This window comes from Argiope bruennichi, chromosome 8, assembly GCF_947563725.1.
Source record: "Argiope bruennichi chromosome 8, qqArgBrue1.1, whole genome shotgun sequence".
Taxonomy (NCBI): Eukaryota; Metazoa; Arthropoda; class Arachnida; order Araneae; family Araneidae; genus Argiope; species Argiope bruennichi.
In genome coordinates this window covers 52,490,536-52,562,624 of record NC_079158.1, presented here as the reverse complement: position 1 = coordinate 52,562,624, position 72,089 = coordinate 52,490,536, and the positions used below count along the sequence as shown (strand labels likewise).

Here is a 72,089-nt window from a genome sequence, read left to right as displayed (position 1 = left end):
GTGTATTGAGTTATTCAAATCCTTGTATCGATTGCAAGAGATCATAACTAAATTGTAAAAAATGACAAGATTTTGAACATAATGTAGAAAGTAACAGAATCTAGTTTCGGTATTAAAAATTTCTCTATGTGAATTCTCTTAGACATACAGGCAACATCTTTGCAGTATCCCATTTCATAACTTTGTCTCGATAAGTACCTTTGGTTCATTGACTCTTGTACACAAACGTCTAGTATAAAAGTATCTAAATCACAAAATCCATTATTGTCCGATAATTATTTTTATACAATTTTAAAATTAAAAATAAATTAACCTTTCAGTGACCCTACTTTGGTAATTTTTTTTAAAATTAAACTATAATAAATTTTTAAATTTTTTTTATACATTTGCTAATGTAATAGATTTTTAACTTTTATTCTCTATTGATAAGTAATAGATTTTTTTTATCTCATTTATATTGATATGCAACAAAACAGATATTAATATCTTTAGTTACAAGATGGGTTTTTGCAATTCAGCCTTTAATGTAATTAACAGGATTCGTTTCTTTTAATATATCTCTCATACTCTCTATGTTTTGACTCGGGACTTTACTTTCGTTTTGGAATCATTTTATTTTTTCACAACACAAGACAGAAAGTTTCATGAAGCTATTTACATAATGATGAGAGAAACGTATCCGTGTATTTACAGATGAAGTGGACTGAAAGGGATCAAATGATCCGTACATCAAAGAGATGAAATAACGTAACGTAAAAGTTTCTTTCTTAAAGCAAACACAACATATTCTTCTTAAATTAGTAAACTGGATTGCCAGATTCCAAGCTGTAATAAGATGCAGCACAAACTCTAAAATGAAAATAAACAGGAAATATAAAACTTATTAGGAGTGGCAACACTCTAATAAAGATCTTATCTCTTGCTCTCTCTAGCATGAACGTTGTGGATCTTTAGGAAAATCATGAACACCACGAGGTCTCATCTTTCTTTTTCTCATAATCGCTCACATGAGCCTTTTGTTCTTCGTAGTACAATAGAAAAAGCTTATTAAGTATTTGGGAAACATTCTCGTTGACATATTGGAACTAAAATTTGGCACAGATATTCTATTTTAGTTGCCAGATCACATACTCAATTTCACTGACCTAAGCCTTTGTTTTTTGAGTTATTTTCTTACATGCGTGCAAATGTACAGACTGATAGACAATCAATCAAAATTTGATATTGATCAACTCATTATATGCCAAGTTTGTGTACCAAGTTTTATCCTTTTTCTAGCTTTACACGCTTTGTTGATATCCTGTTCATTTGCTTTAATACAATTATGCTAACAGATTTCAATGGATTTAATTCGAAGTTGATAGAAATCTACAAATTTAGTGTTCAGATCAGTTACAAAATTTCATCCATGTAGCTCAAAGGCTTTTGAAGTATCGTGTTCACAAATAGCCAACCTATATTCAAACCAGTCTGACCAAAACTTTCTCGTAAAAACTTTAATAAAAGTTTCATCTCAGATAATGTAGCATTGGCGTATAATAATTGCGAAATATTAACTTTTGGCATGAATTTAGCATTTTTATTGAATATATCGTGCGATCTTGGCGAGTTTTGGGATATTAATCCCTAATATGCGGTTAAAAATACTCGAAAATCGAATTTGGATTTTAGACGCGTTCTTCCTAACCAATTGAAACAAAAAGTTGACACCAAGCTACACTTCTAGAGATGAAATACCAAATTTCATCCATCTAGCTCAAAACGTTTTTGAATTATCTTTGTCACACATAGACAGATATTTTCTACCAATGTGTTTTTCAAACTGAGGGAGGTCTAAAACTTGGATATTTATCAAAATCTCGTGTTTGAATTTTTTGAATACAATACTTTCTCTATACTTTATACTTGATACAATACTTTCTCTATACTTTATACTTGATACAATACTTTCTGTATACTTTATACTTGATACAATACTTTTTCTATACTTTATACTTGATACAATACTTTCTCTATACTACAATACTTTTTCTATACTTTATACTTGATACAATACTTTCTCTATACTACAATACTTTCTCTATACTTCGTATACGATAAAGTAGATAGTAAAAAGAAAACTTTTGAAACTCACAGACGTCTTAAATAGGGAGATCCTTCAAAATCTTGACATTGAGTTTTTGACGATTACGATACTTTTCCCTGGTATTCCCCGTAGAAGAGAATTAAAAAAAAAAAAAAAGTATATAATATCCAAGATTTGCTTGAGAATTCATTTTTATTGGAAGTATCTTGTATTTTGCCTTATTTTAATATAATTTTTTGTATTAATTTTGTATTTAGTATTTAATTTGTATTTAATGTAATTGTAATTTTGTATAATTTTTTTGAGAATTTATTTTTATTGGAAGTATCTTGTATTTTGTATTATTTTAATATATTTTTTGTTTTAATTTTGTATTTCATATTTAATTTGTATTTAATGTAATTGTAATTTTGTATAATTTTTTTTTTGTATTTTGTGACTTTAAACTTGATTTAGACACGACACATTTTTTATGAAAATAAGATAAATGATGATTTTTGATATGATAATATTTTCGGCATGATTTTCATTCTTTTTATAAATTGCTTCATCGACCTCCACGGAATGCAGCAGACATTTTTAATTAGATAAAGTGATGACGAGGCAGATAAATCAAACAAACAATCTTCTGGTTCGAAATACATAAAACATTACCAACTAGATTATTTCACTTTAGAAGATGAAACTCAATAAGATTTCTTTCAGAAAGGTGCAATTATCAAAATTTACACTTACAATTTTAAAAATATACAGAAAGAAGGCAATAACAAAAAAAAAAAAAAAAAAATACAAAAATAAAGTCTAGAGGATCCAGATGTTTTTCGAAGTTTCTAAATTCAATCCACACATTTTTAATAAGAGCTTATAAAATTGCAGTGTTTTATGCTTCTTACACCAGATACCGCTGTTCTGTTTACTGTTGTTATTTTCTCCTCATCGCTTGTATATATGCATTTTTTTTAAAGTTGTTTTTTATTTTATTAGGGTAGGTAGTGAGCACTTCTTTCTCTTCTATTATGTGCCATATTTTCCTTTGAGTGTAGAAAATTCTTTGTCTTCTCTCATGTAACATACGTTCCCCAGATCGAACCATTTAGAATACATAAATTTTAGTGTTCTTCTAAGTTTGTATATTATAAAGAAGCATTTGTTTGATGTCTAAGACAAATTTTTTCAAAATTCAAATGAAAAGGGATGGAATCCATGAAGAAATTATTAAGGCAAAAGAAGGTTAATCTATTTAAAAAAAAATGTATATCATCTTTGCTTTTATTGTATTTTGGTATATTTTAACTCTAGAATTAATAATTCAAAGGAACAAAAAATATTATTTAGCTATAGATGTGCCTTATCTTCTTTTATTTTTTGCATTATATTCAAGAAATAACAATGAATCAATTGCATGACTAAGTCCACTCTTAATTGGATTATTAACTCTATATAATAACATAGTTTAATATAAACTATATTAAACTATGTTTTCATTTATAACATATATTATGTTTTGCTTATATTATAAAATAGTTTTTTCTCTATTATCTATAGTTCTATAAGCATTGTTCACATCATCCATCTACTTATCAATAGGCTTAGTTTAAAAACACTCATAATTTTGTATTTTTAAAGCTTTATATATATATAACGATTTTGTAGAAGCTGATTAGTTTCTTGAACTGAATTTATTGAATTACTTATTAGAATTTGATATAATAATAACTTAATATGTCAGGAATTTTATGGGCCTTTAATATATTCAATATTTAATATAAAAAGATAATACAGGAAATCAAACAAACTTTTATACATCTCTATTAATAATAAAATCGAATGTGCGCTATTGGGCTTTCCATCCGAGATCGTTTGATAGATATAGAAATTTTCAAAATTTTGTGCAAACACACTTTTGGAAAGGGAAATGTATATGTCTGAAGGAGCTTTTTTTGAAATCGTTGAATTAGATTTTAATTAAATAGAATATTAGGTTGTAACATCTTTTTAATATAACTTCCAAAAATATCATGGCGCAAAATGAATATTACACAGTTTTTAAATTTTAAAAAATTGAAACTTTTTAATGATATCCTATAATAAATTCTTTTTCTAAATTTTGACAATTTTTTTGTCAAAATTTTCAACAACATTTTTCCTTATAACAATGGAATTCAGACAATGTTCATAAAATATTTAATCGTGTTATTATCTTAAATTATCGGAAGGTAAAGAGGAAAAATTTTATATATTATTAGAGCAGTTTTCATGAAGAATAAAAAAGTGAAGTTACTGTATATTTTGAAAGACGTCAGACAATTGGAAGATGTATTACTCGGATAATTACGTTTACGATGTCTCTGGACTTAACTCCATTTGAGAGGTTCACTTTCTCAATATATAGAACCAATGTGAAATTATTAATATTCCTCAGTTTTAACAAGCTATTATAATCTGATACTTAAGCATGCTAGTCGCTAAATTATTAATATATACTATAAATACTATTAGAAACTTAAAGAAGGATTTCAACTGACAAAAACGCAAATAGAATAAGATTATATATTATGAATATTACAACAATTTTAGAAAGAAGATTATTCGCAAAATATAATGATATATTATTTTACCTGTCATTCCAAGCATCAAAAGCACGAAAAACATTGTATTTGAATTCTCTAATAAGGCCATTATGAGTTTCCAATGAATATTGGAACGATCAAATTACCGCTCCTGTACATTCAACTTATCTCAATCCGTTAGGTGTGTATCGTTTTAGAAATGGTTTTGAGCCGATGTACCCGTCGGCGATCTTTGGATATTTTCTTGTCTTTTTAGTTATGCATTGCTGATAATAGGTTTTCTTTCTTGGAAGTCTGGAAACATTTCCAAGCCTTACTTCCAAAGATAACGTGTTCTGAAAAAACCGTTTAGTGATAAAAATGAAGTGATATTTCCACTTGAACAGGATGAAGCCGACTTATAAAAAGTATTAAAACGTGGGCAAAGTGAAACTCGTAAAACGTTAATAATTTTTTGTGCCTTGCTTATCTCTCAAATTTTGTCTAAAGTTTCAAGGATAGGCAACGAATGTTGGAATATTTTTTGTGAATACCGCGTGACAAGTTTTTGATTCAAGATGATAAACAATTGTGTTTTAATTTAAAAATACTGCAAAAATAAATAAATAAATAAAAAAATGCATGCATTTAGAAATTATAGATTGATTTATCCTTATACAAAGCGTTATTGTGCAATGGGCAAGGTTGATGTTTTGTCTGCCATTGTATCTTTCTTTTCTTTGTGTTGTTAACATGTATTTTTCTAAACATGTTCACTAGGTTGGGATAACCTGGTTTGTAGAGCGTTGGATTCGCGTCCCTTAGGTTGCGAGTTTGTACTCCGCCGGCCGAAGACTCCCCGCGTGATTGGTGGCTGACGCTCGTATAAATCTGTTGTGGTCACAAAGTCCTCCATGTCGAGAGTAATACCAATGGGGGTACTGGATCAGGGGGGGATCGTTCTCTGATTCAGGTCTAAATTACAATCTGTGAATGAAGTCCGCCCCGTAAAAAGGGTTGTGACGCGTGTGTAGCTAAGTCGTTCTCTTGGCCTTAGATAGCGCTACTATAAAAATAAGAGACGCTCCCCCCTTCGGCTTAAAATCGCTGTCTTCGTAACAGCGAGATTGTCCATGGCAAGTGCTATACGAAACAACAAATAACACATTCACGGACAGTTTAAAAATGTGCGTAGAACGAGCAATGCCATGTTTTTTTTATTTTCTGAGTTAAAATGAGACTTTTTCCGGAATATATATAGAAGGATATTTTTATAGATGTGACAACTAAACAAACTCATTTTTGTAATTTTTTTTTATTGACAGGTATATCCGTTATTTGTATTCATAGATGGAATAAAAATTTGAAAACTTTAAACGTACAGTCTGTCCATGAATGAACGTATTTCCGTGGAATAACTATTATATGAATACAATAATTATTACATGCTTGTGTAATTTTTTTACTACAAACAGATACTGGAAAACTGATTGGAAAACGCCACTGTTCTTCTGTCCTCGTACGTTTGCTTGAAATCAGATTACTGATATGTGGTAAGATTCTTTTCTTCTATTGTGGAACTCTATTTAATTGTAAGTGATAGAGCAATCGCTCTATTTTTGGGTTTTTTTAAGGCATAAATAATCTAGGTGTTGATGCACGTGTTCTGACAAGAAATATGAAAAACAATTGTAGTAGTGATTAATGTTTTCTTAAAGGCGGGAAGTCGCAGAAAAAGGAATCTGTTGACATTACTAAATCTCAATCCGCAGTGTTTTCCCCATAATGCATTTCATTCCGCCACCGCAAGATGAAAAGCAAATTTCCTTTATTTTATACATTTCTTTATCAAATCAAGGCAAATGCCTACATTTGAATATTTCAGACATGCTTCTATTAATTAGCTTGGCACTTCTACAACTGCCAAAACTTTTAGTATTATTTCTGTTTGGAAGAAACTGTTCGTATTAAATGTGTTGATCTACTCAGTTTGGAAGAGAGAGAGAGATACCCCTAACGAATACAGTCATTAGATTGAATTTCATTAAATGCTTAGAGAAATCACGTAAATAAAAAAAAAAAGAAACTCTATAATCTTGCTAGCTCGAAAGCAACCCAGTATTATTTCTGAAATTAAAATTTATCTCCAACCTTACTCTAGGGCCACTGTGGCCTGATGGTATGGTCTCGGCCTCGGAACCGGAGGGTTTTAGGTTTGTGACCCGATTCCACCGAAGGACCGTCGTGAAAGCAGATCTGGCGCCAGCTCAGTTGTTGTCCTCTTCATCTGACCGCGATTCAAAATTACGAGGTCAGTCCCAAAATAACCCTAGTGTTGCTTTAACCCTTTCTAGGGCAGTGGGAATTATGCTTCCCACTAAATTTATCAATATTTGTATAAATTATGTAGGTTGGCATAAATTCTGACACATTTTTTTAGAAAGGCAGAAACTTAGATGCTTCAGTTCTTCATCTCACACAAAATAATGTGTCTTGATTTGTCACTTAATTATTAATTAACCAAATTAATTAATTAATCAAATTAAATTTGTCTAATTAGCTAAATGAATCCCTTTTCTTATTCTAATTTCAAGCCTAAAAATATTTTAACATAATATGACTGGAAAAAAATGGCCCTTGAAAGGGTTAAAACGGGACGTTGATGTAACTAAACCAACCTTACTCTACAAAGGAAGCTACTGCACAGTACCCGAACCCTACTGTACGAAAACGGACCTTTTTGCATCCGAACAGACTATCCAAAACACTAACACATTCATCACTGCAGCTATTTATCAGAAAATAAGCTCTCTAATGAATTATTTAACAAAATTGCGGCAGTGACAAATTCGGACTACAGACAGACCTCATCTATATATAATCTAATTACAAAATCGGCAAAAGGTTTTAGAAATACATAAGATGAATTTAGGGAATTCTTAATACATAAAATGGATAAAGAATGCATTTGGGCACTTTCCCTAATGCATAAAACATTAGGCTAGGTATAATGTTCCAGGTAACAAATTTCGTGGAGGGAAGGGGTACCTCTAGATATCTCGGATTTCTTAAAAATGTTGGTCAGAAATGCTTGGCAGACAAGGTATATGGCAATGCACGAACATTACAGCATTCCATGCATGATTCAATAATCGTAACCACTGACGTCAGAGTCATCTATATTTAAGAGAGTATGATCATGACCAGTAATGCACCAATGTCAGTGTTAACATCAACAAATAAAATTTTGGACATGTGTGTGTGACTCATGACACTTTACAAGCCCGCTGGCAGTTATCTGTCAGCGATTTAAACAGAGTCTCTTGTTTTTTCAGTAGCGCCAACTAGGGCCAAGAGTAGCAATTTTGGATATAAAGTGCATAGCTCATGTCAAGGTTGTAACAATCATCTTTACAGTTGACTCGAATCGCTTTGAAATTAAAAAAAAATCAAGAACTTTGATTAAGACTACAATAAAAGGCATGTATAAAGTTAAAGGAAAAGGAAAGAGAGCTAGAAAGCGACTGTCAAATTATTTGTTTTTATTAAATTAATAATAAAGTCTTATTGGCGACATCGATTAAAATACTGATATGTATATACTAGAGAGGGAAAAGGTTTAATTTTTTACTCATGAACCTAACCTAAGGAAACCTAAATTTTGGTTCCGCTTACATTCTTCCGTATTTGGTTTGTATCAACCTCTGTTCACACCAACAACCTTGAAATCATTGTTACTATCACTGAATCTTGTTTAAAGAATGAGGAATCGAATACCTACAATGCCATCTACCTTGTCTGGTATGCGTTTCTAACACAGTATTGAATATGCGAGTCTAAATGGTCAAGGAATCTCAACGTTTTTCCGAATCTCAACTTCTTATAATTGTAACCTTGTTGCTGAGATGCAATTGACCATTGCAAACTGACCGACAGCAATTGAGATTTTGATATATTTCGGCAATAATTTCTAAAAAATATTCTTTTACAATAATGATTTTTATATAGATTAAAACATTTAGCGGTACTGAGATGCACGAGGGATAGAACCTGGGACCTTTTGGTTAGCAGTCCAGTAATTTAACCATTTTACCAAAACAGCTGTTCGGGTAGAAGAGCTATTACTGGTTTATATGCTATTCACCACAGTACTCTCCCTACAGTGAGTCGAACGATATGGATGTTGATTGGTGATGCATTAAGTTATTAGTAGCTGTTGTTTTAATGGGCCTACCCAGTTGATTATGGCGAGCGTGTGTGGATGATGATGCGCCAAGTGTGTCTGACGGCTTTGGGTTGCTGCGTCACGTGAGTCTGACGACTTTGGTTGCGGGTAGATGGCGCCACAACAGCTGTACGAAGGTTGAAGGTTCAGTGTCCAAGGTCACCAATGAAGCGATAGGCGATGAACTAAGGATAGAGCCTGGGACCTATTGGTTAGCAGTCCAGTAACTAAACCATTTTACCAAAACAGCGGTTCGGGTAGAAGCGCTGTTACTGGCTTATATGCTATTCACCAAAAACATCTAGTTGTACGTTTTTTTAACACTTTTGAAAGTTAAAGGAGGAAGATTCTTCAATGATATCATGCGATTAGAAATCTTATGATCCTATGATGTCATGGGACTCGACTCTATTTGGAAAGTTCATGTGAAGAATGAACAGAACATGTGCAACGCCATTAAATAAAATGGATTTACGACAATCACCATTTGATGCTTAAAAATATTTTGTTCAGGGAACTATGAACAATTATACACAAAGGATTTAATTGAAATTAAACATTCTCAATATTCTCGGCACACCTTCTGGACGCCAAATACGACATTTTATAAATAAATTAATTAACTCATTATTTCTTGGAATTTTTGGAATTTTATTAATAATAAAGATCTTAGTTGGGTCATTTTGTGGATTGATTTCATAAAACACAAAAAAATCAAAATATCTTTTTATAAAAATTATATATAAAAAAAGCTACATTGAATATGAATTCGATCACAGCAATGAGAATCATAAAAATAGTGTATCACAGTTAACTCTTCACTTCTGCACAGGAAGAATATCATACTAGTGGAAAACTGGCTTTTGTCGCAATTCCACAATGATTGTCCTTGTTTCTCACCATCTTCATGTATCCACCCTTTCCCCAACTTGAACTCCAACTGAAAAAGTAAAAGACATGATTGAGAACTGAAAAAAACCGTATTTTTGTTTCAATAAAATAAATTTTATAAAATGTTAAAAAAGGTTTTTAATAGTTTATCAAAACGTAGAAATTTCTTATTTCAATTATTTTTAATCTTTAATTCATAATTCGCTAATTTATATATTATATAATTTCGAGATCAATTTTTTCTCAATTTCACTAACAGATGGCGCTACACGTATGGAATCGAGATTTAATTTAACCAATCGAATCGAATTGAATTCCGAAAATATTTAAATAGTACAGCATAATCGAGAACTCACAGGTTTTCAAAACTTGAAAAAACCAATAAAATCAGGAAATGAACGACACATTTTTATCTTTAATAGTATTAAAAATGTAGTTAAATAAAAGCGTATAAATATCAAATGGTTAGATTTGTTTAGGTTCAAATCAATAATGTAGGTTCTATAATGACCAAAATTGATTTTACATTTTTTCCATTGGTCAATTTGGCACAAAATTTGACGTGAATCTATGATATTGATGGTAAGACTTCATCGATATTTCATATTTTTTCATTATTCTAATTCGCTCCATTTTTAACAATTTTTCACATTTACGACATAATTCCAGAAATACATTTTCTGAACTCAAAGTGGTCTAAAATGTGGAAATTCGACGAAATCACAAAGTTAAATTTGGGTGAAGATCCGAAATTGTTTTCCTTGTATACTCATATACGAGCCAATTATAAAATGCAATTAATGATACTTCGTGTTTAAGCAGTAATGTTGTTCCTTTAGTGGAATCTTATAGTAGAATAAGAAAGAGAAAAGATGAAAATAAATACTTCTAGAAGCTGCAGTCAATCACTCATTACCGATTTAGAATATTTTCCAGCCAAATGTAAAGGAAATCTTCCCGCTGAAAAATGAAATTGGGTGTCTTACCAGTTTTTCAGCAACCAATAATCTTTCCCGTTTTCAGTGCCATAACCAATAATTAGGACGGCATGGTTCAAAGCATCAACAGTTTTGTCGCATTCGTCAGTCTCATATATTCCATCTCTGTAAAATAATGATTTAATTTATACATAAATGCAATAATAGTGGAGATTTCTATTGTTATCACAGAATATAATAATTTCTCTGAAAAGAATATTTTATAAATATTATGACAGCTGAAGTCAATTTTTCCCCTATATTCACTGCCAGAAGGTGCCTCTTGTGTGAAATCAGAATATTATGACAGCTGAAGTCAATTTTCCCCCTATATTCACTGCCAGAAGGTGCCTCTTGTGTGAAATCAGAATATTATGACAGCTGAAGTCAATTTTTCCCCTATATTCACTGCCAGAAGGTGCCTCTTGTGTGAAATCAGAATTTGATTAAATTTATCTATTAATTCATTAATTTAAACTCTGATAATGTTTAAATACTGTATTGTTATAAGGAATGCACAACTTCTATAAAATTTCAAAACTGCAGGACACCAGGAAGTGAATAAAAAATTGAGTGCTAAACATTTCTCTGAGTAAAAATAAGAAACATTTCTCTGAGTAAAAATAAGAAACATTTCTCTGAGTAAACGTTTGCACAAGTGAAAAAAAAGTCAATTATAACGAATTCTAGTCTTATGCCTGAAGTTCTCGGATTGAAGAGTGCAGTCTTTTCGGCGGTAGAGAAGTTCGAAGATAAAGCAAAAATGACAAGGGGATCTAACTTATTATTATTCGATGAAATCAATAAAAAAAACTTATTCTATTAATGCCAAAATAAAAGGGCATGCCTGAATTCGTATAAAAGCATAGTAAATTTTTAATATTTTCATACATAGTATACTGAATTATTTGAATTGAAAAATATAAGCAATGTAGATGTATTTTGTTTTTATTATACGCTTTTATTTAGTGTGATTTGTTTCACGTTAGTGAAGTTGACGATTTATAATTGAATTTCTTCTCTCTTAGGATACGTTAATGTAGGCTAGATTCATTATTTTATAGTTTTTAGAATCTAATTATTAATTTTGATAGATGAGAACTGGATAAGGACGTATGGGAAATGATTTGGAGATTCTAGGACATTTATAGGGTTAGACTATTAATCAAACAGGAAAAAATAGGCAATAATTAAAATAAATAATTTAAAAATTTATTTTTATCTCATCAATAAACTGGTTCTCGCTTCTTTTGGCGATACAATTATGCTGTTACGGCTCTTAATCTTTTGGGTAAAACAGGTGTACGTTTGCGCTGGCTTCTCCAAGGACCAAAAGCCGTGCCTCTGCGTTATAAAAGAATTCAATATGCGTTTAGCTTTTGGAGCGAAATCCTTTCAGAAATCGATGTTTCTTTCAAGATTGATACTGTACATTAGAATTTTTCTTTCCGAGGTCAGTTTGGGGAGAGGTGGGCAAATGTTTGTGAGTCAATGTATTTTCGCAAATATAAACAGAAACACACGCTAGTGAGTGAAAAGAGAAATTTGTGAGGTGAAGTGAAGTATTCGTGATGTTTCTTCTAATTTGCGATGGAATATTATGGTAGATAATATGGTAAAGATTTACAACAATAATCTAGTGTTAATTTAGATAGTTTTAATGATGCTTACTCTAGATTTTTATTTTTTAAATAAAGAGTATTTTTTTTATTATACTTGAAAATAAGACATCTATTATTTTATATTTAAAAACGAATTCATTTTCTTTTGTAAATGTCACTTTTTACACTTTATTAAGTAGATTTGGTACAGTTCTAGAGACGGGTACCATTTGGTGATTTCCTGCCAAATTTTTCTCGCCAAGCCCCGCGGACGCTGTAATCTTCAGAATTGTATTTCTCAATATTATGACTATTTTCAAGAGATTTTTTTCTGAAGATTACAGCGTCCTTGGGGCGATGGCAGGAGAAAAATTTGGCATGAAAAAGAGACATAAGACCTATACAAAAAGAACAAAAATAAGAATAATTATATTTAATAGAATATTATATTTATATTTAGAATATTATAGTTATAGTTATAGTATTATAGTATTATATTTAGAATATATAGTATTATAGTTATAGTATAGAATTTAGAATATTATAATTATAAAATAAGAATAATTATATAATAATAATTATATAAGAAATAATTAAAAATAGCACAATTTAAACAATGTTAAATTTAAAAAAAATGCACAAAAATAACAATACAAATTTTTTTTTAACTCACCCGATTTAACGATGTGAATTGCGTTAATTTACAATAATGCCCTTCTCTTCTACAAACCTTTCCTTTCTGTTAATACCATATCCTGCCCGCATTCACCGCACTTCCATCAGCAATTAAATCCATTTTCATGCACCATTCAACACACGCTTTCGCTACCAAACGTTCTAAATCGAAAAAAACCCTCAATTTAAGGGATTCCTCATTTGTCACATTCATACCAGCCATTTTACACCACAAGAAAAATCGACGAAAGTAAGAAAAAAAAAATACTTCACAAGCAGAAGAAATCAGAATAAATCCAGTCGTCAATTAATTGAAGAGAAAATCTTGAAATTCCCCACGAAAAGCTGCCAGCACAAGAGAAATCGAAGAAAGTAAGAAAAAATACGTTACAAGACTTGGGGAGCAGTAGAAATTAGAAATTCCCCGCGAAATTGGTTGATATTCAAAGTCAATTCATACCTGATTAGTTTATAATTACATCACCGACATCACCCCATTCTCTTCACAGGGTTGCCATACATTGCAGGTGTACAGGCAACTTTAGCTTTAAAATTTGGCGCCAAACTTGGCGGTACCCGTCTCTAGAATTTAGCCGTAGATTTTTACGAAATTTAGATGGGAGGTCTGCTTTGTCTCTAGAATTGTCTGGTCCTATCCTGTAGGGAGCACATTTTTCGTGCATCCGTACCGAAGGGGCTTTAAGATCCCATTTTCAATAAGACTATTTTATGCATTAGATTTCTTAATGGGACCTTTTGTGCATGATTCTTATTGCCAGTGCTATAATATCTGCGACTCTCCGTACAATCACTATGTCTCAGCAGAATTGATTTGTATTTATCACCGAACTTTTCGGTGATAAATACAATACAGATGGTGATAATACAGATATTTTGGCAAGCAACTATTTTTATCCTTTTCATTCTTTATTTCTATCAGTATATATAACTGCCCAGCAAAATCTGTCACACTGTTTTGGCATCTAGCCAATTTCTGCTTTTATGTTTGCCTGGCGATTCAGACAGTTTTTTGGATGCATTTGAAATAAAAATAATTAACTATGAGATGGTTAACTTCATGTTTTTTATTTTTTTGATGCCAGAAGATAACAAAAATAAATGAGTTGAGATTTGTAATTTGTATTATGCAAGCTTACATTTTATCCCGAATAGAATCAGATAGTGTTTGTGTTCATTTTATTCTAAGTCACATCATTCATACAAATAAATACTTTCAAAACATGTTTATCTTTATTAGAAATGAAATTCATTTCCCTTCAGTTAATTAATAATGTTGTTTTCTCCAACATACTGAGTGTTTGAAAAATAAATAAATATAAATACAAATAGAAAGATTAAAAATAAAAATAAAAAAAAATGCAAATTAATTAATTAATACAAAATTTCTTAGTTATAATTATATAGACACAAAAATCTCTTACTTATAATCGTAGAAGTCTTCACTTGCGCATATAGCGACTGAGATTGGTCCGATTGTTGCAACTGCTATCTTCAAAGCTTCTTCGTCTCCAGAGGGAATGTCCACAAACCCACTACACGTGGCACCTTTCGTAGATTCTTTGTAGTGGCATTTTCCATCCTTAGAATAAAACATCACAAGAATCAGTTTCCTTGTTGAAAACAAAGAAAGTGCTAGATATGATCAGACAAATGAGCAGATATTCTATCCAACAACAGATTTGCTTTCATTTTGACATATGTGGAACAATTTTTTATTAATATTACAATTTGGAATCCATTCCTACATAACCTGTAGTATTTTTGAGCTTTCTCAGTCATAAAACATGAAGAGACGATAAAAAAAACCTGTTAGTATATTTAATCCAAAATGTTGATACAAGTCTGCAATTCTGGTGATAAAATCATGTACAAGATTTCATTCATTAATTTGAATGAATCTACGTTCTATGTGCTTTTTAAAGTATTTTTGTCTAATATTAATGGCTAGCTGTTTTTGGTAATAGGTTTGTTAGCCTGGAATGCTGGCTTCAATAGCCATTAAACAGTTAATATTGAATGCATTTATTTTAAATTTGATAAGACAGAAAACTATGAATTTAGTGGGATCCATCTACTACAATTTATAGCCCATGTAAATTAAAGAGTATATATATTAAGAAATACGAAATGTCCAAAGAAAGCTATTTTTAAAAATTAGTTTTTACACTGGCAAAAATATGCTCTTGGAGGGTTAAATGGGACCATGGAGTTAATTCGAATGTTTCAATAACAATAAAGTTTTTTTTATCACATTTTGAATTAATTAAAAAAATAAATTACAATTACAAAAATAAATTACATGTAAATTACAATTATGAAGATGATAATTTTTGAATTTTAAAGCGGTGTAAAAATCAATTTTTTAAGATAATATTTATGGAAGATATGGTATGAAAAACATAAGAGTATTTTAATTTAAAAATTAACGCATTTTAATTAAATTTTGGAATTTGGAAAGTTAAAAAGTTGACAGTGACTTTCCTCTTCTCTTAAAGAGTACATAATCCAAATTTCATCAAAAATAGACAAAACTACAGTTTCGTATAAAAGACATAGAAACAAACGTACTTTTATAAATATATACAGATGATGAAAACAGAAAATGCCAAGAAGGAAAATAACTTGAATATTAAAATTAAACAGAAAATATTAAGATTTGAATATTTTCAAAAATAATATCTGGATTTCATTTTCGTCAGGGCCCATAGTTTAAAAAACCTTTTATAAAAATTAATGAACACTTTCCAATTGACATCATTAGATAAATAAACAGTGAATAGTTTAAATATTTACCAAACCAGTGTATGGATATGACTCCTCAGTATCAATTCCTCTGTTAATCTTGATATATTCGAAGGCCTGGTCCATCCACCCACCATGGCAGCCTCCAGTTCCTAAATTAAACAAACAAACAAACAATTGATTAGTAAATGAACTGTTTGTTTTGTTTCCAATGTTTATTTTTTCCATCTCAATCACTACCTTTCTATAAATAGTTTCATTTACAAAGACATTGAATTTGCAAAATAATTCGAATGCACAAAACAACTGGATAATATGTAAAATTAAATATAAGTTAAAAGCAGATAAATATTTTAAGCAGAGAATAATCATAAATAATTTGAAATATTAATCCAATCAAATATAATTTATAATTATGGGAAACAATAATTAGAGATAAATTAAATTTAGTAACTCTTTAATTTTGCTTTTTCACAAATAAATGTAAAGAATATGTGAAATAGATAGCGTGTCAAATCATTAAATAAATTAGGCAACCCACAATTGAATCCAACCTTAATAAATTACTTTTTTAAATATATTAATATTTTTTTTAAGAATTCATAAATATTTAGTTAAGAAATCAACAGCAGCTTTCTGCCAATTGTTTGAAAAATAACCTTAATATCTACTTAAGTGTATACCTTCAGCACGAGAGCAATCTACAAGGTTTTGTTCACTTAAGGACATTAGTTGGCCAGTTTTTCTTTTGTGTTGACCTTCAAGAGCTCCAGTAGCTGAAAATGCCCAACAAGAACCACAGACCAACTAAAATCGAATAAGAAACGTTAATTTAAAATTAACTATTTCATAAAGATAACATTAAAAAGGAACTTTCTCTGTTTTGTAATAATTTATTTCCATGTTAAATAACAGGCTTTTAAGTAAGCTTACTTGATCTTTTACAGGTGTTACTAAACCTTGTTCTCTCCAATCCACCTGTTCTGGAAGCTCATAATTCATAGGTGGCAGCCAAACGCTAAGTCTTCTGGTGACGTTGGTGGGATGAATGAAGCCATTTAGTTTTGCTCTGCGTTCTTTTAAACTCTGAAATCGGAAAAGAAGGATGCATTTGGAGAATGAGTATTATTGAATTAGCTTAGAAGATTAAAAACGCAACACAACGGTCTGTCAAAAGAAAAAAAATACTATTACGGAACCCGGGGTTCTTTGCAATTTTTTGGTAGATGAAGAAATACCGTCCTCAATAACAAACGGCGATTTTTATTAAACACGAAGAAGCAGACGACAACACAAGCAGCCGAGACGAACAACATACAGCAGCATACTACAACAAACAGTAGCCTACAAGTAGTAATCAGTAGTAATAACAATACAGCACACAAAGCGGCCAGACCGAATTCAGCAGGAGGAGGGAATCTTCGTAGCAACTCTCTACGGTCTTCCCAGACGCCTGCAATTCTCCACTGTCTTCTCGCTTTATCTGCCAACTGCCGACTCACTATTACACGACTGCCTATTCCTCACACGACTCGATGCTACTTCTGCAATAAACACCAGGACTCGGAACATAGCTCAGTTCAGCAATCACTGGAGCGTCACTATATGCTTGCGCTTCGCTGGACTGATCTAACTGCAATTATCACGCCGCCGTTGCTTCGCTATCCTCTCGACGATTCTATACACGACTGACTGTAGCTTGAGACTGCCGGCCTTTTATAATTCCCGGTGGCGGGCAGAGAAGGTTCTGGAGCAATCAGGCATATCTCGGCTCCTGTTGGCTCAATCGCTAAAATTCTGCAAGTTTCCAGTATTATCTATTATGTGTCCAAAGTCGCCAAATTCATCACCAAATCGCTAAATGGTTGCCAAGTTGGTCGCCAACCCCTGAGGTTACTGATTTGGAATCTGATCAGCATCCATCAGAGCTGATCGTAAAAGATCTTTCCAGCAATTGAACTAACCGTGTTGAGAAGTAACATTACAGATTTGTAACAATACTTAACTATTAAAATCATTCTAGCTTAAAAATAGGTAAATCATTGGTTTTCTGCAAAACCAGGACAAATGAATAAAAACAGCTTACAGCCATTTTCTGTTAAAGAAAGGAATAAAATCTATTTCTTCTATCATTTGATTGATACATATTAATGGCATATAATTTACTGGTAATATTAACTACAAGTTGTTCATAAAGAAAATATTCAATTGTTTAATCATTTTACAGAAAAACAAATTAACCACTTCATTCCCCGCCAAAAAAAAAATTAAAAATTTTCTATTTAAAAATATAAAATATAGTTATTTTTGACTGATTCTTTGTCAATGACATTAAAATTAACAGTGGCATTACGCACTTGTTTTATTTTTAAATACAAGAGAAAAAAAACTCAACTAAATATAGTTTAACTATTTTTCATTCATCTACATATTATTTTTTATGTCGAAAAAATTCTTTTGAATTTCTCGATATCAATATGATTTTTTAATGCTTATTTTAACATAAAAAAAGGCCAGGTTTACCTGCTTCAATAATTTATACTCTTTCACTTAAAAAACGAATGAATGAACTGTCTTTACATTGACATATTTACACCAAGATTCGACACAATTCAATTAACACTGATGCAATATCGCTTTCATCAATATAATAGATTTGCAGATAAGCTAATGTTTAACAAATTTAGTGCAGTATTTGAAATTAATAATAATTTATTTTGGAATTTTTTTTTCTGTGGCTAGTTATTGTGTGAAAATACTTTTTTTGACTTTTACAATAATAATCGAAAAGTATTGTTTCTTGTGGTATAGGAATCTCTACTTATTATAAAGATAGAACTGTATCTGTGTGTTGCATACTTAAAAGTAGCTGGACCGTTCGATTTAGGAATACCAAATAATAAATAGAATCTTTCACCTTCAACAATGAAAGAAAAATACGCTATTAAATTTTTGATGAAACAAGAAAACGGTTTGAATTCTATTGCTATAATAAAATTATCCTTAAAATCAAGCAAATAAATAAATAAAATAAAAAAAAATTGTTACAATTCCTGAAAAAGCTGTGCCACAATTAAACTCGTATATTATTTTCTTTTTATTTAAAAGCAATGTAAAAATTAAATTATGCAAGAATATTTTCAAACTTTATGGCGGGAAACTACAAAATTTCATATATTTATCTAACTAATATTTTAAATCGAAAGCTTTGAGGTGTTTGTTATCACCTTTTAAACTATATCTATGCCGAATTGGAAATTTTACATACCGATTTGTTTGTTGAGAGCCAACACACACACGCATGCACACACACACACACACACACACACACACACACACACACACACACACACACACACACACACACACACACACATTTTTTCGCCTAAGTGTGGACATTTTTACATCATTTAATTTAATTTAAATGATTCAAATTTATTTAATTACCATGTCAGAATACTTGTTCAATCCTTTCGTGAAAGAATGCAGCCCGAGTTTTGCTTCAAAATTGTGGCGCAAAATATCACCAACATTTTTCCCCCAAATCAGCCGGCGATAATTTTCCTCTTGGGCATCATAGGATTTACCAAAAGTTTTCTAAAAAATAAGAAAAAGATTAATATCTTTAAAAAATATTTTTATGTATATAAATTTCTAGTTTATATGTTACAAAAATTAACAACGAAAAAAAAAATAAAATACAAGGAAATTTAAATGAACTCAGATGTGCAAAGGAGCGCCCCCCTTCTTCAAAATTATTTTCGAAAATCATTGAAAAATTTATTCCAGTGTTTAGTTGAGAACAAAACACTTTCGGTTTCAATTCTCAACAGTGAATAAGAAATCCATAAAATTGCTGGCTGGTTTCCATTGCCTAATTGTCTTCATACGTAATTCCCTGGTTTATTAACCCTTTCTAAGGCCGTGGGAAGTATATTTCCCACCAAATTTATCAATCTTCGTATGAAATTATGTAGGTTGGCATAAGTTATGACAAATTTTTTTAGAAAGACAGAAACTTAGAGGCTTCAGTTCTTTATCTCACACAAAATGATGTGTCTTGGTTTGTCATTTAATTATTAATTAACCAAATTAATTAATTAATCAAATTAAATTTATCTAAGAAGTTAAATGAATCCCTTTTTTTATTCTAATTTCAAGCCTAAAAATATTTTAACATAATATGACTAGAAAAAAATGGCACTTTAAAGGGTTAAGTAACATTTATCAATAGTGATTTTATGATAAAAGTTTGTATGAAAAGAACGAATTTTTTCACTATTTATTTAATATGGTATTGCACCTCGTTCAACAAGCATAATTCGTTCTCGAATCTCACTTGTAATGCAAAACACTCGTAAAACGAAACAATTTTTTTCCCATAGGAATTCATATAAAATAGAACAATGTGTTCTATTCCGAAAAAAGAAATAATCATATAAGTTTATGATAATGTAATTTCTTATCAATAATGCATGCTTTTTTTTAAGAAGAAAATTGTCTAAAGACATTTGGTTTTGGATTAGCTTCACAATTTTTTGAAAATGAGACACAGCATAATCGTTAAAAGATTTTACAGCTCGCATATCTACTCCCTGATTAGAGTGATACTTTTCAACGAAAGATATAATAATTTTCTATGCTTTCATCATCTTCCTTATTTCTGTGGACGGTTGTTCCTCTGACGAGGCTATTATTTCCTCCTCTCCTGACCAAATTTCCTCTGCAACATTTTTCTCTGACACAGAATACAGTTCCATACATTCTACGATAATTCTGACTATGAATATAGTTGATAGTCGATAGCTCATCGATATTGTTGCTGTCCACCTCTGTAATCTTGCCTAAAGATACAATCTCATCGTTAAGGTACCACAGACACTTACTGATGCTCTTCTGAGTCGCGTTTGACAATGTTGCTTCTTCCAAGCAAATATAAGAATTTTTTCAAACGAGGGCTCGACACAGATTCATACAAGCCAAACCAGCATGTGACGTCACGGTGTCTCTTCGCTATTTGTTCTGCGAAACATCGCTCGCTAAGCGAGTCACATTTGTATTGTATTGTTTCGTACATTTTGTATTGCTTGTTATAGGAATTATTCGTTATGCAAGGTTTTGACTTATAAACTTTTACTTTTTCTCTTTGAAAAACGTTTCAATGCAAGTACATTGAACTCCATTTGCTTAGTGACAATCTCGGCTTCCAGGCTAGGTGACTATGTATCTGAGAACAGAGCCCTTAAATATTAACTATTTACAAATTATCTGATTCATTTAAAGCTGCCAGAATTTTTTCCAAATTGTGTGCTGTTGAATTTGGGAAAGGAAACACTGTCTCCGATTTCATCCTGGATACTAAGGAAGAAAATACGAATCCTGAATACTCTTTCCCGGTGTAGCTTCAATATTATTTTATTTAATTTACAAATCCGTGCACTAATGAAAACCTTTGTCACTAAATACGAACCAGTTAATCTTATTTGATAAGAGTTATTTATAGAAAAAGTTTAGTATTTTATCTAATAAATTCGAAAATATCAAATGATTTCTCCTATTTTATGATTATATTGTTTTATGTTAATATTTTGCTTTAATTATTTAATTTTGAAAACATACTTTACATAGCAAAAGGCTTCAAAATTCAATAAAACTAGGAATGACAAATTAAGTTCAGATAGTTTCATTAAATGCAAATCATCATTTCTCCTTCGCAATTAAATAATTAAATCTTTTAAATAGATCAATGATAATTAACTCTTTCTGAAGTCAAATTTAAGTACAGTATTTTGTTATTTCACTTCCTTTTCAAAATTAAAATCTCATGAATAAAGAACCCCTCTTCCTGATTTCTGTAAAAAAAAATTTCTTACAACAAAACTATAACTTTTATTTCTAGATTACTCTCCAGTTATTTTTGTTTTAGTTTGCGAGTCTACTTTAGTGTCAAATTATTTTCTCACTTTTTTTTTTTATCAGAAAGGGCAGCTGGTAACTTTACTTATTGCAGTTAACAACGGATCATAACTATGAATCATGCTATAAATTTCAAGAATGGAATTAATCATTACCTTGAATAATTCCCAATAACCATCCAGACGTGGATTAGCTGATTTTGTCGACTTACACGCAACTATTGCGACCAAAGCCAGGAAAATAACGACCTTCATGATTTATCTGCAAAGAAAATACCTAATCTGTAAATTCTGAATTAAAAAGCAAAAGTATAACATAATTATACCAGCATCCTGATTGCAAAAAAAAAAAAAAAAAAGTAACAATTGTGAAATACAGATTGCACTTTTTTATACATATTGATAGCAAAAACACATTAATTATGAAATTGAATTTATTTCTGCTAACCCATAATAACTCCAGTGAGAAATCGCCACAACAGAAAAAAGGGGGAAGGTGCTCTTTTCTTATTTATGCCATTACTTAAATGAACTTGAGTTAATAGAAGAATAACTGGTTCTGCTTAAGGCCTGAGTGTAGCAGATAATTTTTACAGTAAAATCCAACTAAGTTTATGTTTGAGTTGTTTTAAATTACAGAATTCAGGCCTTAAGGCCAAGAAGAATTTTTCTTTAATAAATCAGTTTAAACAATAAAAAAATTAAGCTGCATGAATTTTGTAAATTCATGCAGCTTTACATCATGCTAAATCTTATTTAATGTGAAGTATTTGTTAATATTTTTTATATATAAAAATCAAGTAAAATTTACATATAAAAGCATTTTAATAATTAATAAAATATTCACCAAATGTTTCTAACAAATAATAAATGTTTCTTGGAAAAATGCACCAAGACTTACAAGATGGAAAGCAACCGCAAGCTTATAACATGAGTGAGATTAATTTAATTTTTTATTAAAAAGTCACAGGAGCGATATTTACAATTAAAATAATTTTTGATGGCGATATATCGATATACTATCGATATACTATACTAGGAAAGTTTATGATATCTGATATTCAAATCGCATTCGATTCGAGTTTTTTATGGGCGTTTATAGAAAATTGTGCACATTTAGTTATGTCATGTTTGCCTCAGAAAAACAAATATTATTTGAAATACAGGCAGTACACATTTGCTACGAATACAAAATTGGTAAAAAAGAACCCCCCCATTGAATTAGAATTTTATATTTAATATAAAGTGCATTTAAATAAACAATCGATTGGGTTTTTCCTGAGTAGCAATAAAAAAAATCTTTTTTTCAATTTAAAATTTAAAATCCTTTTTATATTTCGTTCAAATGACAAAAAAAAAAAAAAAAAAAAAAAAAAAAAAAATTAAAGTAATTAGTTAAATTGAATTATGAATAGGAATGCTAAAAATGCTATTATGAATGCTAAAAAAATTGCAATTCTTCAAGTTGCAACTTAAAAAAAATATTATACGATTTTATGTATTTTCTAACTAAAGGTGTGATGGGATTCAAATGACTTGCTCTAACAGGCATGGTCATTTGGTTAATATTGAATCATTGAATAATTTGTATTGAAAAATACCTTTCTTAAAGTTTATAATTGTAAAATATTGTTAGAATTGTAAACTGGTGAAGTGAACTTGAAAACAATATTCTTTGAAGACATGTGGATATAAAAAAATACTTTAACCGGGATATCGTGAAAATTCCAGCCAGTTATATTGCTATCTGGAATCATATTAGATTGCATACTGTTTTTTAGAAATAATTACATTGCTTAGAAACAAAACTGCTAAATGGATAAAAATGGACAGTTTCTACGAATTTGATGCAGGAAAACCGACAATGACAGACAAAACTGATAATAAGTTCTAAGATTTTGAAGAACTGAATTGTAATAAATGCATATAAATGAAAGAGTTTATTTTTTAATTTGAAAAAGATTCCACCGCTATGTATCCACCTGGGTCTGTAGAAAACTTTTTAAAATGCGCAACAAATAAATGAGGAAACAGTGTATATTAAAATTTCCTTACTTAAGTCATGCACGATTGAAAAAAGACAGATTTGTTAGCTTACAAATTAGGAAGTTTTTCAACCACTGACATATACTTGATGTTCTCGATGACCAGAAGGCAATGAGAAAATTGAAGTTATTACCGGTCATTCCGTGCTTTTTGAATGCATCAGAATTACGTTCAGAACTATTTAATAGGGTGTAAAGATGTGTCACTTGTCTGTGAACTTATATTGCTGCTACCTTATAGTGCAACATTTATATGCAGGAATATTTGTCAAGTTAAACAAAAAGCAGAAAGCTCGTGTATTTGAATGTGAAAGTGATTAATATATCAAAAAATGTTCCTTATCTATTAAGGTCACCTTACGTTGGTGAGATAACTTATCTTCATATAAAGAAAAAAAAAAATACTGAAACTTCTCTAGTTTTCACTTCGATTATTTTATTATTGCAACATGTTTCCGAATATTTCTTTTCTTGTATTTCAGAGATTTTATGGCGTTTGGACTATAAACTGTATCTTTATTTATCCCTCATGCTTTTTTCCCCCGAAGAGGAGCTTCAATTTTCTCCAACAACGTTTCAATAAAAAAAATTAATTAATTTCAACGTGTATAAAAAAAATCACTTGGAGTTCTTTATTATTCGTTAAAATTATTCTTAGTTCTGTTTTCATGCTTTTCTCATACTTTGTTTGTAAATGAATTGTTATTTTTATAACCTATATTAAATATTAAATGTTTTCGCTGATTTATTTATATTTTATATCTACAGACATTAAGCATTTCAATTCCGCAAATAAATAAATCTAGAGATCATAAACCTTGAATCCAAACCAATATTTTAAAAAACTAAGCCTATCTCTAGGCGTATGTATTAATTAATTTTGGAATAGACTTTATTTTTACAGAATGGTCAGTAATTGTACAAAAATATCACAAAACAGGATTCCGATACCATGTTTTTTTGTATTTTAAAGTGCAATGACTATTATTTCATTTATATTTCAATGACTAGCCGCTTTTGACAACCAGTTTTTCTCCGAGATTGATGGTTGCTAAAAATTGAATATTTTGTGAAACAATGTCTTAATGGTTCTTTCACCAAAGTATCTTTACATTACTAAACATTTAGGAAATGAAATTTATACATATCTTTCTAGGGTCCATTCCCATGTAAATTCTGCTATTTATTATTTCTAAATAATTATTTCTTAAAATATTTAATTGAGAGATACAAATTTATGACAAACTTTAGTACGGCTTAGCTTTAACTTTACTTACTTCACCTTGCAACTTGGGAAATAATTTACAAAAAAATGATTTATATGCCAACTTGAAGTGTAAGTATTTATTTTGCAAAGAAGTAGTTTCATTATTAAAGAATGTGTCATTTAATTTTTATAGATTTTTAAGTCCCCCATGTTGATGAAAGTCCACGTGATGTTACAGAGTCTTTTTTTCTAAACAATGGGGGAGATCAAGTTGCTTCAAGTAACCAGTTGGTTTACCGGGCGGTATGTTAGTTTAATTTCAGATAAATTGTTTGGATGTAACTTCATATCCAAGATACATGGAAATTGTGTGATATTAAAAATATTACTTTAATTGTCCTACATTTGCTCTGACCATTGAATTTCAGGCCAAAAATGTTAGAAAGCAGGCATAAAGAAATTGCTAAAATTTAGTAAAGATTCGTACTTCTATTAAATTGGTATTATTGTAAAGACAATTTTTAAAATGTTGGAACGGTGTAAAATTTTGTTTTATGCAATAATAATTTTGTAAGTTATGCTCGGGAAAAAGGAAAAAAATCAGCTTAATTTTTAAATTATAATTAAGCTTAATTTGGAATTAAAATTCAAAATAAAATTAAAAAAATCACTCCGAAGTTCACACTACCGCTTTTTAAAATATATATAAACCGGATTTGATAGTTATAGGTCAAACGGTCTAGCATATAGAACGCCCTGCCACGCACTTACTCACTCGCGCGCCAGCACACACACACACACACACACACACACACACACACACACACACACACACACACACACACACACACACACACACACACACACACACACACACACACACACACACACACACACACACACACAGTCATTATCAATATAGATAATTTCTATCTATTTAAATTGAAAGTTTTCCGAAGTAATTTTTGAAATAGATAAATGTGATATAATCAAGATGAATGTGTATATGTGTTAGCATCCTACAAGCCAGATTTGATGACTGACAGTGATTTTTGAAGAATTAATTAAAATTTTAATTAATTAAAAATGAAGCTGAATTTTTGTATTTATTCCGCAATAACTTCCGAAAATATTATCGTATAAAAAAATTTTATAGCTTTTTAAAATTTAAAAAATTGCTTGTTTAATGGAACGAATTTAATAGGCATACAAACTTTTGCTAAATTTTGGCAATTTTTTAAAAATAATTTTTGTCCTTTTACCAAAATAGTCGTTGGAATAGTTCGAACAACAGGGTTATCTTGTAGTTCAAACCATTTTCTATTGTTTCATCAACTATCTGATCATGTAATTTTCTTCGTTTGTTGAATATTAAAGAAGATAGACTTTGATTAATATCTACGTAATTTATGAGATCTATAAAAACATGGAATACCGTGAAATTTATAATACCCTGAATGCAACAACACACAATTTAAAGATAACCATATATTTACATTTTTAATAGCGTTCTGACGTCATGGGACTGGTCTCCATTAGGAAGTTTCCCGTACACAATAAATGGAATATTTATACAATGATTAAAGCAATGCATTTAAATGCTTGTCAACGGTATTATGAATATGGATTTATATATAAATGATTTAATTGAAATTAAAGATAACCAATATTCCCGATGAATCAGCTGGTCACCGCAGGAGGCTAATAGTTAAATATAGAAACGAACCTCTATTTCTGTATTTGAATTTGATCTCCGAACTAATTAGTAATAAATATTATAATCTGATTGCCTCTGTAATTTGTGTTTGAAATATCAATTCATGACTAATTTTTTAAATCCCAATATTTTATTTTACTACAATAATAAAAATATACGCTAAAGAATTGTTTTACTTATTATAATAAGAATGAATTATTTTGTTTAATCTCCAATGTAAACATTAGTAGTTTTGTTCAGTTTTAAAAACAAACATTAATGTGGCCAGTATGATACAAATATTGTTGATAAGTATTGTGATCAATGTAATAAAAATATATATTGAAATAATTTTTTTAATACGAAAGATAGAAAGAAATTCCCAAATTGAATTATAATAATAAGAAATAATAAATGTAATAATATATTTCTTTATTAATTGTAATAATATATTTAGGAAATTATAATATGAGAAATGCATTCAACATATTTTATATGTCTACGAGCCTTCTAATCACGAATGAAAATATGTTAACATAAAATTAAACCAAAGAATCGTGAATACGATGTATTCAATTTAATAATACATATCCCCAATGATATAAAGAATCAAAGATAATTTAAGATGAAATAATAAATACCTGTTATTTATATTGCTGTTAGCTGACTACTGAAAAATTGTTGGACAGGCGATTTGTATGAAACAGACACAAATATTGTGTTTGTATTTCTTAACAAGTCACGTGAACTGAAAGAATGTGGCGTTTATTATCTTGTGTCCACTTAGAAGTTGATAACATCTGTAAATACCAATCATCTGGGTGGACTAATCGCCATTTGCATTCGTCATCAGTTAAAGTTTATTTTGATAATGAAATTTATTCCACAAAGGATTCTGCGTCGATTAAATTAAGATAATTAATTTATTAGACGATCTGCCATAATTTTATTTATTAGGTATTTACTTTGACAAAATCATTTTTTGATGAATAAATAACGTGCATATTGGTTAATATTTTACTTATTTATAAAAATGAATTTTATACGGTCTTCTGTAATACGTATTACTATTTAGCAAGTAAAAAAAATTAAATTTTCTGCATATATTTGCAGCAATTTTCTTTTGTGTCTAACTTTGTTAAACAAATAAAGTACACTGATTCGGCAAAACATATCAAAAATATAATTTAAATGACATAGAAAGCCGGCGTCCTGGTCAAGGGGTATCACATCTTCCTCGTGATCTAGCCGTTCCGGGTTCGAGTCCTGGTTCCTGGCATGGTTGTTCTCTAACCTGTGTTCTATCTGTGAGGTGCGTGAATGAACCCCCCCCCCCTCCCTATGAAAAGGGGTTGTGCAAGCGAGTGTGCGTGTGTTTCTTTTTCCTATGAGCTAGAAGTCAGACTTCTGCCCTTGGGCGCTCAGGAGTCTTTACACTCAGAAGCTACTGTGCAAAAATTTGGCTTAAACTAGTCACACGCCAAAAAAAAAAAATCACATAAAAAGGTATGAATTTCTGAAGCAAAAATATATGTTCCCTTATTTAATTCACAAAACAAAGATAAGTGAAAAACAACCAACGGGAAAATTTCTATTTCCTCTTTCCCATATAGCTAGACAATCAGAACATATTTTTCTCCTTTTTTTTTCAACATTCCCTGAACGTATAAAGAGGTAGGAGTAGTATTGGGGAAGCAAACCCTTGAAGGTCACGACAACCCGCAAGCGGAAGAAAAAAAATGATTAATGAAATCGTGGTCATATTGGGTTTTGAAATATAATGAAGGGAAAAAAACAACAACAGAGTATATAGTTTAGATCTTCCATTCCAATACAGTCATCCATTACGGTCTTCAATTCCATTTAGTGAATGTAAAACTTGGCACAGGTTTGCAATTTTGTTCACATGATGTCATATCAAGTTTCATTTGCCAAAATCATTCCGTTTTTTAGTTATTGCGATCACAGACACGCGGATATACAAATCAAGAAATGGTATATTCTTTCACAGATTTCTTCCAAAATGTAATATCGATGTGCATTTCTGAAGATAAATACCATTATAAATTCCATTTTGTTCTTTGCATGTGTGAGATACTATATTTACATGCATATAGACAAACAGATGATTGTCCAGAAATATGGAGAAAAATTTTGTCAAACTTTTAGAGAATATTATTAATTTTTTGTTAAAACTGCATACCCAATTCGTTCTAATTCAATGCGCTTCTAAATTATAATATTCGAAGGAAGATAGACACATATGCTTTTCAGAAATTCACAGAGGCTTAAAACATGAATATTTATCAAAACTTCAAAGTCGAATTTTTTAACGGTTAAATAGTTACTCTTTGAATAATTTTGTATACCCCCCTCAAAAAAGAGTAAAAAAAAAAAAAAAACTTGGTTATTTAATTAAATAAAATTTGATTAAACATTTGGTATTAATAGAATATTATTTCAATCAACAACATTTTATATATGCTTTTAATTTTGTATGAAATAATGTAATTTAGTTTTCAATTCTACATTCATCTGATGTGACATTTCAAATTCTTCATTTATCTGATGTGACATTTCAAATTCTTCATTCATCTGATGTGACATTTCATATTCTACATTCATCTGATGTGGCATTTCAAATTCTTCATTCATCTGATGTGACATTTCAAATTCTACATTCATCTGATGTGACATTTCAAATTCTTTTGTCATTTCAGAAAAGTCTCACTGAAGGAGAAAGAATATGCAGAACGAGATTTCTTATACATTTTTTAAATTTTAAATGCAACAGACAGACAAAAAAAAAAAAAAAAATGTCATCAAATTCCTTCAAAACGCAATTGAGATGAACTATTAATCCGCCATTGATTTTTATAATTCCATCTATCTTTTTAAAAATATCTAAAGGAGAAAATATATATGATGTCACAATCTTGTGACTTATATAACTGAATAAGTCATCTAAGATATACTACAAATGCTACATGTGATATATATATATATATATATATATATATGGGGTTGTAACACACACATATACCTCTGTACAAAAAGGAAATATTGTGGTCACCAAAAGCTCGAAGAACACACTTTTGAAATTGTATCTATTTCTCTGCGAACGCTACGACTAAAAAAATGACTTGAGTAAAATGAAATTGATTATGTAGTCTTTACACCAAATCTGTAGGTATTTAAATTTTGAAAGAAATTCTTTCGGAGAAAGTTATGAGTGTTTTGCATTGATAACTGAAAATATATCAAATTTTGAACGAAATCTAAAGATTGACAGTCTGACGGTTTGTACTTACGCATGCATATAAATGGGATTTATAAACGCGAATCTGGTTTTAATATTTAAAGCATAGATACCTTTCAGATTTTGAACTAAATCTAGTAAAAATTGATGATTGTGAGTTTGTATTTTGTAAAGGCAGTTATTCAAAAAAAAGCATCGATTTAAATAAATAAAATTTAGCTTTAGTTCTTGTGTCTGAAACTGTAATTCTATATCAAATTTTGGTTCCTATATATCAATTGCATATATATATTTGGTTTCTTGTACTATACTATAATGCAAAAAACTTCATTTGAGCAGTCCTCGTGCTGGAGTCTCAAATAAATAATAATGATAAAAACGGGCATTCTTGGCATTCATAATCTTGCATAAGGTTCATAATTATTCAATTGACGAGGAGGGATTATACCTTTATTTGAAGTATTAGAGAAAGCTTCTGGAAGACCAATTTCGTAGTTCTTTCGGTAACAATACTGAAAGAGTATGTAATGATTTCTAGAATTATAATGGTCGAAATTGGTCATATGATCATGAATTAAGCTGATGTCGCTTAAGAAATTAATAATTTATTCTCTGATACTAGCTGGTATATTTCTGAGTTTGTTCAAGATTTTTGTATTTTTGATTTTGTACATTGTAATTTAATTCGGCTGCAAGTTTTTTAAATTTTTTTTTGTATTTAATTCTCCTATCAATCCTTGTTTCACAGCCATTTATCTCCATTGATTCTGCAACTCTCCGATATTTGCATACAGAACTCATTGGAGCCAAGCTGTGTTACTTTCATCCTATATAAACTAGAAAGCCCACATGAAACTTGTTTTGTTATCGATTATCGTTATCGATTTGTCGTTATCATGCATCGTTATCGATTTGTTTAAGATTATCGCTTTACTCCAGAACACGTGGATAGTAAACATGCTGATAGTAATTTCTGAGACTTTTTCCAGTTGAAAAAAACAATAAAGTTTATTCCACTATTAAATTGCATTTTATTTCAACCAAACTGAGAAAGTAAAGATATATAGTAATCACTTTATTGATTTTAAATTTTTTGGTTGGTTTCCCAAATCAAGTCTTTACATTTCCTTCTGGATATGTTGCCAGATAAGAGATAGAGGGGTAGAAGTTGAAAATAGTGTTTCGAGTCTAAATAAAAAGCTTTTAAATTTATTGGAAAAATTTTAACCAAGCATTTTAGGTATTAATATCCGGTGTCCTGGCATAGGGGTAGCGCGTCTTCGCCGTGATCTGGGCGTCATGGGTTCGAGTCCCGGTTTGGGAATGGTTGTTGTTCTATCTGTGAGATGTGTGAATGTGCCCTCTTGTAAAAAGGGGTTGTGCAAGCGGATGAGTAATGTGTGAGTAGCTGAGTCGTACTCTTGGCCCTAATTGGCGCTACTGAAAACACAAGAGACTCTCCTCCACCGGCTTAAATTGCTGCCTTCGTAACAGTGGGCTTGTCCATGGTAAGTGCCATAAGAAACAACAACAGGTATTAAAAAGAACTATGAAATGGGATGTCAAATGTTAAAATAGCTTAGTTAAGGTAGGAGTCAAAATATAAAATGTACAATAAAGATAAGGAAGAAAATGATCGGATTTCATTTCTTTAAGACGGCTTAAAACAATAACATTGAATTGAATTTTGAAATTCCTTGACATTTAATTTCTATAATTCTAGTAATTTTAACCTTGACAAAACTGAAATCAAATCTGAAAACAGAAAATCAAAATTTTTGAAACATTATACCGATGCATTTGAAAAATATTTATCTCATATATTAAGAATTTTAGGATAATTTACAAAAATTTTATTAATCCAATTTATGTTTGGAATAAGATTTAAATAATCGGACATTTTTATTACATTTGATTAGCAGTTTTATTTAAGGAAAGATTGTTTGTTTGTTATTTTTTTAAATATTTTGAAAAATCAGAATTTCTCATTCAGTATCAGGAGATTCGAGTTTGTACTGTTTATAACTCATCCAAAGCTTCTATGGAAAGACATAGTTTTATGTTTTTCAGACTAATTTAATCTAGATAATTCGAGTATATATTATGTTGGAATTTAAAAAAAAATCTGAATTGTCGAAAATTTTAATGTTACGATTAACGATCCTATGGATAAGTAGGTGGTATGTATATTTTTTTAGAGAGACTAAAATTCTAATCAACTAAGGCTTTTAGCTTTAAAGGGTATTAATTAGTTATTAAGTGACAGTAAGTTGAGGATATATTTTTTTTATCTTCGAGGGTAAGGAATTAGAAACAAATAAATTTCTCACTTCAGATGTCTTTTAATCGGATATGCGACTTTTAATCGGCTAATTCAAATATTGCGCTGATTTTGATTCATAAATTTTTGATAGTGTTGCTTATCAAAAGATGGCGCTGTAACACACAAATAAATCTTAAACAATCGTAAAATGCTTGCATATGGATGCTAGTGTACGTATTTTTTATGTTACTTAACGTAGGGCATTCATTCATCACTAACTCCTATCACTGAGTCTCCTGAATATGGTGCATTACCTCTTGAATGTGGTGGTGTATTATGTATGGTGTATATAATTATTTTAATTCAAACGGTTTGAATTAGAATTAGCGCGAAATTTTCCTCTGGGATCCGTTTAATCTCCTATTAGTATTAGAATATCGTCTATGATTTCAAAATATTTTGCCCATATCAGTTCAAAACTAAAAATTAAAAAAAAAGTTTTTATATCTGAATTATTTTTGTGGTTAAAGACGTCTTTTATGTGGCAATGCATTTAATTAACAGAATAATAAAAAAATTTTGATGTCATAAAAAAGTTTTGCATGCGATGTAAGTGAGTTGTATAGTTCATTTGAGATTTTATTGCAAAAGCATTATAAACATTTTTGATTCATAACAATTAGTAATATTAAAATTTTTATTTAAAAAATTATATTTGTTAGCATTTTATCTATTAAAAATCCTTCTTGAATATTTATCATCATCATATTTTGTTGAAGCTTTAAGTATTAAAAATCAATCTTTTCATCCTTTTTTATTTAAAAATCGTCCTTTGCTTTTGTTGCATATCAATTTCATTTTATTCTAATTATAATTATCAATAGAATTAGTTTTTGTGGTCCCAATAACTTGATTAATCAGGTTTTACTATGCACAGTTATTACGAAAGATAGAGTTTCAATTTAATGTACATTCATTTAGGAATCTCACTGTTATGTAAATATAGTGTAAAAAAGCACAAAGATAAATAATTATAAAAGAAAAATAATTTTATTAAGAACCAACATTATGCTTCTTCATTTCAATTTAAAAAAATACACCAAATACATTCACCAGTTCGCAACACATAAGATACATACACCATTTTACTCGAAAAAGATTGTCTTGTAAGAATTGAGGAAAAAAATTCGCATTAGTGATTGAATATTATCAGACATTTGCTGAAATTTTACATATTACATTTTTTCACATAAGAGGATAACTGGCTTTTGTGGCAATGCCGCATTTATTATTATTATTTCTGATCATTCTGATGTATCCCTTCTCTCCCCAACTGTCTCCCCAACTGGAAAATAAAACAAAATAATGAGAAGCAATTATTTCGATTATTAAAAAAAATGAAACAAAATAATTAGAAGCAATTATTTCTGTTCTTAAAAAATGAAATAAAATAATTAGAAGCAGCTATTTCTATTATTAAAAAATGAAACAAAAATAATTAGAAGCAGCTATTTTTATTCTTTAAAAAAAAAGATGAAAAGTCATCAGAAAGCTACAATTTATACCAAAATGAAAATATGAACCATAAAATGAATGGGAAAAAACATCACTTTCACAATAAGACCAGAATACCGTTCTCTTTTCCAATAAATTGAAGCTTCTGCAATTTTTGGTTTAATCGTCATTTGTATTCAATACTATGAAAATGGTCAAATATGATATGCAAGGAAAAATGCCATAATTCAAAACAATTCAAATATAATGCATCTAAAGCCGAAAATCTTAAAATATAATGCATCTAAAGCCGAAAATCGTTAAATATAATGCGTCTAAAGCCGAAAATCGTGAAATATAATGCATCTTTAAAGAAATATATATTGATATATATGCCCAATATCTGAGTTCTCTGAGGTAGGATGCTAAGATAATCTTACAAAATTCAATAATTAATTTATTTTACTAAATGTATGAGCATATTTTTTATAGCATAAAATAAACGCTCCATAATTATTTTTTTTCTTAAAAAGTATGTTAATTGTTCTTACCTAATGCTTGCTTAATAAGTGCTTTCAGTTTTATAAGACCAAGCAGATATTCTTTTATTCCGAAATAACAAATATTTTTAAATTTAGTCTTTAACTCTCTTTTATTCAAAATTAGGGCCCAAAATATTAGTAAATTTTGTACTTAATCTACGATTAAAGGCTTGTCAGAAAACACAAACATTTTTTGTACTATGTGAAACTATCCAGATGATTTATAAAGATTATCTCAATATCTACAGATGCCGATGAACTTAAACATTAGTAACAAAGTTCTTATTCGCAGAGATCAGTTTCAGTTTAATTACCTACATGTGACAAAGATTTCGCATTATGTGTATTTTTAAAATTATTTCAAGGGCTCATTCCTTTGAGCTATGTGGCGTCAAATTTCTTTTAGCATTCTTATTCAAGTTATCTTTTGCTTAGGGATATTTATGGATTAGCATCTTCTCTGTAAATTCTAAGTGATGAAGTGTGGACTCATCATTTTAAACAAGCGTCCCCTCCTAAATTATCTAGCATGGTTATCAATTTGGCTCTTTTTGAATTATATTTCATGGTGGTGATGAAAACCAAGTATATATTTTTTACTACTCACCTTCGAGTGATTGCTTCTAAAATGCTACATTGATATATAGTTTAAGTTATAAAATCACATGGCGTATTTCATTTACGCAGCTTCGGGCGTTTTAAATATACAGTTTGTTTCAAAAAGTGAAGAAAGTGTTTATTTTCATGAATATTGAACTAAACGTATACTTCCAGTTGCAAAGTTTCATTAAATAAGGTGAGCCAAAAATAATTTAAACGCACCTGTTTTTCACAATCCAGTAATCCTTTCCGTTTTCGGAGCCATATCCGACAGCAAGAACTCCATGAGACAGGTCTTCTTCGCCACCGTTGCAATCACGTGGACTATAAATTCCACTGCTGCAATAATAAGTCGTTTTTAGTAGCTGTTTTCTTTACATAAATTTAATTGCAAAGAATTTTTGTTATACAATACACTGATATCTCTGAAAAACAATTATTATTTTATAACCAAAAAAAAAAAAAAATGTAAAAATTAAAAAAAAATCAATAATAGATGCCTTAATATAGATATTCTATATTAAGGCATATATTCAAAAGGGATTAATATAGATATTCTATATTAAGGTATCTATTCAAAAGAGATTAATATAGATATTCTACATTAATCCCTTTTGGAAAAAAAATTAGTTACAGTCCTTATTTTTGAGCTATTAATGATTAAAGTTAATTTTGTATTCGATTTTTCATTTCTTCATGCAATAAAATTCTGAAATATTGTACAATTGTTTGTTTCTGATGATAATGAAATATTTTAATAATTTTAAAGCTGTGCTGATTATTTTCCTTTGGCATATTTAGTTGTTAATTTATTTTACAGAGGTGGCGCCATCTAGAGATTAATTTGAGAAATATTATTTTTAGATTTCATAATAACTATAGCCAAGATTTTTGAACTATATTAAAGACTTAAAATATCGAAAATCATAAAAATAAAATATTTTAAACAGTATTTCATCAGTAGAATAAAAAGTAAGGAAATATATATCTTTTTATTGAAAATTAAGCAGTCTTACATAGAATGCAAAATGTAATCATAAGACAGAAATACTTTGTTATTCAGTAAGAATTGAAATGTATTATAAATGGGATGGAATTTCCAATTTACTTAGAGAATTTTTATTAAAATCTTAATCTTTTATTTTTTTGTTTTAAGATTCATATCTTTAAACAAAAAATTAATCAGAGTAAAAAATTTAAAGTATTATAAAAACATAAGAATATAAACATTAATTCTTATGTTAGAAATATTAAGAAAAAAAAATATTTACAAATATAACAGAATATTAATTATATAATTTATATCGAATTAGAATATTTATTTTTAGAAATCTAAAATATTAACAGAGGATGATATTTTTCCACTTTGAAATTTTATGCGAATGTTTAGGATTTGTATGTAAATTGATGAATAGTCGGCCGAGTTGATATTGTAGTTTTGCGAAGGCATTAAAGCGTCAAAATGAGCGCATACAGAACACGCAAGTTAGGTATTTTCAATCGCAACGAAAGATGAAAATACACGAAAGCAATAAATAAAAAACTTAAACATGCTTTTGTCAATGAATTAAAAAGAAAAAATAATATTTTTGTTAAAAAAATCTGAAAGTTAAAATAAAAATCGTAATAACATAAAATACATAAAACTGACAACGAAGGTTATAAAGTTACCATGAATATTATAAAAAGAAAAGAAAAAAATACAAAGCATCCAATGCATAAAAATTAAAATGCATCATAAATGTGATTATGATTCTAATTTACCTAAATTTTTTATCTGCGTCTAACACTTTAAAATTTTTTGTTTTGACTTAAAAAGAGATTTTCGATAAAGAAACTATTTTTCTTTTTTAATTTACAATAAAAACTTTTTTTTTTAAAAAATTCCTTTCAATATTTATTATTTTTTTTTATAATTGTAAATAATTTTCCGTACTGATAAGCAGTTGCTTACTTACGAAGAAAATAAAAATGAAGATATATCTTTTAACATCAAATTACTTACTCATAATCCATGAAGTTACTGATAAGCACTTGATTATTTACGAAGAAAATAAAAATGAAGATATGTTTTATATCTTCTAACATCAAATTACTTACTCATAATTCCTGAAGCTACTGATAAGCACTTGATTATTTACGAAGAAAATAAAGATGAAGATATGTTTTATTTCTTCTCACATCAAATTACTTACTCATAATCCATGAAGCTATTGATAAGCACTTGCTTAGTTACGAAGAAAATAAAAATGAAGATATGTTTTATATCTTCTAACATCAAATTACTTACTCATAATCCATGAAGGTACTGATAAGTGCTTGCTTACTTACGAAGAAAACAAAGATGAAGATTTGTTTTATATCTTCTAACATCAAATTACTTACTCATAATCTCTGAAGCTACTGATAAGCATTTGATTATTTACGAAGAAAATAAAGATGAAGATATGTTTTATTTCTTCTAACATCAAATTACCTACTCATAATCCCTGAAGCTACTGATAAGCATTTGATTATTTACGAAGAAAATAAAAATGAAGATATGTTTTATATCTTCTAACATCAAATTACTTACTCATAATCCATGAAGTTACCGCTGGCATTTATAGCAACAGAAATGGGCCCAACGGTGGCGAGTGCTATCATCAGGGCTTTTTCGTCTCCTGAAGGAATATCAACATAACCAGTACAAGTAGCTCCAATACCAGATTTTTTGAAGTGACAACTATCCTCCTATCATAAAAAAATGACAAATAAATAAGGGGAAAAAAACATGAATTTTTGAGCATTATTAGCAAATATTTAGGTTAAATAACAGCAACAAAAATTGCCAAATTAGTTACAACATCATTATTGACGCATCGTTGATGAAGATACACGAAAAAAAAAAATCTACCGTATCTTAGAGCGATGCAATGTTTCTACCAAATTTAATAGAAAATGCTTTTTACAGATATGTTGGAGAAATTCAAATAAGTGAATTTAGAAGCTAATTAGAGTTCTAAAGGCAATAGATTAAATTTTTAAAATACCTATTGCTAAACGGCGTTTTAACTAATTTCTGGCATAGTGTAAACGAGTACTGATAGATGGCTCAATAATCTCCAGTAAGAAAGTGTAGATATTTAATGAGAAAATGAAGATAAAAGTACAGCTTCATACAATTTGTTTTAGCGTCTCGAGACAAGCACTTTTCAACTTAACTGAGGGGGGAGTACACAGAAAGATGAGCTGTTATTACACCTCCCAATGCCACGAATAATCTCAATTCACACTATTGCAAAATGTAAAAATCTCTTCCTTTAACTTCCCTCTCAGCCCCCCCCCTTTTATTGACTAATTAAATTCTTCCTGACGCATCTCAAAAGTACTGCTGTTTTAGTATCCGAGTCTTTAACTTAATTCACTCGTAACTAGTCCCCTGAAGCAATAGTCCATTTATTTTGCAATCCTTGTTCCATTGTAAAAATGATACATCTGTGAACGTGTGCTAATCTTTAAAGTTTATTTAAGAGCTTTTGAATCATTCCGTATTTTACATACCATGCAATTTCGTCAAGTAATCGTAATAATAAAAGTTTATCAAAGAGTCGTGGTGGTGTGATGATAGAGTGTCGGATTCGAGACAACAAAGGATTCCGGATTTGAGTCACGAATTCTTTGAAAATTCATCAATTATCCGATCTTGCTTGATTCTCCTAATTTACGCACTCTCCCACTGGTGAGGCGGAGAAGTAGCAAATGAGGAGGCCGTTTCGATTATTGCCTTCATTCTCTGCATGTAGTTATGAATAAATAAGACGTTCAATCTTAAATGTAATTAAGTTCCACGGAATTATCTAATTTAATTACTTGTAATTTCTCAGGAAAGGCATTACTTTCTTATCGTCACAAGTTTTTATAAGTTTCTTAAAGTAATAATGAGAAAAAAATACGGTTTCTTCTGAAAAGATATAGAAATCTCTTCAGCGTACATTAATTAATAAGAATCGAGCGCAATAATTTGGTGGCAATATTTCGACTTTGGGACCATAAGATTTGAGGCTTGAGGCTCGATGCCATTAAAGATTGGGTTTGCTGAAAACTGAACCTTTCAAGTATCATAAGATCTCATGTTAGCACGATGTGGGAATTTCGAGAACGGATATTGGTTCAGGACTCATCTTCGTCATCTGATAATATTCAAAATGCCGAGATTCGATTTTAAATTCGTCGCCTCGAGTGACGTAAATTGAATGCCTATTAAATTCAAATACAATTTTAAGCTTAAACAATCGAAAGAAAAGAAACTATTGATTACTCCATCTACGTATGGATAAGCCTTTTCAGTATCAATTCCATGGTTTTTCTTAACATATTGAAACGCTTGATCCATCCACCCACCATTACAACCATCATTGCCTGAAAAGCAAACAAATTCGTTAAGGAATAAATTGAGGAAGTAGTTTAATATGTGTGATATGCATAGATATTTGCATTATTAAAACTTTCCCAAAAGTAAATCATTTCTTATCACCTTAATATTTCTTATCACCACCTCATAACGCTTAAAATGAACTAATTTCCATTACATACTTGTCTGCATGACTTCCGGGCTAAAAGTTGCCGAAAGATGCGATAGTAAAAGTGGCAAAAGTAATAATTTTTTATTTTTATTTCATTTCATAAACATTCTTACACTGAAAGAACCATGCATGATTAAATTTAAATGTTATTACCATTTTAAATAGAATTTTTTAAAAATAAAATAATGTTTTATAATTATATTCTTATGAACATTTAATTAGATTACACTAATTGAGTAAAACCAAATATTCAGTTTTAGTCTTGTGCTAGCTTTCCAACGAGCCAACACAAGACAGTTTAAAAAAAAACACATTAGTGAGATATTAGAATATGCCTTTATCTGATTTAATTGTTTCTAAATGGAAATCGACATGGAACTGGTCTTATTTTCCACACATTTTGTTAATTAAATATTTGATATTTTAACATTGATATGATAATATTTCATAAGGTTAAATGATTAAACTTTGATGCTCATATTTAGATTAATCACGGATATAAAAAAGTTATGAGTTAAGTACTTTCTTCTTGTGAACAGTCAGTTATATTGCAGTCATTGAGGGAAACTAAACATTTTGTACTGGCTTTTCAATGAGCTAGTACAAAACAGTTTTTTTTTTACCATATTTGTGAGCTCAAATGTATATATCGTTATTTGCTTTAATTGTATCTAAATGGAAATCGATTTTGAACTGATTTTATTAATGTTAAATGATTAAACTTTGATGTTCATATTTAGATTAATCACGGATATAAAAAAGTTATGAGTTAATTACCTTCAAGTTATTAGTTATGAGTTAATTACCTTCAAGTTATTAGTTATGAGTTAATTACCTTCTGCTCTTGAACAGTCGATTAGATTTTGCTCACTGAGGGAAACTAGATTTCCTGTTTTTCTCTTGTGCTGGCCTTCCAATGAACCAGTGGCAGAAAATGCCCAGCAAGATCCACAGTGGCCCTTAAAAGGAAAATACTCAATATTTACAAAGATGTAAATTGAAATATTTTATACATGCATCAAAAATGTAACGAGCTTTGAAATAATTCAGAATATTAATATAACCCCACAAACATAGATGCATACAGACATATTTTTGAAAACTTTCAGCAAAATAAGAAATTAAATCTTATTTACTTTCAAAAAATTAATTAATATTTTGCTACTATATTTCACAAAGTTATTTATGTTGTTGCTATATATATTAATAGAAAATTGGGTTTTTTTTTCGTATTTGGTGGCGGGTTAAGTTTTGGGTAAAATATGATCCCGTTTAGTCACTTGCGCTGGTCGATTTGTCGATTAGAGTGGCAGTTCAGAGAGTATTTGAACTCAAAGGTTCTTCACCTCCACACCTAACAATGTTGTAATAGAATAATGTAACAGTTGCAACTTGCGCTAGCAAAAGACTCAGAGACGTGTGCCAAAACAATCCCTTAACTCACAGATGTACCATATAAAGTATCCGATACCATATAGAAATCAGAAAAAGATTTAAATCTTCTAAATGAATTGATTTTCGACCTAAAACTGCATTCCTGCAAAATGTGCAACAAAATTGCAAATACTCTCAATCGACGGGGCGTAAACATTTTTATTTCCCTGATAATTGCCTGCCGATATATACAATTTTGAGACAAAGCATTTCGACGCACGTGGTACGCAAGTGGTTGATGACTGTATTTAATTATTCTTTTGTTAAAAATTGAAACTCAAAAAAATAAAATAAGCATATTCTGATTAAGACATTGGATTTTTTTACCTACTCATACATGCTATCTCTATTCAACTTTATTTGTCCTTTTTCTTTTGCAAAAATCAGTAATTCAATTAAAAAAAACTCAATATTTGCCATTATTTATTTCAAAATGCATTGAAACAATTGAAATCTAACCTATTGCACTTATTTTGAATATTAAGCCTGAAAAATAATTATAATTACTATACATTCTATCGGAAATATTTAGTAAAATCAATCTGTCCTAAGAACGTTTAACAAATACAAATAAATAAAAGACAGTAGAGATAAGATTAATTTGGTTTACAGCGTTATGCATGTTAATAGAGAAAATAATGTGGCGAGATATTAATTAATGCATCTGTAGCGGTTACATAACTCTACTACCTTCTTTTTTGATACAACAGATGGCGCTACCTTACTAACATCAAGGTATATTTCCCATGATCCTTCTTGGGGGTCATTATTAGATTATAATGTAGTGAGGCCGTGTATTTTCGCGCTCGTGTTTGTCTTGTGGAGCTTAGAAAATAATTAAATAACTGTTTCTGAAACTCGTCTATTATTTTCATCTATTTCATAATGAAGTTTTAAAGAGCCTCATTCCTTACTACTGAACTACTGAGAATGAACGTCCTGTTAAGAATATTTTTTTAAATTAATGCTTATAGAGTTATTATTATTATTTACTATGCGAGCTATGGAATACACATACCTGATCTTTCACTCCAGTGACAAGTCCTTTTTCTCTCCAGTCTACTTTGTCAGGAACGTCAGCATTTAGGGGAGGAAGCCAGACGCTACCACTGCTTAAGAAATTCCCACTGCGTTTCAGGCAGTTCGCTTTGCTAGATAATTCTTCTTTGCTCTGCAAAATATAAAGATTTGTACATTAGATCTTGAATCGAAAGGAATTTAACGTAATAAAAGTTCGATTTATCCAAAAATTGAATTAAGGGGAAAAAAATGGATCTAAAAATGAAACGGGATAAGAAGATGGCGGTAAAGAATTATTCTTAATTTCTAATAAAAATATATGAATAATAAAAAAATTATATAATTCTATAGTATAATTATTAAAATTAAAAATTTTGATTATTAAAAATTATCTATTTTAATAATCTATAATTGACTAATTCGGCCAGTCCTAGGGTATGGATAGAACTGAATGACCGGACCGAATGATTACTGTTGAGACAACAACACTGGCGGGAACTGTGGTTGAATCCTAAGGGCCATCACCAGCCACGATACAACCCTTCCGGTGTCAAGTATGTCCTTTCATATGGGAGACTGCCAACTCTTATCTTTTCTGTACCCATCAAGATGGCGAGAATCAGCTACCATACCGGAAGTTTCCCATTTTCTTTTTTGAGGTGCACCCTTCTTAGTGGGTATGGTCATTTTAATAAAAATAAGTAAGTGATTTTCATTAATAAATAATACATAATACTTTGAATAAAACAGTTGTAAAACAAAATGGACTAAATATTCTCCAATGGACTAAATATACAGATAAAATCACTTGCGAAAATAATTCAAGGATAGGAATTCTTGTTCGATTCGATTTTGAACTGAATCGATTTTGACTTTCAATAAATAGTAGTTTTATATAGCGGGGCTATGATGAATTGTCTGTCTAAATTCATCTTCGAGAGAATTAAAATTTTTAAAAAAGCAAGCGAACAAAGAAGTTGTAATTCGATTATATTGAACAGAACTCATTTTTTTTACTGTTTCTTATCAATTTACCTTCAGTCGGGATTTACTAAGAAACGGAATATTATCAATATCTGGATTAAACTAGATTTTTATCCACTTCCTAATTTATCAAAATTGACGCGTCTGATATTACGGAATTCTTACGTGAGACAACTCGCCAGAGCCAGGTTGTAGAATCTCCATTTTTTTTAAATATATCATATGGCCTGATATGAAGTATGAAGTGACACATTGTACCAGCTGGTTAGAGATTCAGCTAGCATATTTTTTGCAAAATATTCACTTTAAGAGCTAACATTGAAAAACGGCAGTTCATATTTTTGATACACATTGATTCAAAATTAATGGCTTCTGAGAAATTAATGGCTTTTTTTTATCAGCTAATAAATTGCCCTCATTAGTAAAAAATATTACTCCTAATAATAAATATGTTAGTAAGTAAGAAAAAAAAATACTATGAAATATACAAATAAATTTCCCTCATAGTAAAAATAAACTATATAATTCGGTATGGAAAGAGTGTTTAGATAATATTAGGCAAAAATATCAATTGTTAATATCTATTAGAAATTATGGATGTTTAAATTAGATAACACTTCTATTAAATCCTTTAAATATAACATTTATAAATTGAGTTCCTCTTATCCTACAGAGTAAACTGAGCAGTTTTTTTTTACATACGCTCTTTACTTTTTTTCTGTAACAACATCGAAGAAATACAAAAACTTTGTTTGTTTTTAGAATGAATGGCTTTTGAAGATATTATTAAGAATAAATAATAAATATCTTTATCGATGAATTAAGTTAGAAATGTATTGCAACTAAGCATTATAATTAAATTTCACTTTGGTTATTTAAAAAAAATCATTTGAAGGAACTCACTCGATGCCAGACGAATCATTGCGCATAATATTACTTACTGTTGTGCTGTCACTTATTTATTTATGCGGCAAAATCCCAAAGAATTCCAAAATTAATCTCTCTTCGCTCATCAGGCATTTATCGGATGGGCATTGATTTACTTTTCTCGATCAGATAAATCATTATTATTTATTTTAAACAATTTTCCTTGCATAAGAATTAGTAATTCAGTAATCATAAAAATAACAAATATATATGTATGTAATATGAAATCATTTTTTACCATGTCTGAAAACATATTTATTCCTCTTTTGTAAGAATGAACTCCCAGATCAGCGTCCAAATTATGTCGAGTAATTTCAGCAATATTACTTTCCCATATAAGTCGACGAGCACTCTCTTCATATCGATTGTAGGACTTGTTGAATACTTTCTGTCAAAAGATGTGAATTTCATAAAAACAAACATTTCAGTGAAATTGAAAAAACCAAATATAAAATTATGCAATGCCAGAAATTATAAAAATGTTATAAAATTAATTTAAAACTTTGAATTTCAATAATTAATGTATACTCTTTTTAACACACGATAATAATTAAACTCTTCATCACTTCTTGAAAGATATTTTATTTATTAGCTGCATTAGAAAAATATATCTAAATGATTTTATAATTATTCTGGCCTGACATCATACTGTTAAAATTGTGATCAAAAACTTCATATCTGAATATTGTACATCCCATATTATTCAATATTGTACAATATATTCAATATTAAATACGTATTTTATTCCAGTGGAATATTCGAAGAAAATATTAAATATGTATGATATCCAGAACTTGAGCTTTTTTTATTATTATATAAAACAAGAAATTATTGCAGTCTTGCAGCTATATATTTAGGAGATCAGGGAAATTTGATAGCAAATGTGATTTGGTTTTTTTTAACAATGACTTTTATTTTGCATATTGGATTAATTTACCTTTGGCTGCCGATCTAACAAGAATGAAAATAAATAAATAAAAAATAAAATAATTATTATTTTTCAATAAAGGTTTAAGTTAGCATTTTATCAGAAAAGTTTTAATTTTTCATTGATCATTTTGTTAAAAATATAATCAAACACACACTTAGTGTTTCAAATATAATTAGTTTCTATCCATAAATTGCTTTCAGGAAATTGTTGTCTAAGTTTTGAGTTTTCAAAATGGTTCTCCAAAATTTATACTATCTATGCTTTTATTACGCGATTACAAGATATATTTGTTCAATATATAAATAGCAATCTAATTAATGAATATAATAATAATAAAAATCCTCGTAAACATTGTAATATTAGAATGTAGCAAACAACAACTTTTCCTTTACATATCGAATTTTAATTTATCTCTTGATAGAAAAAGTTCGGATTTCGAATATCGAAGAACTAAAAGACTTTTAACACAAGTTATTCTGCTATTAATTTGCAAATAAATATTAGCATACTTAAATAATAATGATAATACATATATAAACAATTATGATTCGTACATATATAAACAATTATGATTCATACATATATAAACAATGATAATATATAGATAATACATATATAAACAATTATGATTCATACGTATATAAACAATGATAATATATATGATAATACATTTATAAACAATTATGATTCATACGTATACAAACAATGATAATATATATGATAATACATATATAAACAATGATAATATATATGGTAATACATATATAAACAATTATGATTCAGTTTTACCTTAAAATGTTCCCAGTATTCGTTCAGTTCTGGATCAAAGGGGAAAGAAGCCCCAGCACAAGCAGCAAATAAATACGCAAATATTATAAGTTTCATTATTTATCTGAAAAGTTAATATTTCTAAATATAGAAAAATATTTGATAACGATATTTAAACAATATTTGACAACAATAAGATGTCAACAATATTTTGTTGACATTTTTATCAAAAGGATATAATATCTAAATTTAAATCTATCTGTGCTAATAATGAAGGAGAATGGCGCTTGTTAATTGTCTCCTTCATTATTATTTGTATAAATAATGGAGGAGAATGAACCGTTATTTGTAAAGCAGCCAAATTTGGCACAGATATACTTTGGAGTGAAGGAAAAGAAATTCGATTTAAATAGTTTTGAAATTATAAAAATTTCAATCACTTAAAAATTGAACAATATTTTGTCGATTTTCTTTTATAATTTTCTAAAATATTATTATACAAAGGATTTTTACACCATCAGAAAATTCGAAAAGATAACCTTTTATGTGAGTTAAAGTGCTTGTCATACACTTTTTATCTAAATTTAATAAAATTTCATAAAATGTTACCTGATATATTTTATTATAATATTTGTTAATTTCTGTAATGTGATTCAAATCATTTTCATTATTAATATAAATATTTTTCTTGGGTTTTTTTCCTTTAACTAAAAACCAAGGAATGAAAATTCGGATTATATTTTAAAATTCTTTGCTAATATTGGTATGAACTTTTGACTCTCTAATTTCATTTCATTCAGTAACTTGAGGAAACTAAACAAAACCTTCCATGATATTAAGTTTATTAGAAAATAAACCAGGTACAGTAAATGAATACAATTACTATTTTTACTGTTTTCTATAAGCCAGCCTTGTTGTTCGGTAATATAATTGTGCTATTTCATTTCAATGTTCTTACGACCATTTTGTGGGAAATAAGAAAATAAAATCAGAGCCCCATATATGATAACCTACATAATAAGACATGATGTACAAAATTACGATTTTCATGTTATTTTACATATGGTTTGACTGCATTAAAAAGAGGACTGCATATACATAAAGAGGAGAACAAGTGTAAGGTAACTAAAATAATGCTATTTATATTTTTATCAATTTGAACTTTAAAAATATCTGGCAGAAGTAACTATCGATATCAAGTTAATGCACAAGCTATTTAAAGAAAAGAAAATACTTAGAATGTTTCAAGTGAATCAGCTGATCACTCTTGGATGATTACTTAATAAATAAGTGATAACATCTTTAAAAAAGGTTAAAACTTTATTCTTTATGAGGAATTATTCTTTAAATGAAACTTTATTCTTTTTTATTATGAGGTTTTTAAAATTTATTTTAACAGCTATGCATATCTCTGTTTACTCCAAAACTAAAAAAAAGCTATGGGACTTATGGTTTATTAGAAAATCATTTTAACTTTTGAGATTATTATACTAATTAATTTTTATGTAAAGTTAAATAATTTTTTAATGACTTTGTAATTATTATTGCGCAGAAATAAGATTTGCCGAATTTTCACAGAATGAAATGCACGTAGCATTCATCGCTCATGTCAACGCGACTCCCACGCAATAAAAAAATATTCTGATAGATAAAATTCATTTATGTTAAATTGCTTCTTGTAAATATGTCTTGAAAATAAACTCCATTTCTTTTTCTTTCGCTCGTTTTATAGTATGTATTGAGTAACAAGAGGCCATAAACACGTTCGATATTCTACAATTATTGTGAAGAAACGTAATTGAGGATCTTTTGTAAATAAGATTTTAGAAAAGAAACGTAAATAAGATTTTAGATTTAGGATAAGAAACAGAATAAAAATGTAGGAAAACAGAAAGTATAGAAGTTGAAATTTTTCTTTCTTCAATTTATGTTGAAACTTTAGCAACCTATTCCAGATTAGTTATAATATTATTGACTTTTTAGTATTGAAAATTATTTACATCGACAAAAATACGACACATTAGACGTATAACTAACAATAAAAATGCAAATTACTTGTAAACGCATGATCGAAAGTTAATTTCATATTTGTTGAATATACACTCTATATTCTAAATATGGAAAATGACAAGGAATCTTATATATTAAGTATTACGCTTAAAAAACTTTTATACATCAATTGATAAAAAATATAAACGACAATCATAAAGTAATTACCTTAGTATTTTACTCAATCTGAGAGAAGGGAACAGTATATTTTGTGAGTTTTAGTAAATTGTGGGGAATTTATATAGAAAACCTTGCATGCAGGTAATATCGAAGGTCTTGTCATGAGTTTTAGATAAGGAAGAAATGCGTGTGAATTATAAGCACGTGAGGTGATCTTATCTTGTTTGAAAACCCCCTTCACCGAAATGGTGTTATGATTCGTAAACAAAAAGACGGCCACTCAGAAATATATCAAAAAGGTTACTAGAAAAACATTAGATATTTGATAATATATTTTTTTCTGACACAGAGAAAATGTCTTTAAAGAGACTAATGTGATGTAAAAATCTGTGAAATTAAAAATTTACTATAATGTATACTTTACAACATATATTTCCTGTTCTATAATTTTTACTTATTCTCTTTCATTTCTTAGAAAAATTATATCCAACTCCTTTGTAGACCAGATAAAATGCAGATAATATTAGTTATTTTATTTCAATTAAATATCTTATGTATAGATTGATGTTTATGATTTGTTCAACAAAAGTTTTAAAGGATTCAAATTGTGGTAGGCATAAAAGCTGTGCTATTTCAATAAGCACAATTACTAGCTTGTTTATTGCTTGCATGAAATTTTTAAAGTTGATTTTCATGATATCATAGTGTTATTAAAATTGTCACTATTTATGTAAACTATCTTATAATTGCATATTATCTTTATTCTTTTGCATATTATTTTCACATTTTTATTTCGTATGTAAACTGCACAGATAATGAACGGAAACTTCTTTCTTTGGGTCTTCAGGGTTTAAGTAAGAAGAAATAAAATTAGAAGAAATTATGAAAATTGGTTATGTTTTTGAAAAAAATGAAAAATGGTTTGAATTTCAATGTAACAGTAAAACGTGTCGTGAAAATTAAACAAAAAATATTTTTAAACTAAGAAGAATTAAACTTTAAAACTGAGATAGAAATTGCGTAAAAATTAAACTGTTATAGTTAAAAGAAATTATTAATAGCGGAGATAGTTCAGCTTGAAAGTTCTAGAACAGGTCTAAGCAAATTGCGACTCTTATAGTAAGTACAGTCAGTTAAAAGAATATCCGGATACTACCCTTCAATTCGAAACTAATTATGTAAATGTATTTTAGTGTAAAAAATATTATATATGGTAATATGAAATATTCCTATATATATTTAGATTTACCAAAATAAAAATAACAATACCTAATTTCGAATACATATCCGAATTTTCCAGATTAAAAAAGTCCGCGTAAATGGTTGATAGGTTAAAAAGAATTGAAATTTTCAGGCCCTAACGTTGACTGAGGATCCCATTCCTTTTAATATATTTCAAAATATAAAAAACTTTTGGCAATTATTTTTTTTCTGACATAAATTAAATAAAAAGACAGAAGTTTTGCATTTTCAAAGATTCAAAATTGTATTTTACATTTTTAATTAATTTTTAAATTTATAAATTAAAATTTTTTTCTTGAGCAATTTTTTGAGCAAGGATTATGTAATATTATTAGACTTTGGTCATATGGCTTTTTTTTAGTTAAAAAAATAAAACGAAACATAAACTTAAAAATGTTTCTGTAAATTATTTGTTCTGATTTATTACTTATTCTGACAAAAAAAAAAAAAAAGATTAAGTATAAAATAAATTTTTTAAAATGATTCAAAATATTATTTGGTAGAATTTTGAACATTCAACAACAACATTATATTTTTAATGTCTCCGTTAAAAAGGAATGTTTCAGAAAATAAGCATAAAAGCATAAAATTGTCAATCAAAATGAAGTTATCTAGCTTTACTAATAAAATTTTTAAAGGAAATTATTAAGGACAGAGTGATATTATTTGTTTTAAATGTAAGTTTCCAAAAATTTAGAGTCAATAAGCGTTACTCTAACTTGTGATTTCATATTGTTACAAATCTGTAATTTTGCTACCCGGCATGTATAGTGTCATCGTGAGAAAGACCGTTGTAAGATCTGTGCTGAGCAGCTGCCGCGTCAATGACCTAAGAGCTTGGCGACCATTTGGCGACTTGGCGACGAATTTGGCGAGTTTGGCGACTAAATGGATACTACTGGAAAGTTCGAGAACTTTCACGATCCATCCACTAAGATTCGAGATATAGCCAGGTACGCCCTGATTGGTCTGAAGATTCCAGCCCCGCCTCCCGGAACTATAAAAGACAGGCAATCTGAATCTGAAGAGGAAGTCGTGTGTATCGGGAGAAGTTGTGTGGATCGTGAGAAGTTATGTGTGTGAGGAGTCGGAGTCGCCGACAAGTAAAGAAACTGGAGGATTAGACAGCAGGAAAGCTGCTGAACTAAAGCAATTAAATGAGCTGCGTCATTACGATTAATTTGCGATATTTGTTGTAGAAGAAAAATTTTGTAACATTTGGTGTCAGGAGTGGGGTTAGTTGGACTTTCCTGTGTATGCCTTGAAACAGAGGAATGGATGAAAAATTTGCAGAGCTATTTGCCATGATGGCAGAGATAAAGAAAGGACAAGAGGAATTGAAAGCCGGATATAAGGAAATAAAGAATGAATTAAAGAAAGAAATTTTAGAAGATAAAAGTAACAAAAACGAAGACGTCCACGATATCACAGAAGAAACTGAAGGAAGCAGCGAGAGCCAAGCGGAAGAAAAGGGCTGAAGATCGAGTGGAGACCGGTGTCACCGAAAAGGAGCTTAGCCATCCGGAGTTCAGTAAGGAGGGGCACGAACAGGGAGATCGTCAAATAACTGCAGAGCTGCGAAAGTCTTCTCCGAGTGAGTCCCCTGAAGTGGAATCGGAAGTACAGGCGTTTGGGGATGGAGAAGATGAACTCTATTTGGACGGGTCTGTTATTGGCGACCCGTGCTCGATGACTATGGATGCAGGAATTAAAGAGACCCTGTTTGGATTGCATTCCTCACGAAAGTTGACTGGGCAACCTCTTTGCAAGCCTCTAAGTAGCTCCTTGCCGAGTGATACGGATGAAGACTACGTGCCTGGTATCGCTGATCCTGGTGGTCTCGGCCTGGACTTCCTTCAAGAATTCGACTTTGCTGCGGATTTGCAAAAGAGTGTGATGCAAGAAGAAACTGACGGATATTCTGTATATCCGGACAAATTACGTCTTCGTGGAAGAATCCTTCCAGCAAAGGCATATGCGCTTTTCAAAGAATCCTGTACTGAGAGCTATGGACAGTTATGGAATGCCGAGAATGAACTGGAAATGGGAGAGAATATTCCCGTGGAAGATCTGCCGACAAAGTTGAATCCCTGACTTTCAAGTGGACTCCGAAGGGCACTGTTGGACCTTCCTGATAGTCGATTGATTCGACGGAAGAATTTCAAAGCGAGCAACCGACCATCCTGGCTAGAATTTGTTTCGAACAGTCATGTTGCGATATCATGTTTGGCTCCATGGGACATCCTGGATTTTAAGGAGCGGAATCAAGTCTGGATGTACAATCCGAAACGACGAAGAGGTCCGTGTCAAAAGCATTGAGAAAGTTCGGATGGATCGTTAGTCCCCGCCAAATTAGCGAATGATGTCATCTTCGAAAGTGCGGAAGTCGCCAAACGCATCAACATCATCACATCGTTCGGAAGCCTACGCCAGCTGCTGGATTGAAGTGGGACTGCCGGGACGTCAGTCTTTAAAGAGGGGAACAATGTTACAAATCTGTAATTTTGCTACCCGGTATGTATAGCGTCATCGTGAGAAAGACCGTTGTAAGATCTGTGCTGAGCAGCTGCCGCGTCAATGACCTGAGAGCTTGGCGACCATTTGGCGACTTGGCGACGAGTTTGGCGACTAAATGGATACTACTGGAAAGTTCGAGAACTTTCACGATCCATCCACTAAGACCCGAGATACAGCCAGGTACGCCCTGATTGGTCTGAAGATTCCAGCCCCGCCTCCCGGAACTATAAAAGACAGGCAATCTGAATCTGAAGAGGAAGTCGTGTGTATCGGGAGAAGTTGTGTGGATCGTGAGAAGTTATGTGTGTGAGGAGTCGGAGTCGCCGACAAGTAAAGAAACTGGAGGATTAGACAGCAGGAAAGCTGCTGAACTAAAGCAATTAAATGAGCTGCGTCATTACGATTAATTTGCGATATTTGTTGTAGAAGAAAAATTTTGTAACATTTATTTGTCCGGATACACAGGAGATTCATCGGTTCCTATTTGCATGACATTCCTCGGAAAATCCAGAGCAAGGCCGGATTCTCGAGGGAAGTCGAGGCCGAGACTACAGGAATCAGCGATTCCAACCACGTAGTCTTCTTTCGTATCATAATGCAAGAAGACACTAAGAGGCTTGCTAAGAGGTTGTCCCATCGACCTTTGGGATGAATCCAGTCCAAACAGGGTCTCTTTAACTCCTGCATCCATAGTCATCGAGCACGGGTCGCCAATAACAGATCCGTCCAAATAGAGTTCATCTTCTCCATCCCCAAACGCCTGTACTTCCGATTCCACTTCAGGGGACTCACTCGGAGAAGACTTTTGCAGCTCTGCAGTTATTCGACGATCTCCCTGTTCGTGCCTCTCCTTACTGAACTTCGGTTCATCCTCCGGATGGCTAAGCTCCTTTTCGGTCACACCGGTCTCCACTCGATCTTCAGCCCTTTTCTTCCGCTTGGCTCTCGCTGCTTCCTTCAGTTTCTTCTGTGATATCGTGGACGTCTTCGTTTTTGTTACTTTTATCTTCTAAAATTTCTTTCTTTAATCCATTCTTTATTTCCTTATATCCGGCTTTCAATTCCTCTTGTCCTTTCTTTATCTCTGCCATCATGGCAAGTACTTTCACGATCCATCTAGTAAGACCCGAGGTACAGCCAGGTACGCCCTGATTGGTCTGGAAGACTCTAGCCCCGCCTCCCGGAACTATAAAAGACAGGCACTCGGAAGTCGTGTGTATCGGAAGAAGTTGTGTGGATCGTAAAAAGTTGTGTGTGTGTGAGAGGAGTCGGAGTCGCCGACAAATAAGAGAAATTAGAGGATGAGACAGCAAGAAAGCTGCTGAACTAATGAACTATTAGAGATTAAATGCGCTGCGTCATTAAGATTGATTGACGGTATTTGTAGTAGAAAAATTTTTCGTAACAATATATTGTAATTTAACAGGCGCCACTGGAGCACTTTGATTTTAAACAATTTAAACAACTTGACTTGTTTCATATTTATAAAAATGGAAATTTGTGAAGAATTTTTCTCTGATTTCTTGATAAAGTAGGATTTTATAATTCTGTACAGTTCTGAGTTCCCGATGATAATTCAACATTTTTTATTTTCAAAGCATATTGATTGATTTTTATTAAATGATGATTTCATCTGAACGTAAATTTGTGAAATAATTATTGTTGGGCTCCATGATATTTCTAATAAATATTTATAAACTATATTATAGAATAAAAAGTGGAAAATAATAAAAAAATATAAGGCTTTTATTAGGGTATTAAGAAAGTACAAAACTTTCAAAAATATGGGTAGCACAATAAAACTGAAAATGTTTGAGGGTTGAAAATAATACAATAAAATATAAAATAAAGTAATGTTATAAGATAAAAATTCTTAAGCATTCGTTAAAAATTAGGATGTAATGTAAATGTGATTAAATTTAGAGACAATTTGCTTCGAGCATTTCTGTCAGATCTTTAAAAAGTTTTGATTAATTTAATTTATAATTAGATTTTTTTATTATTTATAAAAACATGAAATTAACACTATGACTTGTTAAAATATTGCTTCGAATTTTTCCTTATTATATAAAGAAATATTACTCAGCCATAAATATACAGGGTGTGACGTGTTACCTTCACCCGGTCTTTATGTTCATAACCTCGGTCGTAGGCATAAATCACAAATTACAAAATTTTTTAAATGAAATATACGTTAATATAATGACATTTTTAAAAGTAATTATAATCATAAGCAAATACTACGTTCCGCCCGAAGACAAATGAGAAAATTTTGAATCATCGCAACCCTGTTTCTATATAGTTGATAGTTATGGTTCAGTTCTTCCCTTAGGAAGCATGTCCCGTCATCGGTAGAGGTAGCTAACTCCACATCATTTCTGTTTACCCACCAGAGCAGCGAGAACCGTTTACCATATAGACAGTTTTTCACCCCTATATCCAATAATTTGTAAAAATAAAAAGTTGTGAAATGTAACTTTTTTTTACGCTTCCTCTTTTCTTATAATAATTAAATATTTGTACGCATGCGACAGTCCGTCATAGAAGTTTACTTCCAATTATAAAAGAAATATCCGAAATGAAGTATTCATTCATGTTATTGTACTTTTGGAAGTAAAAAATCCTTTTTATAAAAAATGCGATATATATATATATATATATATATATATATATATATATATATATATATATGTATATATATATAGTGATATTTTTAAATCTAAGTTAAATCTTAATTAATTTCCCAATTTCTTTATCTTAAATTAGCGCATGTTAACTTCAATCTAAAATGTTCTCTTTATTTGCTGTTCCAATTCCCACTTTTTAATTTAATTGTTTCTAACACGTGCCTAATAAAATTACTGATTTCTTTTTTCTCTTACTAGAAACGAAGGGATAAGAATTCTTAACATTTACATATTCGTTTCAAAGTTACCTAAGATTCCCTTGCCTAAGATGACACATGACAATGAAATCCCTATTAAAATCTCATAGTAAAATTACTGAAGGGAAAAACTGTCACTTTTCTCGTATATCGCGATATATACAGACGTCATTGAATCATCACTTCCTTGTATACAAATTATACCTCTCGGAAAGAAATAAATTGAAACTATAAGTTTCTTTTTTTTCAGCCACGCATCTGCAAAATTATTTTTACATTCATATATAATTTTTAAATAGGTGCAATGTACAGATATTTTCTCTTTTAACGTGTCAAAGTTTGCTGATCATTGATCTGAAAATAAATGACAAGACAAGAACTTGTGATAATTTTATCTACTATAAGGCCACAAATAGTTAAAAACATGGCTATTTTTCTATATTGGTGTGACTTTATCTTTTTGCTTTCTTGTTCCAAAATATTTGTCTTGTAAGTGTCATTATATGCGATAAGTAAAGATAATGAAACGATAATTTGTCATCTGACATCCTAACAGGAAATGAATCACGAATCTAAAAAAGTGTAAAAAATAATCTGGAAGCTGTTTCTTGAACAGGTTCATCACAACATGAACTCGAAGAAAAACAATCATACCAAACATGTACGTATGTTGAGTTTCAAGAGTATTAGTCATATCTGTTTCTCATAATATTTTTTTGATTTGCAGTGGTATGATATGATAGAAAACTTTCCATATAGACAAAGATGTAATGCGAATGTCTATTTTCTTCAGGTAAGAATTTTGGTCTATCCTACATAATTTTTACAAAAAGTGGTTCAAATTTTTATTTAAGAAGATTCAAATGCATTTCTCTATTTGAAAGTACATTTGAGTAATGCGGTATTTACAGAAAAAAGAACTTTTTACATTATTGCAATTTACAATGTTGCAAAGCATATGATTTTTGTACAAAATATTACTTGCTAAATAGCTATCATATTTTTATTTTAATCGCTTAATTTATTCCTCTTGGCTATTAATTTAGTTATGTTATTTTTGGAATAATGTGTTCGTTTTAAAATTCTACAACTTTCATAAGAATTTGATAATACGCCCGCGATTATTAATACTCGTTAAAATATAATTCTTATTTTTTTAGAAACGGATTTAAAAATATTTTTAAAATATTTTTTCATAGAAATTTTATACTAAATTTGAACTTAATTAATTTAGAACTTAATTATTAATTTTGAAATTTTGTACTTAATTAAAATGTTAATTTAAAATTTTCTAAATTTTAAATAAATTGAAATTATTTCGCAGTTTCTGAGACGTACAAAGTAAGTCTTTTTTTCGTACATTCTTTTTTGTGTTATGACTAATGATTAGGTTTATATATTTGTTCATCCATAAAATTTATATTTATAAACTATTTTTTACAAATAAAAATCAATTTTCAAGAAACAGATTCTTGAAATCCATTAATAATTTTTAACAATTTATTTTAAAGTGCTTATTAATATTATTATTGTATTGAAGGTAAATTATAATTATATTAAAAGCCAAAACCGTTGCACAAATTATTAGGAGTTTATAAATGACTACAATAAAACTACTCATAAAAAAAAATCTGAAACTTTTTATAAATATTTCTGTTATGATGAACTATTTCAAAACAATATTCAAAGCTTTACATTATTATTTTATTAAACTAACGTAATGTATGAATTTTAAGGTTTTAACACTGTCGATCATATTGGATGATAGAGAATTAAAAGATCCTCTTAGAATCTTGAATTTAATCTATTTCAGACCACATAAAAGGTATTGTTCTAATTTCTTTTCTCATTTAAATAGTACTAGCCGTTTTTGGCGACCATTTGCTTCGCTGGGAATATTGATTGCATTTAATGTTAATCTATTCTCTTTAACTTTATGCCCATGATTCTTTTACAAAAATTAGTATTAAGCATCAAATTGTATATGCTTTAAAGTCATATTACTTTACCATAATGCCTTTAAAATGTGTCTATATGGGTAATCCACTTTAATGCACATTAAGGTGGGTCGTGGCCACGGTGGCCTGATGGTAAGATCTCGGCTTCGGAACCGGAGGGTTTCAGGTTCGAGACCCGATTCCACCGGAGAACCGTCGTGTAAGGGGGTCAGTTTCACGTTAAATCCGTCAGGGCCAAACGGTCTCCCGCTGGTGTGGTGTGGAGAGGGAGGTGCCAACTCAGGTGTCCTCCTCGTCATCTGACCGTGGTTTAAAATTACGAGGACTGTCCCAAAATAGCCCTAGTGTTGCTTCAAACGGGACGTTAATATAAGTAAACTAATTAAGGTGGGACACTGTAGCATGGTCTTTTTTTTTTTTTTTTTTTTTTTGCAAATTCTATCTGGCATAACCAGGAAACGATGCCAAATGATGCTTTGAGCTCGCATGTAAAATTTTATTATAATAGGATATAATCTTTCAAGAAACCTAATTTTTTTTCTTAGAACTAATGACTGATGTTAAATGTACCTTAGTTAAATTATCTCCACAAAATGCATAACAACATAATATTAGGTGAATGCTGTCAAACGGTACAGTTTCTTAAGACAATTCATTCCAATTTAAAGCTTTTCATAAAGATATGTCAAACGAGAAAAAAAATCACAAAAATGTTTAAAGGAATTTCTAAATAAAGTTGAATCACAACTAAGTAATCGAATACTCAAATTCAAATAATTAAAAAAAACTCATAAATTAGAAATATAATTTTTTTTTTATTAAAACATGTTTTCAACAAAGATTTATTTCCAAACATATGCAGATTCTTAATGAAAACTGTACATATAAGAATAAAAAAATGTCCCTAGAATATGACTTAGAAATCACAGGCGGTATGTTGAGCTGATTAGACGAGTGGATAGCTGGCTTGGGTTGCAATGCCACATTGGTTGTTCTTGTTTCGGGCCATCTTAATGTATCCTCTAATGCCCCAGCTTGGTCCCCAGCTGAAAAAAGTCAAAGGTATTAAAATAATGAAGTTAAAATAACAATTATTTTTTAAACTTATTTACAAATTAGCATAATATATTTTAAATAGTTTGTGTACATAAAATTTTTTCTACATTTTCAGAACTTGAGTAACTGCACATCGATCATATAAATTACTTGAGCATTTCGAGTTTCTTCATTAAAAATTAAATTAACGTTTTTACATAATTTTTTATTATTTTTAATACTATATGAATTTTTCACAAAAAGGAAGTAGAAATGAAATTAATATTAAGTTTTAATTTTTGATTTCATTCATCTGTTTGGAAATAATAATCTCATTTTGGACAAATAACATTTTATGATAATAAAATGTTACTGTAAGCAAGCAGCAGCTGCAGTACAGTAAATTTTACTATAAGTAAGATAATAAGTAACATTTTATGATAATAAAATGTTACTTATCCGAATTATTATTCTTGGATGTTATCCACGGATGAAAGTATTATGTATGTATAATAATTTCATTCATTAAAATGGGTCATTTAAAAATATTATTTTTGATGTTTCAAATTTGCCTCAAAAATTCATTTGGAATATATATATATATTTAAAATTAAATTAATTATTCATACATTTTTTTATTTAATTACTAAAATACTTTTCTGAAATAATTTAATTTTCTCATAATATATCTATTACCAAACTGTGGGGTAAGAAAGCATTAAAAATATACGATGACAAAAGTTGGGAAATGTTTTTCCCTCCGCTATTAAGGTGGGCATCTATTGAAATGGAAAACATGCTTTATCTCAAGATCAAGTAGATCAGAAGAATTTTACTGTCTAATTTTATGTAGAAGAATCACCCAATTCCTAATGCTTGTAAACTACGAGGCTAATTTAATAAAAACCATGAGCTCTCCTATTCTGGTTTACAACGATTTTGTTGGGAACGAGATTACTTATAATATTTTAGTTTTCCAGTTGGCAACACTTATTTAAAATTTGTTTGTTTTTTGAGAAAAATACAAAAAAAGAAAAACATTTTTAAAGACTAATTAATACCTAATTAATTTCAGACTAATTTAATACCTACAATTATGTTGGGAACGAGATTACAGATTTTTATTTACAGAAAGATATTACAGAAAAATAAGATTATAATTTCAAATTTAATTTTTTTATATTAAGAACTCTAATAAAGAATAAACTGTAATGTATAGGGCCCTATGGATCTACAGACAGAAAAGTGAATATTCATTTTAAGAATTATCTTCAAAGAAGGGCCCTCATACAAATCTATTAGTTTGAAACAAAATATGTCTTTAATCTCTTTGATGCAAGGCATAAAGTATTTATTTATATTTATTTCATATAACTAATTTTTTTAGTGTGGTTTAAAGCTGTGATTCTCTTATGTTTGTTATATACATATGTTCAATTTCATAGTGAAATTTCACTTATATACATGTTATCCTTAACAATTTCTTTTGTATCTACCTAAACTGGAAAAGAATCTTACGTTTCCAAAAACCAGGATATAGATGGTGTGAGAAATAATAATAAAATTTTGAAAAACCACTTTTTAAATGTAAATCGTAAAAATGTATTTAAGTTTTCATTTTCAATTTGAATTGCAGATATTTCTCAAATAGAATTCCTATCTTACCTGTTCTTCACAAGCCAATAATCAGATCCGTCTTCAGATCCGTAACCTACAATAAGAACACCGTGGTCGAGTTGTTCAGAGCTGCATTCAGGCTCGTCATAAACTCCGTCTCTACAAAGAAATGTAATTTCAGTCAGAACAACAACTACACTATCAATAGAAAATTTCGTAGAAATGAACTCATTGTTTCAAAAAGTTGTGTTTTCTTCATAAAAAATACTTATAACTTATTAAGATTTAAAAATTAAACAATTAAAAATAAATTAAAATGGAATATTACTACTATGTGGAAGATAGAGATAAAAATAACTATTTTATAACAAAATTTAAATCTACTTAAGAATTTAAAAACAATTCATAAAAATTAAAAAAAATTTAAATGACTTAAGATTTAAAGAATAATCTTTATTTAACATAATAACCATATCTTTAATTTTAGTATTAATTAAAATTAAAGAAATAATTACCAAACTAGGAATTACAATTATAAAATTAATTAAAAATAATGGAAAGTTGTAAAATAAATTTTAAATTGATATGCTTTGTAAATAATGGCTAAGTGTTAAATAAAGCATAAATTAAAGATAGCTAAAGTTGTATCTTCGAATTACTAGTTAAAAAGAAACATAGTTTTAGATAAAAAATTTAGGTAATCTTAAATATCACACCTAGAAAAATTGCATTAAAAATTTAAATTACTGTATTTATTACAGGCAAATTCTGAATTCAGAAAGATCACGCACACAAGAAAATATTGTTATGATATTCAATAATTGAATTTTAAAGAAATTGCTATAAAATAGAAATATTTTAATACCCAAAAATAAATGGCTTCAGCAATTTTAACTGTTTTTATGGCGATTAATAAAAGAAGGAATTGCTGTGATATCTGAAAATAAGAGGTTATAGTGTTTTTCATTACTTTAAGAAAATTCGTACAAAAAGAAATTGTCATGAAATCAAAAAATATGTGTCTCAGATCTTTCGCTTGACCCCCCCCCCCCCAATTTTAGTATAATTGAATATATTTTTCCATTTTTACTGGAAAATGGAGCCAGAGAACAAACAAATATTGTTTTTAAGAATACCGTTGTTTTTATTTCTGTCTAAATTAAATGTACATTTATTTAGTAAAACCAATTTTAAGATGTTATTTGTAATGTTTCAAAAATGTTTCATATTCATTTGGGGATATTTTATTTTTTCTTTTAATGTAAATTAATATTCATATTTTTTTTATCTACTTGCTAAAAGAATTTATTTAAATGATTTAATCCTCTAATAATATAGCTATTATCGATTTGTAAGTTAGGAAACCTTGGAAAATTCCCAGAAAATTTATCTATTGAAATCTCTTTTGTTCATTTAAGATTAATTCTAAACACTGCAATTTAAGCTGTAACTGTTTTACAAAAAATTCCAGTAAAAATGAAATTATGCAGTTTTCTAAAATTCGTATAAAAATATTCTGTCGTACAGCGTCTTAGAATTGTTTCCGTTTCGCACAAAAGTGCATATACATTTATATATATAATGTACACTATACAATGCTCATTTTCAAATGTTTTTTTTTCATAAAATAAGATACGATATGGATTTAGATAAATTCGGATGAAAAAAAAGTACTTTGTTCCAATTATATTTTGGACCATCTGTGAACCCAATATGCATATGCTCAGAGATATGTGTATTTAACATAAAAATAATATCCCATCATATATATATATATATATATATATATATATATATATATAACAGAAGCTGTTCTATACTAAAAATATAAAAAAAACTGATTTTTAAAATTTTTTTTAAATTTATTGTTGGGTGACAAAATTCAGAAACTATAATAGAAAAGGAATGAAATTGAAAATGATTTATAAATCTGTTCTCAAATGCAAAAATGTCGAGAATCACCGTTCAACTACTTACTGGTAGGATTGGAAACTGTCGTGGCTGGCGTCAATGGCAACTGAGATGGGTCCAATGGTGGCAACTGCTTCTTTCAGAGCGTCTTCATCGCCAGTTGGAATGTCAACGTAACCAGTGACTGTTGCTCCAACGGAATCAGGATTGAATTGGCAATTTCCATCCTAAAAGTCATAGTTTTAAAAAAAATATTGTAATAGTTGAAATAATCGACATGATTCAATTATATAGCAGTAAGAGCTTTCTAATATCAATCAAGTTGTGTTTAATTTGCTTTTATTTATAAGAACAACAAAATAATACAAGTTTGTAAACATTTGGAAATGGCTGACACAAATAGGATTGAAATTTATTATTACGTTATTAGAGAGAACGTCTGTAAAAGAAAGACAACAGGTAAATGCTCGATTTTTGATTTAAAAAGAAACTGTAAACCCTGAGTTATGATATGTATTCTGAACAAGATGCAAGTACATTTTATCAGATAATAATTGATTTGTTTTGTTTTTAAAAAAAGTCAAAATGAAATTAAATGATATATATAATAACAAAATAGCTGAATATGTTAAAATAGCTAATTAAAAAGTTACTAGACAAGAGGTCAAGATTTTTTAAAAGCTACTCTTTTATGTTACATATGTTTGTTTTGCATCAATAGTGAAAAAAAAAAAAAACCACTATAATCTGACCATGCTTTTAGTGACAGAAAAGTCATATGTTTATATAGAGGATCATTTAAAGCAAAATCAATTATTCTCTACATTTTAAAAATTTCTGACATTTTTATGCTATCCTTGAGTTTTGAAATCAAATCTCCAACTACCAAGATTTACAATAATTAGAGCTGTGATTAGTTTAAGAGGATAGCATAGATATTACAACTGTAATCGTTTTTTTTTTTAGTTCAGCGTAATTTAAGAGCACAAAGAAATATGACTTGAAGTAAGACTTTTTTGTTTCCTCTGTTAATACATTTCCCTTTAAAAGCTTAGATGTTAAATCAAAAATCATTAATGCTAATAAAAGAATATATTTACTTCAGCGGTGTATGGGTAGGAGTCTTCAGTGTCAATACCGTTGTTTTTCTTGATGTATTCAAAAGCTTGGTCCATCAAACCTCCTTCGCATCCTTGATTTCCTGAAATATAAGTGACAAAGAAATTTATAGCGTAAACAAAATTAGATGTAATCAGCAATGATTTATTTTTGATTTTTGTACAGTTAAAATGAATTTATAAGTCTAATTGATAAGAAATAAAAAGGAAACCTTTTCTTCATTATCATTACGATTAAATTAATTCTTTTTGCTATACAAGATAGAGAACTGTAAAAATGTAATACAAAAAATAAAAAAGAAACCTGAATGTAGGAAACAAATCTATTGCATTGTTTTCATGGAGATGGTTCTTATAATTTTTTTCTTTAAATTTTATTTTTGTTCTATCTGTACAGTTAAAATGAATTTATAAATTTAATTGATAAGAAATAGAAGGAAAACTTACCTTCATTATCATTACGATTAAATTAATTCTTTTTGCTATACAAGAGAGAGAACTGTAAAAATGTAATACAAAAAGAAAAAGAAACCAGAATGTAGGAAACAAATCTATTGCATTGTTTTCATGAAGCTGGTTCTTATAATTTTTTTCTTTAAATTTTATTTTTGTTCTATCTGTTTTTTTTTTTTAATGTTTGATATCATGATTTTTTTTTACAACTTTGTCTGGTAATAGTTACTGTTACTTTTTTACTTTACTGCTACGGTTATTTTTTAAAACTTTATTGTATTTATATATTGCTACTTTTCAAAATGATTAAAAATTAATAAAAGAAATAAATAGACTTATTTAAAGTAGCCAATATGCACAACTCAACTAAAAAATTTCTTAATATTAATCATATGAGGCAACAAAAAATGTGTTTCTAATAATGAATTGAGTGAATTTAATTAAACTTTTAATGTAATAACGCTCAAGGAAGATGATATTATACTTCTTATATGCAAATAAATTAATTTTTAGAATTGAGTATTCACATAATACCCGAGAATAGCACAGCGTATTTAAAAATAATAAAAAAGAGTAATGCATGCGAAGATTATTATTAAATTTTAGATATTTATTATTATTATTATTTCAAATATATATATTTATTATTATTATTATTTCAAATATATATATTTATTATTATTTCAAAGAAGATTATTATTAATCTTTAGGTATTTATTATCATTATTATTTCAAATATTTATATTTATTATTATTTCAAAAAAGGCAGCATTGCATTTCTTATATGTAAATAAAATAATTTTTAAAATCGATGTATTCATAGAGTATCACAGAATATTGTAGCATATTTAAAAAATAATAAAACAGAGTAATACATGGGATGATTATTATTAAATTTTAGATATTTATTATTTGCATATTAAATTCTGTGGATACTTGCGTGAAATTTAAATACATGGATTAAAATTATTAAGAAGTCCGAAAATCCACTAAATATAAAGTTTGAAAAGTAACAGAACACTGCTTATTCCACAAATTTCTTGATTAAAAATTGTATATTTCATTAATAATTAAAATTCATTCTTATATTTTATTATAATTAGATTTCATACTTTTAAATTAGCTTTATTCTATAAAAGAATATTGGAAGAAATGATAATATTATTATTACCTTCTGGTCCAGAGCAGTCGACCAAATTCTGTTCGCTGAGGGAAACCAGTTTGCCGGTCTTCTTCTTGTGCTGACCTTCCAGCGAGCCAGTGGTAGAGAAGGCCCAGCAGGAACCACATTGTTGCTAGAAAATAAAAAACAAAATGAATAAGAAAATTTAGATTTTGGTTTAGCAACGGACAAATTTATTTAGAGATCACTGAGTGCATCTTAAATTTTGAATCTCTTTATCATAGTTAAATCAGATTTAAATAGAACTGTTGAGGATTAGAATTGTTAGATTTAAACAGAATTGTTGAAGAATAGTATTTAGGTGTATTCAAATAAAAATGTTGAGTATTAGAATTATATTAGTTTAAAAAAGAAATGGTGAATAGTAGTATTTAGTTGAATTTAAATAGAATCGTTTGATATTAGAATCGAATTTAATTAGAACTCTTGATGAATAGAATGAAATTGAAGCTAAATCAAATTATTAAAAGTTAGAATTAAATTGGATTTCATAGTCAAATCAGATTGAAATAGAACTGTTGAGGAGTAATATTAGGTTAGATATAAACAGAATTGTTGAAGAATAGTATTTAGTTGTATTTAAATAGAATTGTTTGATGTTAGAATCTTGAATCTAATTGGAATTCTTGATGGTCAGAATAAGGTTGAATCTAAATCTTATTATTAAAAGTTAGAATGAAATAGGATTTCAATAAAACTGTTGATGGTTGGAATCTAGTTAGATTTATAAAGAATTACGAAGCATTTTATTGTTAAATGCTAAAACAAATTTTATAATTTGTTATTTTTTAAAGGAATGATAATGTATTTAACGTTTCAGTAATAATTTCGAAGAGCTCAGAAAATACAACAATATATCATGATAAATAAATTTAAATATATGTCACTAAAATAAATAAAAAAACAATAGAGAGCTATACCATATTGATATTTGTTTTAAAGGTTATTTGTGTTATTTGCTGTTACTTTGTTATTTCACTTTGAAGTTTCAATACATTTTTAAATTTATAAATGGTCACAAATTATGGGTAGAACCTAATTAACAAATTATAAGTGGAATATTTCGAATTATGAATCTGAACATACAGAACAGTAATTTGATTAATATCTTTTTAAAGAAAAATAATTCAACAAATTTGAATAAAAAAACTTCCAATATGCAAAGATATTAATAAAAAAATGTGCATTTAGTCGTCTTATGTAACTTAATGTGAAAGATCGATAATTTTAATGCGAAATATGTTAAATAGAGAGAACTCCTACAAACATTCTTTAAATTTTTACACGCCTCTTCTTTTTTATTAATATCAAAATCAGATACTATCGATTTCTATTAAGAAACAAAGAAGTGCAATTGTTTTTCAAAAATACCAACATTATCTCTTATATTACATAACAAATAATATCAAGAACTTTCTAATTTCCAAGGTGATTGCTCGTATAACTGATTGGGAGCATCTGAAGTGGAACAATACATATTCCTTTCTTTTATCTCTTATTTGTGCAACAGTAAAATCAAGAACCTAAACTAGAGCTTCTTTCTTTTTTGTCTTATCTCAGGACTCAAGTGCGCAGTACTTTTCCTAAAAGCATTGCTTAAGCAAAGCGAAACTGTCAATAAAAATTTAACATCTGTTTTTTTCATGCGAGATCTCAAGCTCCTATATTATTCCTGTTGCTTTTTTTAAAAATTTTATTTAGATCAAAATAAGAAATGAAAATCTCTATAATAAAATTTGAAAACACTAAACATTTCATCAATGAAATTTTTTAAAGGGACACATAACTCAAAAATTGATCAAAATATCGATTTTTATTTCATTAACTTATTCTTTTGTTCCTACTCTCCTACTAACTATGCAAGAATTTTTATTTTATATCTTTAATATTTCAAAACTGATTAAAATTTTTATATATAATAATAATTGAAATTTTCTCCATGTAGACTTTTCATAAAATTTACGCCATAAAATTTTAAAGAACATAAGCCTATTAAGATAGAGATAAATTATATAGCTCCCAATTTATTTATAGTTCTTTATAATTCTGTATGTGATAATTTCTTGCAATAAGCATTCAGTGGCTTTATTTTTTATATGTGAAATATAAAAAGATGTCTATTAAATTTTCTTATTTTTCTTATATCTATTAATAAAAAGATTCTATTAGCTTTAATATTAGATGAATCTTGAAATACATGCACAGTTTTTGTAATGTATTTAAGATGATCTACAAATCTAATTTGTAATTACAGTATTCATAATAAAAACGTTTAAAAAAGTATATACAATTTTTAAAGCATTTTGTTTCAACTAAAGAGGCAGATTAAATTGATAATTTTCTTTTCAAGGGGATTTTATTCTTTTACAAAGTTGGTATACATTTGAAATATTTACTATAATACTTAATAAAATGTGATAAACAAATTATTTTAAATTTTACTTCATATCTTGTTATATTTGACACATTTCAATAATGTGTCAATACCGTCCCTAGTGAGGGGACAGCTTACAGCTTAAAAGGCCCTTCTTAGTAGCTAGGCGCAACTTTCTAAAAAAATGACAGATATGGATGATTTTTGTGTTCAGATGCTTCAATAAAGTCAATTTTTCAAAACGATTCCTTCATCTGAAGTTTAAGTTACTGTTATTCTGATAAATGTCTTCAAAAAGAACAAAACTCGATGATACGATTAAAATTCACATCCATTTCTTCTATCTTGTGGCTAATCAAGACATTAAATTTATGAAACACAATCAAAAGATGAAGAAAAGTTTTGAATATTCTTCATTTTATCTTGATACTTGTATTGTATGTTAACACAGTCTAAAGCATACAAACGTCTCTGCTTCTATATTTTCCTTTGATTTAATAATAAAAACAGGTTATTTAACTACATTTTCCATTCTTTTAAAATTTCATTTGAATTCACTGAAAATCAAGCTTTAAAAATGCTTTCTCCTTCTTAATATTTCCTTCTTTTTTCGTGTAAAATTTAATTAACATAAATGAAATTAAAGTACACCACATAGGCTGATTTTGAAAAGATTATCCATTTTCCCAAAATATTTCTTTAATAATGAATCTGGAGATTTAAAATTTATTTTAGTTAAAATGTTTTCAAAGGCTGATTTCTTACCTGGTTTTTCACGTCAGTTACAAGTCCCTGGTCTCTCCAGTCAACCTTATCAGGGAGCTCGACATTGGAAAGAGGAACCCAGTGGCTTCCGTTGCTTGGTTTGCCGATCTGACGGCGATAACCGTTGAAGGTTCTCACAAATTCATTGTGCTCCTAAGAAAATAATATATTTTTTTTAGCTAAAGTAAGTCATAAAAACACAAATGCGTGCTATTATAAAGTTAGACATTTAGTAATTCAATGACTTTTCTGGGATTGATGCTGTCTACAGTTTGGCGAAAAGAAAGAGCAAAAGGAATAGACACACCAACTTCCATTATACAGAAATGCCATCAATTAATCCCAAATGGATTGAGGAAAGTGAAAAAATTACAAATAAAAAAAAATTGTATAATTTCAGTTGCAAAATGAAGGATTTAAATGTGATCAAAAAATTTCTATGATTTTATAATTTTGAACCAAATAGTTGCAAAATAGTATTTACTGCAAAGTAAATATAAAAATTAATTCTATTGAAGGAATATATTATGCTTATCATTTTAATAATATTCACATTTTATATATGCATCCACTTATGGTTTTTGTTAGGAAATATTAACCAAAATGTTGCATTAAAATGTATTTTCCAGGAATGATACTTTTATAAAAATGAATTTGTCATTGCTCAATTAAGTATTATACAATTTTTTGGCTCTAAGATATTTATATTTCTGAGTTATTCAAATAAATTCAACAGTACAAATGATATTTATTGTTTCCGATGTCGCATAAAATATTATTAAGTAAAAATATTTAATTTTCCCCTTTTGCTCGGTGGCTCATTGTTTCAATTAAAATTATTTTGTACATCTAAATTTCCATTTATAGTTTAATGAACTGCGTATGAGCCAAAACTGGAATTAACTCATAAATAAATAATTATGTATTCAATTAATATTTGAACAAAGAATTCAAACAGTAACAGTAATTATATTAAAATGTGTTAGATTTATGACAGTCTGTATATCTGCAGTGAAATGTCTTTTGATTTGTTAATAGTTTATAATGAATACCACAAAGTAGATTGTGATGCCTTTTAGAAAATTCTAAAAACTATTATTGTTGTAAGGATTTAAATGTATTCTATAATTGTAAGAAATGAAAGAGATTCTGCATGAGTGAGTCTTAAAATAAGATAATAAATTTTAGATCTTTTTTCATATCTGGTTTATGGAAATCAAAAATGATTTGTAATTTCTGCTGGATATGACTACAATCACTCTTAATAATATAAACTTTCATTTGTTGTTTTTAAATGAACTAGATTGACATGACAATTTTCTTTCCACTTATAAATCTCATATACTATCAATTTCATTTGCCATAAATAATTTTTTTCCAAAGGTAGATGCTTCAAGATTTCTTACTTACCATATCTGAGAACTCATTGATGCCTTTTCTGAAGGAGTGGATACCCAGGTCATATCGGAGGTTGTGTCGGATGATATCAGTAACGCGCTGTTCCCAGAGCAGACGCCTGGCCACTTCTTCCTTTCCATTGTAAGATTTTCCAAACACTTTCTATGAGAAAACGACATGACTTATATTAATTAAATATCCAGTAACATTTTTTTATATGCAAAAACTTTGATTTGATTAACACTACATTATAAAGCTATATGAGGGTTAATTTTTTTTGCGAAGAATTTTATCATTTTTAAACTTTAAAATCCATTCCAAATTTTTTGACATTACCTATGTGAGGACTTTTGATATAAGACAAAATTTAGCTTGTACCAAATCTACATAAATGATAAATACTTCCAGTAAAATAACCTCAGTATCAGATTTGATACATAGGCATGAAATAGTCACGTAGTGTTCTACGTGAAACTGGAATTGCAAATTTTCTTTTAAATTAGGTAAACTGATTTAATCACTTTCGGTTAATACTAAATGAAAATGAAAAAAAATAATTCATTGAAGTAATCTTCTAGAAATAATTTTTTTAGTTAAATTATAATAGTTAAAAATATTTTAGTGTTCATGCTTATCAGAGAATTTGAAGGTTTAGAGAGAGAATTTTGAAATGGTTATTGAATAAAAAAATTATAACAGATATTGCTGTAAAAATTCTAATGAATTACATATTTATAACGTTTTTCTGAAGATGAAAGTGACAGTAAGAAACAAAATATGCTTTCTAGTAAGGATTAGTATGCCGGAAGTTTTATTAGATAATTTTTTGTCTCTCAAATATTTTTGATAATCCCATTAAATGACCATATTGTTTGTTAAAATTTTATAAAAGGAGCGAATTTATTAAATAAATATTGGAAAAAGGATTTTTACTTCTCTGTTAACACTAGAAATATCTAAATAATATATAAGATTTTAAGCAATCGCTAATTAAAGATATAATTTTCTTTATAAATTAATTTCTATATATCATAGTTTTTTTAAAGAATATTTAATGAGTTAAAACCTTGAATGAATAATTTTATTGAAAAATAGCTATTAAAGTTTATAGATATTCAAAAATAAAATAGTTAAAAAAATTTTTCAGCTTTTTTAGAAATACTCCAAATTGTTTCCAAAGTAGTTAACAATGACCGATGATAAAAAATTAATTACTATTTTCTTGTTGCTTTAAGGTTGTTATATTTCCATTAAGTTTTGAAAATTGCAATGTGTGACTCTTTGAACTACACATTTATAATGGAACAATATATATATATATATTTATTAGATTCTAGCCTTCCGTTATTTTAAAATTATGATTGCTATAATTTAACTAGGCCAATTCAATTGAAGCAAAATATAAAGTTAGCAGTTGCAATACTTTCCTTTTCTACAATTTGATGTGCACCATTTTTTACCTCAAACATCGTGTATATTTATATTATTTATAACATATTTACAAAATGATTGTATATTGGAAATATAAAAAATATCATCTAGCACTATTATTCTCATCATTTATCTTATTTACCTATTTTAAAAAATTTGAAAACTGCAATAAAAATTTTTCTAAGACTTTTGGATCACCTACAACTGAATGACACATATACAATTGTATTATATATATTAGATAAAAATAAATATATTAAATATAATACCTTGAAATTTTCCCAGTGTTCATTCAGATCTGGGTCGAATAGTGTGTGTTTTGCTGCAGCAACAGCAAAAAGAGCGAATAAAGCGAAGAATTTCATAGTTCAACTGCAAAATATAATTTAAAAAAATTAGAAATAATCTTCAAATTGGTAATTATATTATATGTATTAATCAATTTCAGAGATTTTCTTACTTTAAATTATTCTGATTATGTTAGCTTTGAATAAGAATATTTAATTCAGTCATTAAGAGAATTCCTATTGTATTTACCTTTTTAACGTAAACAAAATATTAGGGAAAGTAAATCTTTAATATTATATAACTTTTGAATAAAATTAAGTAATTTAAATGTCATTATATCAAATTTCTTAATAGTTTTGAATTAATTTCTTATTTATATTTTTAATATTTAATAATTTAAATCATATTAAGAGTTATACAATTATTATATGACTGAGTGCAATCATTTTGCTCTTTCAAATAAAATGATTCGAATTGGTTAAAAAAATGAATTGCCTTTACATGGGGATATTTGTATCATAAACATAAAATAACCCATAGCTGTCAGACGAAAATTTAGAATTTTTTTTTCTTTTTATTGTATAGTACGAAACGTTAGACATGAAATCACGGTTCGTTCTTAATAAAAACTCACTCTAACTGCCATCGAATGAAAAATTAAGGAAGAGTTCAGTATTTGGTAATAAGCCTTCTACTTCTGATTATAAAGGTAAAATGCTTATTCTTCATAATCTGACGATGAAAGGCTTATTATCAAATATTTGCTCAATTTTAATAAAGTTATTGATATTTTTTTTATTTATGAGTTTTGTTTTCATAAGTTTCATTTAAATTATTTGGAAAGTATTTAATTTTTTTTTTTTATGTTGAGAATAATTAGTAATAATGTTAAAATATTTTAAATCGTTTTTGCAATATCCAAATATCCTTCAACTTAATAATTTCTCCAAAATTGTATTTTTATGCATATCAAATTACACTGAACGATTACTTTTTAAAATTTTAGAGAAAGTGGTCCAAATTTATAACGATAAAAGTTTTTAAAAAAAATGGAAATAATTTTCTATCCGCAATTAAATTCATTTTTAAACTATGGATATCACTTCTAAATTAAGAAAATGTAAACTAAAAGATTTTACTTCTTCTTCAAGTGAAAAGATTCAGTAAGCATATAATTTTATTCATTCTATTTTAAATTGTTAAAAATTGACTTTAAAAAAATAAACTAGATGAAACTTTCATATAAACCATTGCACATTATAAATTTCAAGAATAAAAGAATGAAATGCTAATTCCACGGAAATTAAAAATACTCTAAAAGACATTGATCAATTAAGTAAAGGAAGCGAAAAGTACACAAATGTTTTAATTACTTTATTAATTAATCAAAATTAATGAAAAACAAAAATTTTAATACTTCAAATTTTCACAAAATTTGTAAATATGTGCTTGAAATGTTAAAACTAGAAAGTAAATAAAAACGGGGAAAGTCCTTTACCTGCAGAAAGTTCTCGAACTCAAGGTAGTATCTCAAAAAAATGAATGATGACACCTTGTGCGAAATTTGACTTTATAAAGGCCTGGGCGCTTCTGATTATCAGTTAATGCAGTCACTTGCCATTTTGACTCTTATCAATAATACGATAATTTAATTGTAAAAGAAAGTTGTCATGGTGAAAATCATGCTTTTTCTTGCCTTATCAGCTTTCTAACACTTCAACCCGTTCATTTCTGGATTCGATAAAGTTTCGAAGAGTTTGGAAGAATAGATAAAACAGGTAAGATTTTATGCATGACACTCGGTTATCAAAATCATTTGATATTTTCTATTAAAAATATGAAGCAGAGTGACACTGATCTTATTTCATTGTGCTTAATCATGTTTTTATACATATTTTTTTAACAGGCCACGAGATAATGACTTAAGTGGATTACTTAATATGGATATGAAATGTAATCAAATACATTTGCTCGAAATTTGTAGAAACTTCGATTTTGATGAATTTTAAATGAATGTTTCTAGGGAATTTTATTACACACATATATATATATTAAATGAAATCCTCATTTTATTTTCTTACTTTAATTTAAAGCTTTAGGTTGGCTTAATTTTTAACTGAGTATTAGCATCTAGTTTACTATGAATTAATTATATAGTTTATTAATAGATTAAAGAATTTTAGTGTTACTTTTTAAATGCTAAAATTAATGTTAACATTATTCGAATTTGATGAGTTCTTAGTTGAGTTTTACTAGCAGATGTCAAATCATTCTGTATTTTCAGTTCTTAAATTTAAAAAAGATGCTTATTGTGAAACATATGAATTTA

At 28.8% G+C, this 72,089-nt stretch overlaps 4 protein-coding genes across 4 annotated transcripts in view; all 4 read right to left on the bottom strand.

Annotated features, from left to right (window-relative positions):
• The window catches only part of LOC129980527 (uncharacterized), an 8,337-nt gene extending 3,399 nt beyond the window's left edge, over positions 1 to 4,938 (bottom strand). Inside the window, exon 1 of the mRNA XM_056090869.1 lies at positions 4,705 to 4,938. Within this exon, the coding sequence (XP_055946844.1) occupies positions 4,705 to 4,765 (61 nt within the window). The 5' untranslated portion in view covers positions 4,766 to 4,938. The remainder of the gene's footprint in view (positions 1 to 4,704) is intronic.
• Positions 4,939 to 9,567: 4,629 nt separating this feature from the next.
• On the bottom strand, positions 9,568 to 27,361 carry LOC129980561 (procathepsin L-like). Its single transcript, XM_056090914.1, has 9 exons — positions 27,272 to 27,361; positions 21,839 to 21,944; positions 19,215 to 19,364; positions 16,701 to 16,853; positions 16,451 to 16,574; positions 15,819 to 15,919; positions 14,447 to 14,604; positions 10,738 to 10,854; positions 9,568 to 9,800 (listed from the first exon to the last, which is right to left on the bottom strand). Exons 2-9 carry the CDS (start codon positions 21,935 to 21,937, stop codon positions 9,701 to 9,703), a joined length of 1,002 nt encoding a protein of 333 aa, XP_055946889.1. The 5' UTR covers positions 21,938 to 21,944; positions 27,272 to 27,361; the 3' UTR covers positions 9,568 to 9,700.
• Positions 27,362 to 33,183: 5,822 nt separating this feature from the next.
• Positions 33,184 to 47,739, bottom strand: LOC129980563 (procathepsin L-like). The gene is made up of 9 exons (XM_056090918.1): positions 47,635 to 47,739; positions 45,439 to 45,541; positions 43,957 to 44,106; positions 41,806 to 41,958; positions 40,189 to 40,312; positions 39,089 to 39,189; positions 37,364 to 37,521; positions 35,011 to 35,127; positions 33,184 to 33,497 (listed from the first exon to the last, which is right to left on the bottom strand). Exons 2-9 carry the CDS (start codon positions 45,532 to 45,534, stop codon positions 33,398 to 33,400), a joined length of 999 nt encoding a protein of 332 aa, XP_055946893.1. The 5' UTR covers positions 45,535 to 45,541; positions 47,635 to 47,739; the 3' UTR covers positions 33,184 to 33,397.
• Positions 47,740 to 56,982: 9,243 nt separating this feature from the next.
• On the bottom strand, positions 56,983 to 71,415 carry LOC129980566 (procathepsin L-like). Its single transcript, XM_056090921.1, has 9 exons — positions 71,259 to 71,415; positions 69,742 to 69,844; positions 68,054 to 68,203; positions 66,644 to 66,796; positions 63,493 to 63,616; positions 61,851 to 61,951; positions 60,817 to 60,977; positions 58,888 to 58,998; positions 56,983 to 57,233 (listed from the first exon to the last, which is right to left on the bottom strand). The coding sequence occupies exons 2-9, from the start codon at positions 69,835 to 69,837 to the stop codon at positions 57,134 to 57,136; spliced, it is 996 nt and encodes a 331-aa protein (XP_055946896.1). The 5' UTR covers positions 69,838 to 69,844; positions 71,259 to 71,415; the 3' UTR covers positions 56,983 to 57,133.
• Positions 71,416 to 72,089: the final 674 nt, after the last annotated feature.

Coding starts and splice junctions, on each gene's coding strand:
- LOC129980561 (XM_056090914.1), bottom strand. CDS start 21,937: ATGAAGGTCGTTATTTTCCTGGCTTTGGTCGCAATAGTTGCGTGTAAG. Junction 16,854..19,214: donor TGAACAAGTATTCTGACATG/GTAATTAAATAA, acceptor TTCCGATTTCAG/AGTTTAAAAGAACGCAGAGC. Junction 9,801..10,737: donor TATTGGTTGCTGAAAAACTG/GTAAGACACCCA, acceptor TTACTTTTTCAG/TTGGAGTTCAAGTTGGGGAA.
- LOC129980563 (XM_056090918.1), bottom strand. CDS start 45,534: ATGAAACTTATAATATTTGCGTATTTATTTGCTGCTTGTGCTGGGGCT. Junction 44,107..45,438: donor AATACTGGGAACATTTTAAG/GTAAAACTGAAT, acceptor ATCTTTTGACAG/AAAGTATTCAACAAGTCCTA. Junction 39,190..40,188: donor CGACTGTTCAAGAGCAGAAG/GTAATTAACTCA, acceptor TTTGCTTTTCAG/GCAATGATGGTTGTAATGGT.
- LOC129980566 (XM_056090921.1), bottom strand. CDS start 69,837: ATGAAATTCTTCGCTTTATTCGCTCTTTTTGCTGTTGCTGCAGCAAAA. Junction 66,797..68,053: donor TCAATGAGTTCTCAGATATG/GTAAGTAAGAAA, acceptor TTATTTTCTTAG/GAGCACAATGAATTTGTGAG. Junction 63,617..66,643: donor TAACTGACGTGAAAAACCAG/GTAAGAAATCAG, acceptor TTTATTTTCTAG/CAACAATGTGGTTCCTGCTG.